Source organism: Gobius niger (assembly GCF_951799975.1).
Source record: "Gobius niger genome assembly, chromosome: 5".
NCBI lineage: Eukaryota > Metazoa > Chordata > Actinopteri > Gobiiformes > Gobiidae > Gobius > Gobius niger.
Genome location: NC_136856.1, coordinates 6,363,063 through 6,435,151, shown reverse-complemented (window position 1 = coordinate 6,435,151; position 72,089 = coordinate 6,363,063). Strand labels below are relative to the sequence as shown.

Below are 72,089 nucleotides of genomic sequence, written 5' to 3'. Positions count from 1 at the left end.
GGGCCGAAATCTTTCTGCACTAAAGTTTCCTGTTCGCAATAAGGCTTTTCTTTTCTTTTCTTTTTTTATTTGCATTTTTCATCATTTCCTCTTTGGATACAGATCTTAGGTGTTTAGAAATGACGGTGATTTCAGGTTTCTGTGTCAGCTTAACTTGCTGCACAGGGACATTTACAGTGCTGTAGGTCCTTCCTCCTCCGCCAGAGGGCGCTGTCACACCAGGTCCTTTCTCTGCTTCCTCCGTGTTTGATCCCTGTTAGTAAAGTGTCAGAGGCAGATGTTTGGAGGCTCTCAGCAGATTATCCAGAGAAATGTCCATACAAGCAGGATATGGTTAATCTGAGTCCGAGCCGTGGACACGGAGGATTTGTATTTGTTTATGGAAAGAAAGTCCAGGATTCCTCTGATGACAGCTTTATGGTGTCCACACTTTAAATGAAGCTTTCGGTGAGACGGTGCAGCTGAATAAGATGGTTATGCTCTATTTTACACTCCCCTTGATACATTGTACCTGCCAAATTTAGTACAGTGGAATGCTATGTAACAATGTGTAGTAACTTGTGCCTCTGGGTTAGAACATAATGTAACTCTAACCTTCCGCCCTCACCCTGAGGGTGTTACCTCTAAAGTACTGATACACATTATTACATAGCTACAAGTTATTACAGATTGTTACAAAGCATTGTACTTAATATACGTTGTGTAAGTGTGTTGTTGTGTCCTTGGGCAAGACACTTCCCCCACCTCGCCTCCAGTGTCTGCGTACACTATACAGTGTATGAATGAGAGAGTGAATGGGAGATTGGTTCCTACTGTAAAGGGCTTTGGGCCTGATAAAGGGAGAACAGGGTACAATGTGTCAGGGGTAGTGTAAAATAAAATGTAGCCATCATTTTAAATGTATAGAAAACATTGTGAAAGTGATCACTGTCAAATAAGGTGTTCGATGTGTAAAGATGGCCAAAATCTAAAACATGGCAGAGCCAGCCCAAATGTGAAAAAAAAAAAAATCCCCTGAAAACCCTCTGTAAGTGGTTTAGTCCAGATGTTGTTGGATTTTTGGATGAGACCCATGCCTTGTGACATGATACAGCCATATTTGCATATCTGTGTGTAAACATACATGTATATGCACGGAGGAGGCGTCACAAGAGGAGCTACAGGAAACAACAAAAGGGACCAACGAGGAGATGGTGATAGACTGTGGAGGGAGCTGTGCAGGAGGAAGAGGAAGGACGAGGTGGACCAGTGCAGGACACCACGCTCTGAGACGGGGACAAGCCCAGGAGGCGGTGCACCGTGTCAGATGATCAGAGGAGACAGAGGGCAGCTACAGTTTCTCCATCATCCAAGGTCATGCGGATGGAGTGGCTGAAGGACAACGAGATCATGGACCCGGCCGAGGACAGGAACTTCTACATCACCGTGGACACAACCTGATCATCAAGCAGGCGCGTCTGTCCCACAAGGCCAACTACACCTGTGACCAAAACAGTGAAGATGGCGGCCGCGACACAACGATCTTTCACCAAAGAAAAAAAAGAGTGGTGCGCACTGAATGGGTGCTGCTGCCGGATGCTCTCTCATCGAATGCAATTTCTCCATCTGTGAGATCAATAAAGTATCATCTTATCTTATCTATGTATGTATGTATGTATGTATGTATGTATGTATGTATGTATGTATGTATGTACGCAAGTACGTAAATATTTAAAAATAATTTTCTTATTTATTTATTTTATTTTATTGATAGAATTTAATTTACATTTTTCTTCTTATTAATTTTTACTTCTTAATTTATCATATTTTGTATTATTATTTTATTTTGTTTTTATTATTATTATTGTTTTTATTATTATTATTATTATTATTATTATTTATTTATTTATTTATTTATTTTTACTTTTTTAATCGGGTGTGAAAATAAAATACATTTATTATGTGATTTCTGACCTGCTAATAATGTAATGTAATGACACAATAAAGTATATTAAAAAAAAGTGGAGATGTTTTGCACCAATGTGAGAAAAATGCATTTTGAGGATATGGACGTTGAAATTACAATTTTTTCAAATAAATCCTTATTGTGAAGATGAGGTATTTTTCTGTTTGGAGGTGAAAGCTTGAATTAAGGATCCAATGCAATCTAAGCACCTCTTTTCTCAAGGGTGTGAGCGTGTACGCTTGCAGGGCTGCCAACTTTCACGCTTTCACCGTGAGACACACGCATGAGAGTGACTTCACACGCTCTCACGCCACACTCCTCATAGCACACGCTCTCACGCCACACTCCTCATATCACACGCTCTCACGCCACACTCCTCATATCACACGCTCTCACGCCACACTCCTCATATCACACGCTCTCACGCCACACTCCTCATATCACACGCTCTCACGCCACACTCCTCATATCACACGCTCTCACGCCACACTCCTCATATCACACGCTCTCACGCCACACTCCTCATATCACACGCTCTCACGCCACACTCCTCATATCACACGCTCTCACGCCACACTCCTCATATCACACGCTCAACCAAAACATATCCATGACTTTGTGCATTAACTTTATTTTGTCTCTGTGCCTGTCCACGGCTCCTGTGTGTGTGTGCGTGTGTGTGCATGTGTGCGTGTGTGTGTGTGCATGTGTGTGTGTGTGTGCATGTGTGTGTGTGTGCATGTGTGTGTGCGTGTGTGTTTGTGTGTGTGTGTGCGTGTGTGTGTGTACGTGTGTGCATGTGTGTGTGTGTGCATGTGTGTGTGCGTGTTTGTGTGTGTGTGTGCGTGTGTGTGTGTGCATGTGTGTGTGTGTGTGCATGTGTGTGTGTGTGTGCATGTGTGTGTGTGTGCATGTGTGTGTGTGTGTGCATGTGTGTGTGCGTGTGTGTTTGTGTGTGTGTGTGCGTGTGTGTGTGTACGTGTGTGCATGTGTGTGTGTGTGCGTGTGTGTTTGTGTGTGTGTGTGCGTGTGTGTGTGTGCATGTGTGTGTGCGTGTGTGTTTGTGTGTGTGTGTGCGTGTGTGTGTGTACGTGTGTGCATGTGTGTGTGTGTGTGTGCATGTGTGTGTGCGTGTGTGTTTGTGTGTGTGTGGGAATTTATTTCTTATTAGTAAAATTCAATAAATAACAAAAACATATAGAAACCAAGAAAACTCTTTGAATTCAGTTTATTTCCTTTAAAACGGTGCATTCAAATCCACCGAGTGGAAAATATCAATATCATTATCAACGTTTTAAGTTTCGTACACAATTTTTCTGCTCATTTTTGTGAATACAGTACATGAAAGCAGCGTTCAAACTTCAGAGGAGTTCATCTCTGCAGATCTACAACAGTCACGTTATTGCTTCAGTTCACGAACCCGAGGTGAGACTCTGCAGGGAATATGGAACATATGGAGGGATTTTGGATCTTGTTAAGTTTTTGAAAAGGTTCTTATTACTGGAAAATAAAATCTGTATAAATGTTTTCACCTGCAGCGCCTCACCTTAAAGTGTTGGCAATATTATTCCTCAACATCACTCATATTCCCAAAAGAAAATGGCAAAAACATTCCCGGAGATTGTAGTCAGTGATTGTGTTTAAGCCTGACGATAAATGTGGCGCGTTAGTTGGTCGTCGTGGAGACCTTTTTGTTTCTTGTGGATAGACGTGGCTCTGTACAAGGTCCGGACATATGAGCTCCAATCTGCACGTTTGGAACATCTGCGCTCACGTTTGAAAGTGGATCAAGCGCCGTTCTCAGTCAGATGGACGTCCAAATCAAACATGGCTTTAACCTGGAAGAGTCTGGACAGGCTGACATGGCTTTTCTCCACAGACAGGGGGCGCTAAAGGCAGGACAGGTGCCACTGTTCCCTGTGTGTTCTTGTCCGGCTCGAAGGACCGTGTGGGAGAAAACAATAGGCCGTTCCACTGTTACAGCAGCAGAAACAATGCAGGACTTTTCCACAGTGATGTCACGCTTACGCCTTTTCTCTCAAAGCAGTGCTTGAACATTAGCCGTTAGCCGTTAGCTTCAAGACACAAACACACACAGAAACTCCTACATTTTCAACTACAGACTTGTCATTTGGCGAAGCTTTCACATGCTGATTTATTTGCTTGAGATTTATTGAATTTCCCATATGTTTCCCGAAGAACTTTAGAAAGAAACATTTGGAACCTGCTGAAGTGTGACGTAACGGGAAAAGGGCCGATTCACAAAGCCCCTTATTGAACCAAAGATCCCATGGGGGCTCCAAAAATATTACAATTCACTCTATTGCAATATAATGTGTCATGTTTTAAGCAGTGCTAAGAAACTCTTGCCCCTAGAGGCCATAGACGCAACTGCAGTTACATTTTTTTTAACTTATTAATTGTCTTGGAGAGTAAATACTACGCTGACAGAAAAGGCGAAGGGAGGGAGGGATATTGTACATCCAATTATACAATGGAAAACATTTTTTTCACTCAAACTTGGCTGTAAATACTGTTTAAAGTGACGTTAGCCCGCAGTTAGCTTTGCCCGTTAGCATGTTAGCTTCTTCTTCGTGATTCCATTAGTGTGTTTTGGTTGCTCCGGTCCGGTGGCAGTCAAGTTGCAAACATGGTTTTATGGCCAGCGACACCAGGGGGCGATGGAAGACCCTCCAATCATCCCATAAACACTTGCATTACCCCCACAGGGACTACGGAAAGGATTGGTTAAGGTAAACACGTTACTTAGTACTGCTTCAACGGCTTAGAATGACTGTGACTAAATACTGACAATTCAAATTCTTACATTTGACCAAATATATATAGTATATATTTTGTCTCCACTTTGGGAAGCGCCATCAGGTCCCGTTCGAGAAAGTGTCATAAAGTCAGGTGCCAATACAACTCTATAGCAGAAAATATACAAATGGTCGCCGGATCCTTATTTGTAAGGATCAGGTTCCGTCCTTTGGCTGAAAGTCCACGCCCCTTTTGGACGCCTTTATGAGAAAAGAATTGAACCGTAGTTATTTGTGCAGACGGATAAGACGAACTTGGTGCCAGTGCCAGAGAGACACCGTGTGCAGTTAGCAAGTGTGCGAGTCCGGGAGACTTTTCAGAGTCGGCTAACATTAGCCTGCTCAGTGTGTTTTCCCTATAGCTGTTAGCATTAGCCACCAAACATTGCAGATAATAATGTTGTCCACAATAAGGTCAAAGCCTTGTTAGAAATCCGGAATGGATGTACAGACCTTTGGAGATGTGACTTAAAGGCACACTGCGTAACATTTTGCACTATGCTGTTGCCATCAGTACAAAACATGCTCCCAATGACCAGCTAAACACAGAAAATGCTATTTTTGCAGTGGGTAATCAAAGAATGGATCTGGATGTGGACCTAATCGGTGAAAATAGCATATTTGGCAGCCTTTAGTGAAAATCTCCATGGAGACGAGCTGGAGACGTACCCACTCCAGGTAAAGTTACAGTCATGTCTTAGGAAAGCTGAGCCACTCCCAGCAAAGGCTCATGTTTCTTTATACATTTATGAGGTATTTTTCAATGATGAAAATATCTGTCATCAAATAAATGCTTGTATTTCAATTTTATTTATTGGGTGAAACTGTACGCGGCGTGGCTTTAACTACACATTAGCGTCTTCAAAGTGTGTATGAGCTAAATGCTAAATGTTTCAGGTTTTTGTGGCTCACATTCACATCCGCTAAACTTCATCTTAGAGTGTGTTAACAGGCTCACAGCTACAGGCGTTTCTGTATTTCCATGGCCTCTCGGACGCTAGGACCAGTTGTTTTAGAGTTTCTGGTAGGTTTTCATTGCTGATGGAACTGTCTCTATGGATACGCACACATTCCATCCATAACACCTACCAGCAAACCTCAAAAACCTGAAATCAAATAGATCCTGGAGGCCATAGAGGCCACCAGGATGGTAACTGAAGGCAAAACTAACTGCCCACACACACACCCCATACCTGAACCACAACAGACAGAGGAAGCACTTTATCTCACGGCGAGACGCTGCAGGACAAAAGCTCAAATGTACAGATTTAGTTTTGATATTTTGCTGTCGATTCCTGACAGGGATTTGTGGCAAAAAATATGCAAGTTTTTTCGTTATTTAAAAAAAAAAAAAGGTGTGTATTTGCGGCGACAAAATCTGATCAATGGATGGATCCAGGTTTAAACGCATTGGTTCATTTTGTGTTGCCTTGTTTTAGGGGTTTACAGCTCGATAAAGCAACATATGAAATGATATATATATATAAAATTGTCATCAATCTTTGAGATATAGTGAAGTGACTGAACATGTCGCGTTTGTTGGTTATTCCCAGGGGGAGATGTCGCCCAACAGCTAAGAATCCTATTGTGGTAACTATGGTAACGGTCAAAATGCAGACTTTTACTGATATTCGATCCTCACAGGCGGACGGTGGGATGGTCTGAGGCAGAAACCAGGCCGCCGCGTCCTCCAGAGTCAAAGTCAGATCTGAAGATCAGCTGCATTTAACCTCCATCTGAGCCGGGCGTCTCCGGAGGCCGAGGAACCGGGACACGGCGCCTCCGAAACCACATCTGATTATTTTTTCCTCATATTCATATCCGTAATGTTCAGCAGTTCCTACATTTCATTTGTTTTCATATTCATCTGCAGCGTCTCATTTCATTTCCATTAAACACATTTACTTCGGTTTTGGGTCTTCCCTTTGTTTTTTTGAATCTTTTCTTGATAAAAATGACTGGTGTTGTTCTCGCTCAAACTGAAGAGCAGACAGTGAACCGCGGGATAAGCAGAACAAAGGTCCTCACTAACGATGGGGAAAGGAGAATCAGAACTCTGGAGAGGTCCTGGCGCGTTTGTTTGCTGAAAGTGTTCTTCTGTTCTCCTCCATCTGTCGCCAGGCCGCTCCATTAAACAAAGCCCTCACTCTGAGAATACAAACGACACCATATCCACCGAGCTGCCGCCTCCGAGCGCCGCCCGCACACGCTCACACACTGCTTTATGGAGCGTTTGCTTTTTATTTATCCTTCCTTTCAAAAGGCAAAACGACGGGGCTCGAGCGAGACGCTTCAGGTGGAAAAAGAACTGCCCCCCCCCCCCCCGTCCCACTTTAGGCACTGCAGCTATTTAGACCTTTATTCACGCCCCCCCTGTTCAGATGAGCCCCACTTTTTCACATTAGATTCACACAATGATCCTCCTCGTCATTTAACTGACACTGCAGGTCAATAGGGATTTTTTTTTTTAATGTACAGATATTAATTTGAAACTTTTGTTTGGCATAAATGTGAGAAAAAAATATATTGCAAGTTTACTGTCATTTTATGTTTTCATATAAAAACAAAAATAAATTATTTTGAGCAGAATTTCAACTGCTCAAATAAACAAATAAACTAAAAACTAAACTAAACTAAAAATGCCCCAAATTTCTCATCTTTTTGGCCATGAAATCTGAATAATGGATTGAGCTACCTTCAATGTATGGTTTAATTTTATTGATAAATACCAATACTTTTTCAGAGGGGATTTTGGATATCTTGTTTAGCTTTAAAATAAGCAGTTTTTTAGTGGAGAAGTCTTACTTTCTGACTTTCAAAGTCCAGCACGATGCGCTGGACTTTGGGATGGTTCTATCACATCAGTGACAAAGAGGAAGAGAGTGAAATAAACATGGCACAAAAACAACAAATAATCATTTTTAGAGGATGTTTTCCAGTTGCTTTAAACTCATCCCTGCCCAAACCAAGTGCTTTTTCTCCAGTTCAGCTTTACCCAAATCTAAAAAGTTATAGCCTCTAGGCCTGTATAACGCCTCCTTTGAAAGCTAAGGCCTACAAAAACGATCTAAACCTTTTTTTATTTTCATCTCTTTTTTGTTTGCTCTTTTTTAAGTAGGGACGGGCAAAGTGAAGCTTCATGAAACATGAAGCAGTTAAAGCGATTGTGCCGGAGCCTCGAATCACAGTTCGAAACCATCACTCCACAGTGACATCTAGTGGCAAAGAGACATTAAAAGAGTTTCAGGATTCAACCATGGTATTGATTAACCTGGCTAACGCCAGACTGCTGTGTGCGCTCAAATCATTTGTAACTGCACAGCAGCCTGGGGACCATGGCCCAAATTTTTGCATGGATTTGGGAACCAATCACAGAACGAGGAGGGACGGCAAGATGATGACGAGCTATTCGATATACGGAAGCTTGTAGCTTATTTACGGATTTAAAAAAAAAGTTTATTTACGGATCAAAAATGACAGCAGCAGACGCAACGCTATTTTTCGATCAAGCTTTAGGCCGTGTTCTAAATAGTTTAGCTCAAAAGTTTAAAGCGGGTACGTCGTACGTCATCTGATACGATGATACGATTGGCTGTGGCTACTGCAGACGCATGATAGACATTCAGCCCAATAAACGGATATGGACGATCGTAAACCACACCTCTCCTACCAGAAAATGAATTGGTGGGCCCCAGACTAAATATCACTTGTGGTTTTAGTCTGGCGTTAGCCAGGCTAGTTATTGATTCGTCTGTGAGTGAAATAAAACCATATTTTAATGGCAATAAAATCAAATACAATGTGGACTCCTGAATGTGTTATTGTTCTTACTGTGGTACTAGAAAAATAAATCCATGAAGTAACTGTCATAAATATTCCATATTTTTCCACCAACTCAATGCTTCTTTGTGCTAATTGATTTTTATAAAAGTCATGTTGGCGTTAACTAATGCAACATAAAGCTTAGAGGCCTGTTGTTCAGACTGACTGAAATTGACATATTAGTAATCTGTCAGAGCTGGGACTCGAACCCATGTTACTCAGACGAGCAGTGTTTACAAGTGCAGCAGCTTTACCCATCTGAGCGCACTGACACTAAAGCACTACACAAACATGGAGGAAGGCTCACAAACTGTAGTTTGACCACGGTTCCACACAGACGCCCCTAGTGAAGTGTTTGGAAACAGCTGTGTTTCAACACACGTGACATGCGTGTTCTGAAGCAGTGTTTGGAAACGCATGCACCATGACACTTCCACACTTCCACTCGGCGTCCTGTGATTCAAGACGGCCATCCTTACTTTTAAGTCTCTTTTGTCACATTTTTTGTCACTTTTTTGGAGTTGCATTTTCATCCTTGTCTCATTTTTGTCACTATTTAGACACTTATTTTCAAGAAGCTTTTAGATTTGGGTTAAGCCAAACTGGAGAAAATGTGCTGGGTTCAGGTGGGGGTTAAGAGGTTAACATTTAACTGAAATAAGATGTGAGAAACTGGAAGAGGGACATCTAAGGGGGGACTCCTTAAGAGAGACACCTGACGAGGGACACCTAAAGAGGGAAACCTAAAGAGAGACACCTAAAGAGGGACACCTAAAGAGGGAAATCTAAAGAGAGACACCTAAAGAGGGACACCTAAAGAGGGAAATCTAAAGAGAGACACCAAAAGGGGTACTCCTAAAGAGAGAGACACCAAAAGGGGTACTCCGAAAGAGAGACACCTAAAGAGGGACACCCAAAGAGAGACACCTAAAGATGGAAACCTAAAGAGAGACACCTAAAGGGGACACCTAAAGAGGGACACCTAAAGAGAGACACCTAAAGAGGGACACCCAAAGAGAGACACCTAAAGAGGGACACCCAAAGAGAGACACCTAAAGATGGAAACCTAAAGAGAGACACCTAAAGGGGACTCCTAAAGAGGGACTCCTAAAGAGGGACACCTAAAGGGGGACACCTAAAGAGAGATGTCAAAAGGGGGACACCTAAAGAGGGAAACCTAAAGAGGGACATCTAAGGGGGGACTCCTTAAGAGAGACACCTGACGAGGGACACCTAAAGAGGGAAACCTAAAGAGAGACACCTAAAGAGGGACACCTAAAGAGGGACACCTAAAAGGGGGCGCCTAAAGAGAGAGACGCCAAAAGGGGGAAACCTAAAGAGAGACACCTAAAGGGGGACACCTAAAAGGGGGCGCCTAAAGAGAGAGACACCTAAAGAGAGACACCTAAAGGGGGACACCTAAAGAGGGACACCTAAAAGGGGGCGCCTAAAGAGAGAGACGCCAAAATGGGGAAACCTAAAGAGAGACACCTAAAGGGGGACACCTAAAAAGGGACACCTAAAAGGGGAAACCTAAAGAGAGACACCTAAAGAGGGACACCTAAAAAGGGACACCTAAAGAGGGAAACCTAAAGAGAGACACCTAAAGGGGGACACCTAAAAAGGAAAACCTAAAGAGAGACACCTAAAGAGGGACACCTAAAGAGGGACACCTAAAAAGGGACACCTAAAGAGGGACACCTAAAAGGGGAAACCTAAAGAGAGACACCTAAAGAGGGACACCTAAAAAGGGACACCTAAAGAGGGACACCTAAAGAGGGACACCTAAAGGGGGACACCTAAAAGGGGGCGCCTAAAGAGAGAGACACCTAAAGAGGGAAACCTAAAGAGAGACACCTAAAGGGGGACACCTAAAAGGGGACACCTAAAGGGGGACACCTAAAGAGAGACACCTAAAGGGGGACACCTAAAAGGGGGCGCCTAAAGAGAGAGACACCTAAAGAGGGAAACCTAAAGAGAGACACCTAAAGGGGGACACCTAAAAGGGGACACCTAAAGAGAGATGTCAAAAGGGGGACACCTAAAGAGGGAAACCTAAAGAGGGACATCTAAGGGGGGACTCCTTAAGAGAGACACCTGACGAGGGACACCTAAAAAGGGAAACCTAAAGAGGGACACCTAAAGGGGGACACCTAAAGAGGGACACCAAAAGAGGGACACCTAAAGAGGGACACCTAAAGGGGGACACCTAAAGAGAGACACCTATAGAGGGACACCTAAAGAGAGACACCTAAAGAGGGAAATCTAAAGAGAGACACCAAAAGGGGTACTCCGAAAGAGAGAGGCACCAAAAGGGGTACTCCGAAAGAGAGACACCTAAAGAGGAACAACTAAAGAGGGACATCTAAAGAGGAGGGACACCTAAAGAGAGACACCAAAAGAGGGAAATCTAAAGAGAGACACCAAAAGGGGTACTCCTAAAGAAAGAGACCCCAAAAGGGGTACTCCGAAAGAGAGACACCTAAAGAGGGACACCTAAAGAGGGACACCTAAAGAGGGACACCTGAGCTCCAATGGTTTTATAAAGCTGCAGTCTTCGGTCATCACATGGTTTATAAAACGTCCAATCACAGATCAGGGTGACAAGGCCAAGTCAGTGACAAAGGGAGAGCTCTTCTCTAATGCTATACATCTGAAGTATTATAGAATTCTTCTTTTTCTGCAGTAGAGCCGTTTTGGGCCTGTTTACATGTGGTTTAGTCCTTGCCTTGAGATTTCTAAACATTAGCAGGAAATCAACCGTCTGAATAACAGGACCAGATTCAAAATTCAAAATACACACTTTAGTGCAATGTGCAGTAGGATAAAGGTGAGGGATTATCGGCGCGGCCCTCTGACCCAATGAAGGTGTCTCATGTGGCCCCTAAAGAAAGTGAACTGTCCAGCCCGTTTAAGGGAAAGGAAAGAGTTGAAGTGGCTGATACAGACACTAGCGGCTGGTGACCTCCAGGCGGCGCTGTTGCAGTTCACAGTTATTAAAACCACATCTGATTAAACGCTTCTTTTCTTTTACTGCATAAGTTCGTAAACAATACAAAAATACAGTTTATATCACATCCAGCTTCAGTTTGGGCCGAAATCTTTCTGCACTAAAGTTTCCTGTTCGCAATAAGGCTTTTCTTTTCTTTTCTTTTTTTATTTGCATTTTTCATCATTTCCTCTTTGGATACAGATCTTAGGTGTTTAGAAATGACGGTGATTTCAGGTTTCTGTGTCAGCTTAACTTGCTGCACAGGGACATTTACAGTGCTGTAGGTCCTTCCTCCTCCGCCAGAGGGCGCTGTCACACCAGGTCCTTTCTCTGCTTCCTCCGTGTTTGATCCCTGTTAGTAAAGTGTCAGAGGCAGATGTTTGGAGGCTCTCAGCAGATTATCCAGAGAAATGTCCATACAAGCAGGATATGGTTAATCTGAGTCCGAGCCGTGGACACGGAGGATTTGTATTTGTTTATGGAAAGAAAGTCCAGGATTCCTCTGATGACAGCTTTATGGTGTCCACACTTTAAATGAAGCTTTCGGTGAGACGGTGCAGCTGAATAAGATGGTTATGCTCTATTTTACACTCCCCTTGATACATTGTACCTGCCAAATTTAGTACAGTGGAATGCTATGTAACAATGTGTAGTAACTTGTGCCTCTGGGTTAGAACATAATGTAACTCTAACCTTCCGCCCTCACCCTGAGGGTGTTACCTCTAAAGTACTGATACACATTATTACATAGCTACAAGTTATTACAGATTGTTACAAAGCATTGTACTTAATATACGTTGTGTAAGTGTGTTGTTGTGTCCTTGGGCAAGACACTTCCCCCACCTCGCCTCCAGTGTCTGCGTACACTATACAGTGTATGAATGAGAGAGTGAATGGGAGATTGGTTCCTACTGTAAAGGGCTTTGGGCCTGATAAAGGGAGAACAGGGTACAATGTGTCAGGGGTAGTGTAAAATAAAATGTAGCCATCATTTTAAATGTATAGAAAACATTGTGAAAGTGATCACTGTCAAATAAGGTGTTCGATGTGTAAAGATGGCCAAAATCTAAAACATGGCAGAGCCAGCCCAAATGTGAAAAAAAAAAAAATCCCCTGAAAACCCTCTGTAAGTGGTTTAGTCCAGATGTTGTTGGATTTTTGGATGAGACCCATGCCTTGTGACATGATACAGCCATATTTGCATATCTGTGTGTAAACATACATGTATATGCACGGAGGAGGCGTCACAAGAGGAGCTACAGGAAACAACAAAAGGGACCAACGAGGAGATGGTGATAGACTGTGGAGGGAGCTGTGCAGGAGGAAGAGGAAGGACGAGGTGGACCAGTGCAGGACACCACGCTCTGAGACGGGGACAAGCCCAGGAGGCGGTGCACCGTGTCAGATGATCAGAGGAGACAGAGGGCAGCTACAGTTTCTCCATCATCCAAGGTCATGCGGATGGAGTGGCTGAAGGACAACGAGATCATGGACCCGGCCGAGGACAGGAACTTCTACATCACCGTGGACACAACCTGATCATCAAGCAGGCGCGTCTGTCCCACAAGGCCAACTACACCTGTGACCAAAACAGTGAAGATGGCGGCCGCGACACAACGATCTTTCACCAAAGAAAAAAAAGAGTGGTGCGCACTGAATGGGTGCTGCTGCCGGATGCTCTCTCATCGAATGCAATTTCTCCATCTGTGAGATCAATAAAGTATCATCTTATCTTATCTATGTATGTATGTATGTATGTATGTATGTATGTATGTATGTATGTATGTATGTACGCAAGTACGTAAATATTTAAAAATAATTTTCTTATTTATTTATTTTATTTTATTGATAGAATTTAATTTACATTTTTCTTCTTATTAATTTTTACTTCTTAATTTATCATATTTTGTATTATTATTTTATTTTGTTTTTATTATTATTATTGTTTTTATTATTATTATTATTATTATTATTATTTATTTATTTATTTATTTATTTTTACTTTTTTAATCGGGTGTGAAAATAAAATACATTTATTATGTGATTTCTGACCTGCTAATAATGTAATGTAATGACACAATAAAGTATATTAAAAAAAAGTGGAGATGTTTTGCACCAATGTGAGAAAAATGCATTTTGAGGATATGGACGTTGAAATTACAATTTTTTCAAATAAATCCTTATTGTGAAGATGAGGTATTTTTCTGTTTGGAGGTGAAAGCTTGAATTAAGGATCCAATGCAATCTAAGCACCTCTTTTCTCAAGGGTGTGAGCGTGTACGCTTGCAGGGCTGCCAACTTTCACGCTTTCACCGTGAGACACACGCATGAGAGTGACTTCACACGCTCTCACGCCACACTCCTCATAGCACACGCTCTCACGCCACACTCCTCATATCACACGCTCTCACGCCACACTCCTCATATCACACGCTCTCACGCCACACTCCTCATATCACACGCTCTCACGCCACACTCCTCATATCACACGCTCTCACGCCACACTCCTCATATCACACGCTCAACCAAAACATATCCATGACTTTGTGCATTAACTTTATTTTGTCTCTGTGCCTGTCCACGGCTCCTGTGTGTGTGTGCGTGTGTGTGCATGTGTGCGTGTGTGTGTGTGCATGTGTGTGTGTGTGTGCATGTGTGTGTGTGTGCATGTGTGTGTGCGTGTGTGTTTGTGTGTGTGTGTGCGTGTGTGTGTGTACGTGTGTGCATGTGTGTGTGTGTGCATGTGTGTGTGCGTGTTTGTGTGTGTGTGTGCGTGTGTGTGTGTGCATGTGTGTGTGTGTGTGCATGTGTGTGTGTGTGTGCATGTGTGTGTGTGTGCATGTGTGTGTGTGTGTGCATGTGTGTGTGCGTGTGTGTTTGTGTGTGTGTGTGCGTGTGTGTGTGTACGTGTGTGCATGTGTGTGTGTGTGCGTGTGTGTTTGTGTGTGTGTGTGCGTGTGTGTGTGTGCATGTGTGTGTGCGTGTGTGTTTGTGTGTGTGTGTGCGTGTGTGTGTGTACGTGTGTGCATGTGTGTGTGCGTGTGTGTTTGTGTGTGTGTGGGAATTTATTTCTTATTAGTAAAATTCAATAAATAACAAAAACATATAGAAACCAAGAAAACTCTTTGAATTCAGTTTATTTCCTTTAAAACGGTGCATTCAAATCCACCGAGTGGAAAATATCAATATCATTATCAACGTTTTAAGTTTCGTACACAATTTTTCTGCTCATTTTTGTGAATACAGTACATGAAAGCAGCGTTCAAACTTCAGAGGAGTTCATCTCTGCAGATCTACAACAGTCACGTTATTGCTTCAGTTCACGAACCCGAGGTGAGACTCTGCAGGGAATATGGAACATATGGAGGGATTTTGGATCTTGTTAAGTTTTTGAAAAGGTTCTTATTACTGGAAAATAAAATCTGTATAAATGTTTTCACCTGCAGCGCCTCACCTTAAAGTGTTGGCAATATTATTCCTCAACATCACTCATATTCCCAAAAGAAAATGGCAAAAACATTCCCGGAGATTGTAGTCAGTGATTGTGTTTAAGCCTGACGATAAATGTGGCGCGTTAGTTGGTCGTCGTGGAGACCTTTTTGTTTCTTGTGGATAGACGTGGCTCTGTACAAGGTCCGGACATATGAGCTCCAATCTGCACGTTTGGAACATCTGCGCTCACGTTTGAAAGTGGATCAAGCGCCGTTCTCAGTCAGATGGACGTCCAAATCAAACATGGCTTTAACCTGGAAGAGTCTGGACAGGCTGACATGGCTTTTCTCCACAGACAGGGGGCGCTAAAGGCAGGACAGGTGCCACTGTTCCCTGTGTGTTCTTGTCCGGCTCGAAGGACCGTGTGGGAGAAAACAATAGGCCGTTCCACTGTTACAGCAGCAGAAACAATGCAGGACTTTTCCACAGTGATGTCACGCTTACGCCTTTTCTCTCAAAGCAGTGCTTGAACATTAGCCGTTAGCCGTTAGCTTCAAGACACAAACACACACAGAAACTCCTACATTTTCAACTACAGACTTGTCATTTGGCGAAGCTTTCACATGCTGATTTATTTGCTTGAGATTTATTGAATTTCCCATATGTTTCCCGAAGAACTTTAGAAAGAAACATTTGGAACCTGCTGAAGTGTGACGTAACGGGAAAAGGGCCGATTCACAAAGCCCCTTATTGAACCAAAGATCCCATGGGGGCTCCAAAAATATTACAATTCACTCTATTGCAATATAATGTGTCATGTTTTAAGCAGTGCTAAGAAACTCTTGCCCCTAGAGGCCATAGACGCAACTGCAGTTACATTTTTTTTAACTTATTAATTGTCTTGGAGAGTAAATACTACGCTGACAGAAAAGGCGAAGGGAGGGAGGGATATTGTACATCCAATTATACAATGGAAAACATTTTTTTCACTCAAACTTGGCTGTAAATACTGTTTAAAGTGACGTTAGCCCGCAGTTAGCTTTGCCCGTTAGCATGTTAGCTTCTTCTTCGTGATTCCATTAGTGTGTTTTGGTTGCTCCGGTCCGGTGGCAGTCAAGTTGCAAACATGGTTTTATGGCCAGCGACACCAGGGGGCGATGGAAGACCCTCCAATCATCCCATAAACACTTGCATTACCCCCACAGGGACTACGGAAAGGATTGGTTAAGGTAAACACGTTACTTAGTACTGCTTCAACGGCTTAGAATGACTGTGACTAAATACTGACAATTCAAATTCTTACATTTGACCAAATATATATAGTATATATTTTGTCTCCACTTTGGGAAGCGCCATCAGGTCCCGTTCGAGAAAGTGTCATAAAGTCAGGTGCCAATACAACTCTATAGCAGAAAATATACAAATGGTCGCCGGATCCTTATTTGTAAGGATCAGGTTCCGTCCTTTGGCTGAAAGTCCACGCCCCTTTTGGACGCCTTTATGAGAAAAGAATTGAACCGTAGTTATTTGTGCAGACGGATAAGACGAACTTGGTGCCAGTGCCAGAGAGACACCGTGTGCAGTTAGCAAGTGTGCGAGTCCGGGAGACTTTTCAGAGTCGGCTAACATTAGCCTGCTCAGTGTGTTTTCCCTATAGCTGTTAGCATTAGCCACCAAACATTGCAGATAATAATGTTGTCCACAATAAGGTCAAAGCCTTGTTAGAAATCCGGAATGGATGTACAGACCTTTGGAGATGTGACTTAAAGGCACACTGCGTAACATTTTGCACTATGCTGTTGCCATCAGTACAAAACATGCTCCCAATGACCAGCTAAACACAGAAAATGCTATTTTTGCAGTGGGTAATCAAAGAATGGATCTGGATGTGGACCTAATCGGTGAAAATAGCATATTTGGCAGCCTTTAGTGAAAATCTCCATGGAGACGAGCTGGAGACGTACCCACTCCAGGTAAAGTTACAGTCATGTCTTAGGAAAGCTGAGCCACTCCCAGCAAAGGCTCATGTTTCTTTATACATTTATGAGGTATTTTTCAATGATGAAAATATCTGTCATCAAATAAATGCTTGTATTTCAATTTTATTTATTGGGTGAAACTGTACGCGGCGTGGCTTTAACTACACATTAGCGTCTTCAAAGTGTGTATGAGCTAAATGCTAAATGTTTCAGGTTTTTGTGGCTCACATTCACATCCGCTAAACTTCATCTTAGAGTGTGTTAACAGGCTCACAGCTACAGGCGTTTCTGTATTTCCATGGCCTCTCGGACGCTAGGACCAGTTGTTTTAGAGTTTCTGGTAGGTTTTCATTGCTGATGGAACTGTCTCTATGGATACGCACACATTCCATCCATAACACCTACCAGCAAACCTCAAAAACCTGAAATCAAATAGATCCTGGAGGCCATAGAGGCCACCAGGATGGTAACTGAAGGCAAAACTAACTGCCCACACACACACCCCATACCTGAACCACAACAGACAGAGGAAGCACTTTATCTCACGGCGAGACGCTGCAGGACAAAAGCTCAAATGTACAGATTTAGTTTTGATATTTTGCTGTCGATTCCTGACAGGGATTTGTGGCAAAAAATATGCAAGTTTTTTCGTTATTTAAAAAAAAAAAAAGGTGTGTATTTGCGGCGACAAAATCTGATCAATGGATGGATCCAGGTTTAAACGCATTGGTTCATTTTGTGTTGCCTTGTTTTAGGGGTTTACAGCTCGATAAAGCAACATATGAAATGATATATATATATAAAATTGTCATCAATCTTTGAGATATAGTGAAGTGACTGAACATGTCGCGTTTGTTGGTTATTCTCAGGGGGAGATGTCGCCCAACAGCTAAGAATCCTATTGTGGTAACTATGGTAACGGTCAAAATGCAGACTTTTACTGATATTCGATCCTCACAGGCGGACGGTGGGATGGTCTGAGGCAGAAACCAGGCCGCCGCGTCCTCCAGAGTCAAAGTCAGATCTGAAGATCAGCTGCATTTAACCTCCATCTGAGCCGGGCGTCTCCGGAGGCCGAGGAACCGGGACACGGCGCCTCCGAAACCACATCTGATTATTTTTTCCTCATATTCATATCCGTAATGTTCAGCAGTTCCTACATTTCATTTGTTTTCATATTCATCTGCAGCGTCTCATTTCATTTCCATTAAACACATTTACTTCGGTTTTGGGTCTTCCCTTTGTTTTTTTGAATCTTTTCTTGATAAAAATGACTGGTGTTGTTCTCGCTCAAACTGAAGAGCAGACAGTGAACCGCGGGATAAGCAGAACAAAGGTCCTCACTAACGATGGGGAAAGGAGAATCAGAACTCTGGAGAGGTCCTGGCGCGTTTGTTTGCTGAAAGTGTTCTTCTGTTCTCCTCCATCTGTCGCCAGGCCGCTCCATTAAACAAAGCCCTCACTCTGAGAATACAAACGACACCATATCCACCGAGCTGCCGCCTCCGAGCGCCGCCCGCACACGCTCACACACTGCTTTATGGAGCGTTTGCTTTTTATTTATCCTTCCTTTCAAAAGGCAAAACGACGGGGCTCGAGCGAGACGCTTCAGGTGGAAAAAGAACTGCCCCCCCCCCCCCCGTCCCACTTTAGGCACTGCAGCTATTTAGACCTTTATTCACGCCCCCCCTGTTCAGATGAGCCCCACTTTTTCACATTAGATTCACACAATGATCCTCCTCGTCATTTAACTGACACTGCAGGTCAATAGGGATTTTTTTTTTTAATGTACAGATATTAATTTGAAACTTTTGTTTGGCATAAATGTGAGAAAAAAATATATTGCAAGTTTACTGTCATTTTATGTTTTCATATAAAAACAAAAATAAATTATTTTGAGCAGAATTTCAACTGCTCAAATAAACAAATAAACTAAAAACTAAACTAAACTAAAAATGCCCCAAATTTCTCATCTTTTTGGCCATGAAATCTGAATAATGGATTGAGCTACCTTCAATGTATGGTTTAATTTTATTGATAAATACCAATACTTTTTCAGAGGGGATTTTGGATATCTTGTTTAGCTTTAAAATAAGCAGTTTTTTAGTGGAGAAGTCTTACTTTCTGACTTTCAAAGTCCAGCACGATGCGCTGGACTTTGGGATGGTTCTATCACATCAGTGACAAAGAGGAAGAGAGTGAAATAAACATGGCACAAAAACAACAAATAATCATTTTTAGAGGATGTTTTCCAGTTGCTTTAAACTCATCCCTGCCCAAACCAAGTGCTTTTTCTCCAGTTCAGCTTTACCCAAATCTAAAAAGTTATAGCCTCTAGGCCTGTATAACGCCTCCTTTGAAAGCTAAGGCCTACAAAAACGATCTAAACCTTTTTTTATTTTCATCTCTTTTTTGTTTGCTCTTTTTTAAGTAGGGACGGGCAAAGTGAAGCTTCATGAAACATGAAGCAGTTAAAGCGATTGTGCCGGAGCCTCGAATCACAGTTCGAAACCATCACTCCACAGTGACATCTAGTGGCAAAGAGACATTAAAAGAGTTTCAGGATTCAACCATGGTATTGATTAACCTGGCTAACGCCAGACTGCTGTGTGCGCTCAAATCATTTGTAACTGCACAGCAGCCTGGGGACCATGGCCCAAATTTTTGCATGGATTTGGGAACCAATCACAGAACGAGGAGGGACGGCAAGATGATGACGAGCTATTCGATATACGGAAGCTTGTAGCTTATTTACGGATTTAAAAAAAAAGTTTATTTACGGATCAAAAATGACAGCAGCAGACGCAACGCTATTTTTCGATCAAGCTTTAGGCCGTGTTCTAAATAGTTTAGCTCAAAAGTTTAAAGCGGGTACGTCGTACGTCATCTGATACGATGATACGATTGGCTGTGGATACATGCAGACGCATGATAGACATTCAGCCCAATAAACGGATATGGACGATCGTAAACCACACCTCTCCTACCAGAAAATGAATTGGTGGGCCCCAGACTAAATATCACTTGTGGTTTTAGTCTGGCGTTAGCCAGGCTAGTTATTGATTCGTCTGTGAGTGAAATAAAACCATATTTTAATGGCAATAAAATCAAATACAATGTGGACTCCTGAATGTGTTATTGTTCTTACTGTGGTACTAGAAAAATAAATCCATGAAGTAACTGTCATAAATATTCCATATTTTTCCACCAACTCAATGCTTCTTTGTGCTAATTGATTTTTATAAAAGTCATGTTGGCGTTAACTAATGCAACATAAAGCTTAGAGGCCTGTTGTTCAGACTGACTGAAATTGACATATTAGTAATCTGTCAGAGCTGGGACTCGAACCCATGTTACTCAGACGAGCAGTGTTTACAAGTGCAGCAGCTTTACCCATCTGAGCGCACTGACACTAAAGCACTACACAAACATGGAGGAAGGCTCACAAACTGTAGTTTGACCACGGTTCCACACAGACGCCCCTAGTGAAGTGTTTGGAAACAGCTGTGTTTCAACACACGTGACATGCGTGTTCTGAAGCAGTGTTTGGAAACGCATGCACCATGACACTTCCACACTTCCACTCGGCGTCCTGTGATTCAAGACGGCCATCCTTACTTTTAAGTCTCTTTTGTCACATTTTTTGTCACTTTTTTGGAGTTGCATTTTCATCCTTGTCTCATTTTTGTCACTATTTAGACACTTATTTTCAAGAAGCTTTTAGATTTGGGTTAAGCCAAACTGGAGAAAATGTGCTGGGTTCAGGTGGGGGTTAAGAGGTTAACATTTAACTGAAATAAGATGTGAGAAACTGGAAGAAGTATCCCGTACGTTTGCTGATCCAGGGGAGGGAACAACTGTAAACAAAGTCCCGTTACCAAAGTGACCACAACAGGACTCCATTTGAAACTGCAGTCATGGAAACGGGTCTGGGCACGGAGCACCAGCGAGATAAGGACAGCACTTCGGTGCCTTAATCTAGAGTTGAACATTCAGATACAGAGAGATGAGCTTTTCTAATCTCTCCGTCCGTCTTTTGGATTTGTTTGTGCACGAGCCCCAAACAAAGCGGCTTACAGTCGCAGTGGATTGAAAACTAATCACTTTTTTTCTTTATCCTTCTTCAGAACGGCTCCCAAAATTCCACCTCCTCCATAATTTAGCGGCGCTCGCAGACGCGTGATCCATCTCTGTCCCGCCTTTGCACAGAGGAGGAAGACGAAGTCGGCAAAGGGACGATTTGTTTTAGTCAAGTTCTCCAAGGGAGTTAGAGGAAGGTGTGGCTCCTCTGAAGGAGGATAAATATTGATTTTTATTTTGTGGATTAAAATGACCCACCAGAGTGAGAGGCATGATTAGGGCTTAACAACACTTTCTGTTTTACAATGGGAAATATCTGAAAAGCAAAAAAGCAAACTAGAATCAAGTCACATACAAGTCTGTTTGTCCTGGATTTGAGCAGATACGTAGAGAAAGTGGAACAAGTATTTTTTGCAGTTAATTTAACTTAAAATGAGATTATACTTCTCAGTTTGCTTCGAAGAAAAGATTTTCTCTTACTTTAGTCTGTTTTAGTCCATTTTGTCTTTGTCCAATTAAGCTCTAAACCTATTAATGTGGGTCATTTTAATTGAGGATTGAAAAACTGAGCTGCTGTTAGAAACATGTAAACTTATCTTGGATAAATTGGGTGAAAAGTGCTTGAATTTGAGAGAATTTCATATGGTTTTGACCAGGTTTGGAGCCAATGGAACAAGCATGACTTTGTTCACAATAAGAGGTTCAAAGACTCTCGCTCCTCACAGTCTGTTCTTTCCAACAGCCAGAGCTGGTCAAAGGTTACATTACTGAAATAAAAGTACAGATCCTACTGTTTAAATATAATCATACTTGACATACATTACAAGAGTGGAAGAACTTAATAGTTTGATGTAGAAAATACTTTTAACGGGTCAGCCAAGTGTCATGACCAGGTTCATGTTGTAACGCTCCTGCAATTTCAACATTTTACCCAATATGTATCGAAATAGATGATTATCATGTGATTATCATGTGATTATCATGTGATTATCATGTGATTATTATGTGATTATCATGTGATTATCATGTGACGTGTGTTAACATAGTCATGGGCTATAACATTTACAAATGACTAAAATGTGACTAAAACTAAAAGCATTTTCGTCCAAAAGACTGCGGGCCAGATCTGTTGCCGCTCAAATCTGCTGCTTAGTCGATCGATTTGTGTAAAATGTCCAATGTTCATTTGCACCAACAAGTCAACACTGCGCCGTTTTTGTTTTCGTGTACTAACTGATTTTATCTGGACTGCTCCAGTCCCATGTTAACAGATAGGAGACGGGCACAATTCATGGAATAGCAGAATAGCAGCCTTTATATCACACTGCCTCGTGTTCTTCCTTTAGGATTTTCAGCTTCAGGTCAAACTAAAAGCTTGATTTACCCCAATTTGTTTGTGCCTTGTTGTAGCGCAGGTTGCAGGTGGTTCTACATAACATCGCCATTGGCCATGGGAGACTGTCCTGCCCACTAATGCGGCAGGTCTGGGGAGCAGGCAGAAAAAGGTTACTCTATAGCAGAAATGTTTTTTCATCGAGGGCCACATATTGAAGCCTATGTAGTGAGAAGGGCCACAGATTGGTGGTCAGTGCAGTGAAAATTTCAACTGGATGAATTTAGAAGAAGTTTTCCACCAAAAATGTATCTGGGCCACATTTGGCCCTCGGGCCGCACTTTGGACTCTATAGTTTGCATTAAGAGCACAAGATCGGGCCCATAGACTCAAGCTAAGAGGAAACAACACTCGTCCGACCCACCCATTGAGAACCACTGTACTAAACACTGATCACATTAGCTTCAAACTGAAGTTATTTTTATGGACAACCTTTGGAGGCCCCCTGCAGTGCCTCCAGGGGGGCCCGAAGCTTAATCAGGGAACCACTGCTTCACATAAACAATGTTTCAATAATAAAAAAGTAAAATATCAAAGCTGAGGTGTCTGAATGGAAGTTTTTGAGTCTCATTCACGTTTAGCTTCTTCGTGCATTCAAACATTTCCCTCCACTGGCAGAACATCTGGTTTGAAATGAAAAGAGAAATCTACTGAACGTAACAGAAAAACGTCTTAAAGTAAGTGACAAAAGAAGGAAGACGGTGGCGCTCCTCGGCTCGTCTGTGATTCATTAAGGAAGAAAAACGGGGCCAGTTTCCAGGTGTGTTCGAGTCGACTCAGACCTTTTTATTTTTGCTGTTTGTTTGAATGCCCAACGTCCGCGGAGACTTGCAAAATGCTGGCTCCGCACTTCAGCTCCATCCCGAAGTTTGAATCCCAAACGGGAGAAAAGTCAGCCCTGTTTCAGCCACGAATACGAACCAGGCGAGACGCTGCAGGTGAAGAGGAAAACGACTTCTCCAATCCCCGCGGACTTTAGAAGATGACGTCTTCAACAGAGGAAATGACCATATTTGGTTTACAGAGTGTTGTCGGGGGATTCTGTGTGTCGCGTCGATACCAAACATGTCGGTATTTCTGAACTGAAAAGCCTGGGACACACATGCGGCCATGTGACGTTAAAACTAAGACATAAATATCAATGGGCCTCATTCAGGACACATTCTTACGAACAAAATGTGTTCTTAACGCCTTCTTAGGGAGGTTTTTGGCATTCACAAAACTTGTTCTTAGCTGAAACGCTCCTCTGTAAGAACAAATCCTAGGAACAGTCAGAAAGACTCATCTTACCAACAAACAAGTCTCCAGTTCTGTTCACGATCATGCTCCTGATGGAACCCAACATTCGGAGTCATATATATTATGAGTCTTAATTAATTCCAGAAAACATGTAAATATAATGAGAATAAATTACAGATACCCTGTTTATTCAGAAGTAAGTAGAAAATGCCACTTGCAGTCTTTTTTATGGCATGTCATGTACTAATTATTACATTTATTACTGCTAAAACTTTTGAATGCATCTGCTGCTAAATAGCACTAAATGTGCTTTATAAAGATTATTTGATAAAGACGAGCGTCAGCCTCGATCTCGCAAACTTGTGTTTCTAAATCGAGAGTTCTTGTCACGGAACGTGACACCGTCGCCACGGCATCTATTTAACCTGTGATCTGCCAGTTTAGGGTTACAGGTTTACAGCAATTATTCCTATCCAAATCTCAAAGCGTATTGACAGGAGAGTTTACAGCCTACATGCCAGTGTTATACCTCATTTGAAAGCCAAGACCTTCTAGTTTCTAAAACTAAGTGTAAGATCTGTGTGAGTGAAACACAGCTTCACAACGGCATCTGTGATACTTGCTGTTCCTAACCCTAATCATAACCCTAACCCCTGGTTCTCTGGTTAGAGTTAGGTTTCTTCTCTGACCTGCGAGAAGAGAAGGAAAAAGCTCTTGTGATGTACAGGTTGTATCTATTTAATAATGTTTTAATGCGAGCAAATTGGCATGCCCAAAGATTTAGATGGATCCGTCGATGGCTGAGATTTTTTGAGTTTTGGATTTGTGTTTTGCTGTACGTCCTCTCCTCTGCTGTTGCACACTGCATTGTTTGTCCTCGTATGGTGAAAGAGGCGGCGACATATGCTTATTAGTCCTCACACACACGCACTTCCGAGTTGGCATTCACCAGCCTCAGCACACAGATGCAAAGGATTTTTCTACGATATGTTGTGAATCTGGTGCAGTTTTCTGACTCTACCTTCGTAAGTACGGATTGTAAGATGTTTCTTAAGAAGATGTTCATGAATGTGGCCCAGTGATTCCACCTGCAGCGCCTCGCGTTAAATCCTGGTTTAGTTCTAGTTTAGTCCTGGTTTGGTCCTATAGTTAAGTGATAATCCAGTCTTTATTCGCCCCAGTTTAGTCCTCGTCTGTCCCGGGTTCACCCCTGGTTCACCATGGTGTCCTTGGACAGGTAGACCACCCAGTACACCATGTTGAAGGCGCCGAAGGACACGGGGAAGAAGATCCGCGCATACTTGTCGATCTTGCTGGTGCCGCCGGTTCCCGCAGCGCTCGGCTGCGAACACGGCGTCTCCCGCAGCTCGTTCAGCCGCAGCCGCTCCAGCCGCGGGACCAGGAGCTGCTGCAGCGACGGCGAGGAGGTGGAAGCCGCGTTTCCCTGGCGACGCACAGGCGTGTCCCTCATCACGTCAGGGGTGGAGGCGGCCTGCAGCGGCGTGCTCCGGAGCAGCTGCGCAGATGACGAGGCCACGCTCAGGAGACTCTCCGACTTGTGCGGGCTGCTGCGGTGGGACAGCGTGGCAGAGCTGCAGTTCACTGCGCCGCGAGCCAGGGGGCGCCACACCACCGGTCTGCCACCGCAGCCAGGAGGAGGGCGCCCCACGGTGGACAGGCTGCACGTGGACTGAGCGCGCAGCTGCACCCGCGGGTCGTTAGGGATGTAGTTCATGCGCTTCCGGAGGTTCCCGTTGGAGTCCGGGTTCAGCTGCGGAAAGAGGAGAAGAAAACTGTCAACACGTGATAAACATGAGAGATAAACTGTCAACACGTAATCAAAATGAGAGATAAACTGTCAACACGTGATAAACATGAGAGATAAACTGTCAACACGTGATAAACATGAGAGATAATCTGTCAACACACGATAAACATGAGAAGACAACTGTCAACACGTGATAAACATGAGAGAAAAACTGTCAACATGCGATAAACATTTGAGAAAGACAGTCAAAGAGCGATAAACATGTGAGACAAGCTGTCAACACGTGATAAACATGAGAGATAAACTGTCAACACACGATAAACATGAGAGATAAACTGTCAACACACGATAAACATGAGAGATAAACTGTCCACACACGATAAACATGAGATAAACTGTCAACACGTGATAAACATGAGAGATAAACTGTCAACACGTGATAAACATGAGAGATAAACTGTCAACACGTGATAAACATGAGAGATAAACTGTCAACACGCGATAAACATGAGAGATAAACTGTCAACACGTGATAAACATGAGAAGACAACTGTCAACACGTGATAAACATGAGAAGACAACTGTCAACATGCGATAAACATGAGAGGTCGACTGTCAACACGCGATAAACATGAGAGGTCGACTGTCAACACGTGATAAACATGAGAGGAACACTGTCAACACGCGATAAACATGAGAGAAAAACTGTCAACACACGATAAACATGAGAGCACAAGTGTCAACATGCGATAAACATGAGAGGACAACTGTCAACACGTGAACATTAGCGTGTCCGAGTGAGTAAGAGGCGTGTCGAGTGAGTAAGGACCGTGTTCGAGTGAGTAAGAGGCGTGTCCGGGTGAGAAAGGGGCGTGTCCGAGTGAGTAAGAGGCGTGCCCGAGTGAGTAAGAGGGGTGTCCGGGTGAGAAAGGGGCGTGTCGAGTGAGTAAGGGCCGTGTCCGAGTGAGTAAGAGGCGTGTCCGGGTGAGAAAGGGGCGTGTCTGGGGTGAGTAAGAGGCGTGTCCAAGTGAGTAAGAGGCGTGTCCGGGTGAGAAAGGGGCGTGTCCGGGTGAGTAAGAGGCGTGTCCAAGGGAATAAGAGGCGTGTCCGGGTGAGAAAGGGCCATGTTTCCCCTTTGTCCATGTTATTTACTTCCATCGCCTGTGAAGTGAACGAATAATGATTTCACGGTCGCGCTTTGAGAAGCTTGTCGTGCCTGAAAAGTGCAACACAAGTTTAAGTCGTTATGATTACTACAGAACCCTCTGGTTCCACGCTGACGTGACGCTGTTTACTCAGGAACATTAGTGTGAGTTTCAGATTAACCCGGTCCTCCCTGTAATCCTCATCACATACGTTTATCTGCTGATGGGACCTGTTTATGACGCCTGCTCCGCTTGTTTCTCACGCTCACGGCGCCGAGGCTCTGCACTTAGCGCCCGCCTCCCGTCCTAACCTCATCACTCAGATTAACGGCCATCACACGAGCAGGGATTACCCGCACGGAGGAAGCACCCGCACGATTGAGGGACCCACAGAGGGGAGGCTTCAAAACACTTCCCTAAAGCTGTGGTTCTTAAAGGAACAGGCCACCGTGTTTACTGAGATATGTTCTTACCTGACCTTAGAAGAGTTGATGTGTACCTGTCTGGTCTTTGTGTGTGCCCTCAGTCATGCAAACCGACCAAAGATGTTGTTAGCATTTGGCCTGTCCCAGTATATTCCTATGGCTCCAAACGGGGTGAAGTTAGAAGCGACCACGCTCTTCCACGGACACAAAGACCAGACAGGTACACATCAACTCGTCTAAACTCAGGTAGGAACATATCTCAGTATGGAAAAACTGTGGTCTTTAATGTGGGGGTCTGGACCCTCAGGGGCCGTTGGTCAATGTGCTGGGGGTCATTAGATAAGTGTATCAGTTTGAAAAAATAATGAACCTGCGCATGTAATTTGTTTGTATTGCATTGTAAGGATTGGAGACTCTGACATGAAAAATCCGAAGTCGACAAAAACATCATACATAAACATCGCAAAGGGAGAGTTAATAACCACTTAACCTCCGCCTTAACTGAGCACATTTTCACCAGTTTGACTTTAACCAAATCTAAAAGCTTCCTGAAAAAAGCGTCTTGAAAAAAGCGTCTTGAAAAAAGCGTCTTGAAAAAAGCGTCTTGAAAAAAGCGTCTTGAAAAAAGCGTCAAAATAGCGACAAACGACAACAACGCAACACTAAACAGTTATAAGAAAGTGACAAGTACTCAACAAAATGCAACAACAACGCAACTAAAACAGAGCAAAATAGGTGACAAAAAATGGCAAAACATAAGAAAAAATATGATGAAAAAGTGATGACAATGCAATAAAAAATCTTAAATGAGTTTTGCAGGTCTTAGCTTTCAAATGAGGCTTTACTCTGGCCCAAAGGGTGTAAGCTCCAGTCGAGACGGCTTTGGGAAAAGCTGAACTGTTGAAAATGTGCTCGGTTAAGGCGGGAGATCAGATGTTAAAGACGTTAAACTCCGATGTTCTCACCTGCAGCACCTCCTCTGCCTCCTGGGCCTTGACCGGGGTGCACTGTGGCACAGGAGGGCACCTGGGCGCCTTCCTCTTGGCGCGCTCCAGCTCGGCGTTGGTGAAGTAGTTGACAGCTGCAAACTCGATGAGCGCAGAGAAGACAAAGGCGAAGCACACGGCGATGAACCAGTCCATGGCTGTGGCGTAGGAGACTTTGGGCAGAGAGTGGCGGGCGCTGATGGACAGAGTGGTCATGGTCAGCACCGTGGTGATGCCTGCGGGAACAAAAGCATTCAATAGGATTCAAAACTGGATGCAAAGCTTCATGATCATGTGACTTTCATAACAAAAAAACACCAATCCGAGGAATAGTGTTCGATCCTGCAAGCGCGGTACTCCAGGAAACTTGTGAGAATGTAGCCTGTCCAGTGTATTTTTCATAGAGCAGTTAGCATTAGCCTGTTTGATGTATATTTCCTATAGCCGTTAGCATTAAACCTGAAACATCTTTGATTATGAACAATGCAGATGCATTTATTTGTACGGGGAAAGAATGCTTAATTTAAACAGGTCTAGGAGGCCGTCAGCATTTGCCGCAGGCTAACATGGCATCCTTTGTTGCCAAGGGGTGACGTCACACTGTAGGAGCCATGTCACACCAACAGTCATCTCCAGTTGGGAGTGTTCGAGCAGGCTTTGGCGGATGGTGGGAAGTGTGTTTGGTGCGGACTGCTCCCTCAGTGGTTGGTCTGTGAAGCCTGTTTTTGGGCGATTGCATTTGTCCGATCGACGCCTCTCTGTTGCTGCATTAGGAGCCCTGTGATTGGCCGAGTGCTACCGGCTGGTCAGCGAATCCGGGTCAACCTTATGTTCCCCAGTACCTATCTCACCCAGGTTGGGTGTTACGTCAAAGTCAAAGACCAAACACATCAGATATGGCACATAGCACAACCGAAAATAGAGAACATATGTGGCTGGACACAAGTTGGCTGACTAATTTTTTTTTAATTGTTGATTTTTGCTTTTTTGCAAAATGTTTTAGTTGAGATCACGAGGAAGACTCTCCGTGTTTTAGAAAACAGTATTGGTATATTTAAAAGCGTAAATTCTCAGTTTGAAAAAGTCTTGTTTTGTTGGAGAAATACCCTGCCATTATGCGATATTGTTTAATTGTTCAGCAGGGAGTTGGTACAAACTACAGGCTAAATTGCTAGTTTCTTAGCAATAGGCATCATTACAAACAAGATTGTGCACAAGATTACAAATGCTATTTTTTTTTTAAAGGAGACTATAGTATAAATAAATAGGTTTCTAATTTACAAAACACAATCGGGCAATCAGTATCAGAATAGTTTTTATTGCCATGGTTTGAGAACAGGTTCACAAACCAGGAATTTTTCTTGGTGCAGATGTGCAACATAAAACATATAACACAGAATCTAGATAAAATAAGCCAAAAAAACTCAAGCTATAAAGCTATAGGGGCATGCATAAATAATATTAAATCAATAAGATAAATAATAAAAGTATGGTCTACAGATGTGTGGGTGATGGTGAAGGAGTCCACAATGGAGATGGGGGTGGGAGAGTCTGTCAGGGCGAGGGGGGGCGGTGGGGCTGAGTCTTTCCTGAAGTCCACGATCATCCTCACTGTCTTCCGGACGTTCAGCTCCTGGTTGTCGTAGCTGCACCAGCCGGTCCACCTCTCTCCTGTAGGCGGACTCATCACCGTCCGAGATGATCCCGATGAGGGCGGTGTCGTCCACAAACTTGATCAGTTTAACGGACTGATGACTGGAGGTCCAGCAGTGTGTGTACAGGGAGAAGAGCCAGGGGGAAAGTACACAGCCCTGCGGACATCCACTGTTTGTAGTCCAAGTGTCCGAGACGATCTTCTCCAGCCTCACGTGCTGTCTATGGCCCGTCAGGAAGTCAGTGATCCACCTGCAGAGGGAGTCGGGCACGCTGAGCTGGTAGAGCTTGTCTCATAGCAGTCCAGGGAGGATGGTGTTCAAGGCAGAGCTGATCCTGGCGTAGGATCCTGGCGTAGGATCCTGGCGTAGGTTCCTGTGGAGTCCAGATGCTCCAGGATGAAGTGGAGGGCCAGATTGACTGCGTCGTCCACAGACCCGTTGGCTCTGTAGGCGAACTGCAGCGGTTATGTGCCCCGTCACGAGAACCAGAGACACAAGTCGGCAGCCCAAGTTTCGAGAAAAACTTAAATTGGAGATTTCCGCTTTTTTGCAGAATCGTTCAGTTGACGTCACGAAGAAGCCTCTACATGTTTAAACTGGCAGTAATGGTATATTTAAAAGTGTAAACTTTTAGGTTGAAACCGGCTTGTTTAGGGAGGGTGTATTTACATACTGGGTAAACACCGGTCGTGTTGGATGGACTCCACAAAGATTGTATCAGACGAGCTGAACCGTGGACGTTACAACGAACATGTTTGGAAGTGGATTTATAAATCGCGGATTATGCAGCACCACTTCCTCATGAAGAGCCTTGATAAGCCACAGCGGGACAGCTTCAGCGTTAAAAAAAAGCCTGTTTCTGTGCTCCTTCAACCCTCTGTGTCATTTTTCGGCCCCTGAGCAATTGGAGCAGTTTGAAGGGGCGGGCCAAACGCACACAGATTGTCAGTGAAATAAACCCATTCACCAATAATGGGACGTGACAACAGCTGAGTCAAATTCACAAAATATGAACTGAATATAAACTCAGGCGGAGAACGCAGAGGCAAAATCCTCGACAACTTCATCCATAAGTTTTGGCTAATGTTAATGTTAATTGAACTAACAACACAGTGGTGCAGAAAGTGACGTAACCTCTCGTTGCACCCAATTTGCTTTTGAATAACATTTTCCCTCATTCCTCTGTTTTATGGACTGTTTGCTGATCTTAAGAAATAAAATATGCTTTCAATTTGACTTGCAGCTGCCTGTATGAACGAGTGCTGCCTGATACAGAGACACAAAGAAGCTTCTCTAATATAAATTGTACACATTTTTCCCGGGGGTTAATGGTCCATGAACGCATCTTCTGAATATTTCATTAAAAACTAATGATCGCCTTCTGTTCTGCAGTGAGGACCTGTTTATGTGGAGCCCAGAGAGAGATAACCTCTACTCGGCACAGGGGATTTTATACCACACAAAGTTCAGTGCATGCAGGGCGGGGCCTGCCAAAGGGTTTTCTTTGTAGAGCTCCATGTTACAATGTTGTTCTCTGGTGGAAACAGACCTGAAGCTGTTTGTGGAGCCACTCCCGCATCTTTGAGTAATCTTTCTCTCTTCTGCCGTGGGGTTTCAGTCAGGGCCTTCAGTAGCAGCTTGGTTCACTCGCTCAGACGCATATAAATAGATTTAACAATAGAAAGGCGTATGGAAAAAACTGCTTTTTTATGTGACATTTGTTCGCCAAAGGATGTATCAACAACGCAAACCAAAGCAGCGGTGCCTCGGCCCCAAACTAAAGCTTCGGGAACTCGGAATATATGGGAACACACTACAGAAGACGAGCAGCTGTTTTTAGTTGTACTCCCTGTTCCTGGTGGGGGGGGCCAAACCCTTCCCCTGTCCAAACCCTTCCACTGCACAAACCCTTCCCCTGTCCAAACCCTTCTACTGTTCAAACCCTTCCCCTGTCCAAACCATTCCCCTGTCCAAACCCTTCTCCTGTCCAAACCCTTCTCGTGTCCAAACCCTTCCCCTGTCCAAACCCTTCCCCTGTCCAAACCCTTCTCCTGTCCAAACCCTTCTCCTGTCCAAACCCTTCCCCTGTCTGGGGCTAAACGTCTACGTCCCGCTGTCGTTCCCGCTGATTTGCTATCAAAGCTCTTCATGAGGACACGAGGAATATTCAGTTTATTCGGTTTAGCTCAGCCTGCACTTCCGATTGGTAGAAACATCAATCTTGCTCATGCGCTGTTACATTTTCCCAAAGGGGGCGCTGGTGAGACACAGCAGGGCCTAGGGGACACACGGTCATTGTATGTCTAATTTTGATTGGCTGATTATTCTGTCAATCATGAGTGCGGCCTGACAACAGAGGGGTATCTGGATCTGTACAGCAGGCCCAAAGGCGGAGCAGTTTGCTAAAGGTGTTTGAGGCACTTTTTGAGTAGGAAATGAGCCTGGCTATTGCCAGACGGATATATCACAAGTGATATTTAGTCTAAGGACCACCAATTCATTTTCTCACAGGAGAGGTGTGGTTTACGATTGTCCATAGCCGTTTATTGGGCGCTAAGAATGTCTATATGCGTCTGTACGTTGCCATAGCCAATCGTATCATCAGATGATGTATGACGTATCTGCTATAAACTTTTGAGCTAAACTATTTAGAGCGCCATCTGAAGCTTGATCAAAAGATCTGCTATCAAGTTGGATCTATACATTGTGTCAAATCGAGTGAACTCTTTGCGAGCTGTCTTGAGAAACCTGATGTTTAATTTTATACGTCGCCTGAATGATTCCAAGAATATTGTGATTGTTTTGTTGTCCAGTGTTGTGTGCAGTGCTGTGCGTTACACATCGCAGCTGCGGAAACACTGGTATGACAGCCTCTTAAAAGTTTAGAGGTTTTTATTGTATGTTTTTTGTTTGTGTTGATCTGGACCACGAGTCTGTAATAAAGCTATCTATCTATCTATCTATCTATCTATCTATCTATCTATCTATCTATCTATCTATCTATCTATCTATCTATCTACACACAAGGATCCATACACAATAAGCAATTCAACGGTACATTGTTCAAACACATTAAATATACTGTACGATTGAGATAGTTTACACCTTCATTTCTTCATTTGGCCCACCACTGGCTCTGTCAAAGACTGTGTGGATCAGTTCCTCATGTCCCCGAACCGCAGCTTCTCATCCCCACAGCGCTGCTGGTGTGGAGCAGAATCAAACTGCTGATCATTGGTCAGTAGCGTTGGAAACTTGTTTCTCGCACAATGTGGTGGCAAAAGTTCAGAAGGTTATGCTTTTCTGGTGCTCAGCCGTAACGTTACTGCTTTGAGATGTGCAAGAGTGAAGTGCTCTCTTTTCTTTCACATAATCCACATACAGAAACTTATTTCAGCTGCCTTTTGACTTTATTATGTGTTCCAGTTTTAATTTTAAAACTTGAATATTTTTTATAATTTGTAAAAGATAAACTTATACTCCAGCTGTAAATATGTCCATGTTGTACACAGTGTATTGCATTTAACCTATGTATTAATACAACCAATACGTTTGTTAAGTGATGATGTCATCGCTCTACCTCCGGGTCTAACAAACTTTAGCCCTATTCACTGTAATGGGATTTAGCTGATTTCAGCCTTCTGTAGAGCCGACTACAAGGTTCTTTTACTCTCGATTTTCTTTAGTAATGCTATTCTGTCATTAATTATCAACTATTTTTTTCCATACACAATGATGGCTTATTTTCAATATGAAAAAATCTTCATTTTACCTGGAGAAATGGTGAGCTGTAATGTTTGAATTAGGTGTAAACCAGTTTTTGGCCTCTCGACAGGGTTGCACGTTTGGGAAGAACATTATGCCTTTGCCGAGAAGCAGGACGTACAGAGAAGTCCTGAGGCGAACGCTGAGGCTGTGCCTACTGAGTCTCATTAACGACTGTCCATTTAGTTTTAGTCTCTTATCTAAATTGCTGTGACCGTGAGTTTGGGAAACAGCCGGCCTGACCAGTGAAGTGTCAGTGTCAGTAGCACAGTCTCCTGGATGTCCTTAAACGTGTCGTCCTTTCAGATTAGTTCCTAACAGGATTAAACAGGCACTTCATTTAAAACATCTAAAATCACCTCTGTGTCTGAACAAAGTCAAAGCTGACGACGCTGATGAGGGATACCTTCAGCCCACAGTTTGATTTCAGACAGAGGTTCCTGAGCTGTCGTCTGTACTTGACGTGTTGCTTTGAGCAGATCTGAGCAGTGTTTTGCAGATATTTTAAAAGTTATCTCCGGGTGTCGCACAGTGTGGCCGACAAGGAGAAGACGACAGAGTCCACATCTGTGCCAGGGCCAACTGACTGAACTTCTACATGGCTGCTCGGAAGGTGAATTCTCCCGCGAGTAAAGCATGTGCAAATGAGGTTGATCTACACTGGCGGGGAAGGGGGGAAAGGGGGAGGGAGGGAGAGAGGTGGAAGAGGGGAGAGGAAAAAAGGGGGAGGAGAGGGAAAGAGGAGGAAGAGAGGGGATAGCGGAGGAAGAGAGGGGAGAGCGGAGGAAGAGAGGAGATAGTGGAGGAGGAGAGGGGAGAGGAAGAAAGGAGGAAAGGGAGAAAAGAGAGGGGATAGCGGAGGGGAGAGTGGAGGAAGAGAGGAGAGAGAGGAGGAAGAGAAGGGAGAGAGGAGGAAGAGAGGGGATAGTGGAGGAAAAGAGGGGAGCGGAGGAAGAGAGGAGGAAGAGAAGGGAGAGAGGAGGAAGAGAGGGGATAGTGGAGGAAAAGAGGGGGAGAGGAAGAAAGGAGGAAAGGGAGAAAAGAGAGGGGATAGCGGAGGGGAGAGTGGAGGAAGAGAGGAGAGAGAGGAGGAAGAGAGGGCATAGCGGAGGAAGAGAGGGGAGAGCGGAGGAAGAGAGGAGAGAGAGGAGGAAGAGAAGGGAGAGAGGAGGAAGAGAGGGGATAGTGGAGGAAAAGAGGGGAGAGCGGAGGAAGAGAGGGGAGAGAGGAGGAAGAGAAGGGAGAGAGGAGGAAGAGAGGGGATAGTGGAGGAAAAGAGGGGAGAGCGGAGGAAGAGAGGGGAGAAAGGAGGAAGAGAGGAGATAGTGGAGGAAGAGAGGGGAGAGGAAGAAAGGAGGAAAGGGAGAAAAGAGAGGGGATAGCGGAGGGGAGAGTGGAGGAAGAGAGGGGAGAGAGGAGGAAGAGAGGGGATAGCGGAGGAAAAGAGGGGAGAAAGGAGGAAGAGAGGATACAGCAGAGAAAGAGAGGGGAGAGCAGAGGAAGAGAGGGGAGAGCGGAGGAAGAGAAGGGAGAGAGGAGGAAGAGAGGGGAGAGGGAGAAAAAGAAAACAAACTACAGTTGACCGTTGGCGCTTCAAAAGTCGTCCTTCATCACTTTACGCACAACTGTCTGTTTACATAATCCTCGCTGACCTCCACTTCACTCGCTCCGATTAAAGACCTCAGACCGAACCAGGTCCTGGTCCACAGCCAAGCTCCACGATCCACGAGAGGAGAGTCATTATGGAGAAAATCCCCTGCTCTGTCAGGACGGCCTGTCAGTTTATACCTGCTACAGGGGGAGAGAGGGAGAGAGAGGATGAAGAGGAAGAGAGGGAGGAGAGAGAGAGAGAGAGGGGTGATAGAGGGAAAGAGAGGGGAGCAACAGGGGAGAGGGAGGGAAGGGAGAGAGAGAGGGAGAAGGAGGGAGAGAGGGGGAGAGAGAAGGATAGAGAGAGAGCTGAAGGGAGAGGGAAGAGAGAAAGAGGGAGGGAGAGGGGGGGGGGGGGGGGCTTTGCTGCATCACACATGGCAATACGTCCCGATGTCGACCTTTTTCCTCACAATGTTTATCACAGTGTCACTGTCCACAAAAGCTAAAGAGAAGCTTTAGTGAAAGCGTAGAAGCGAAACATCCTCAACTCAACCAAACCCAGTCCAGACGACAATTTAAGCTTCACTTCAATGAATACTTCCTGGACAATAGGACATTTCTGCCTATTTTTTGTAATCTGTCATAAACTTCATACGACCTTAAACCTTCAGTTACAGTTTTCTTTCCAACACGTATTGACCTATTCAATTGTTGAGATACTTATACTTAATTACTTGAAGTGAAACTGACTTTTTTGAGTTTTTGTCGACTAAAACTAGACTGAAACAAAAAACGTCTTTGAAAAATTGCAATATAGAAGACTTTCTGTATCCTGCAGAGAAAAAGCTCACGTATCGGCAGGTGAATGGTCAGTTTTAGGGGCCGCAGTAAACGGCTGTTCCGTCTCATGAGCCGTCGTGTTTTTGTGCCACCGAGGAAAAAGGACCGTCTTAAAGGAGATACATGACTTAAAATGATTGAAATCAAGGTGCTTTATGTTTAATTTACTTTGAACAAATCTAAGATCAGACAAAAAGGTCCATGCTGATGGAACAAGCACAAATCCCCCTTGAAATCAGACGAATTAACTTCACGTGAAATAATACCTGAACAATGAAGAAAACAAAATGGCAATAAGAGGTTCTAATCTAAGACGAGACCAAACCTACTCAAACTTTAGTTTTAATCTCTTAATTCAACTTAATTTATGTCATTTCTTGTTTCCAGTGCAAACCCCAAACGTTTGGTTTCTTCTTTTCGACAGGACTGTAAAGGATTTGAGAAATTTGTTGTATTTTCTCTCTTCATTTTAATCATCGTGAATAATCGTAAAATCCCTCAGACTCAAAACTGTAGAACCGTGACGACCCGAGTGTGTAGTAAAGGTTCCACACACGACCTGTTCTGACCAATCAGGGCTTGGCGCTGGCCAGTGCTGGACTAAGGCCTTTGTGAAAGTGGTCGGGAGAGTCAGGACGGCTTTAAGACGGAGCTTCTTCTGAGACCGATTTAAACCTGGAGCCGTGGGAGCGGCGCAACTGGGTCACGCTCAAACTGGGACAAGACGACAGGTTCCGCAGGTACCACAGTGTCATGCTCAAATACCAGACTCTGAATGACTCAAACGCAAACAATCGGTGCTTATTTCATTTCTGAAACTTTCCATCAAACAGAGGAATGGGACAATGAAAATGACTGTATTAAAACTAGTGGTGGGGCTCAATTCAATTTTTTAATTACAGGTCTGTAATTAATGAATCGCAATTAATCGCATTTGAATCGAAAACCAAAAACAACATTTTTTTGCACCTAAATTATTAAATAATTAGATAGAAACATGAGTTCAACTACAATATAGTTATTCAAGTAACAGACAAAGTGCGTTTATAGCTGTTTTAGGAAGTCTGATCACTCATGCAACTTGTAGAGTTCATTAAACAGTAATATTAATGCCACTTATATAAAAGAAAAAATTAAATCAAGCAAACAGCGCCTTTAAGTGTTTAACAATTGCTGAAAACATAAATCAAAGTGTCATTTCTTATCCTGACAAGGGTTAGGGTTATTGTGGCTCAGAGTGGGCTGGCTGGAGCGTTTGTTTGAGGCTAACGCCAACATTAGCATCGAGGACGTCTCTGTGTTTGAGGCTAACGCTAACATTAGTATCGAGGACGTCTCTGTGTTTGAGGCTGAACGCTAACATTAGCATCGAGGACGTCTCTGTGTTTGAGGCTAACACTAACATTAATATCGAGGACGTCTCTATGTTTGAGGCTGAACGCTAACATTAGTATCGAGGACGTCTCTATGTTTGAGGCTGAACGCTAACATTAGTATCGAGGACGTCTCTATGTTTGAGGCTGAACGCTAACATTAGCATCGAGGACGTCTCTGTGTTTGAGGCTAACACTAACATTAATATCGAGGACGTCTCTATGTTTAAGGCTGAACGCTAACATTACCATCGAGGACGTCTCTGTGTTTGAGGCTAACGCTAACAATAGCATCGAGGAGGTCTCTGTGTTTGAGGCTAACGCTAACAATAGCATCGAGGACGTCTCTGTGTTTGAGGCTAACGCTAACAATAGCATCGAGGAGGTCTCTGTGTTTGAGGCTGAACGCTAACATTAGCATCGAGAACATCTCTATGTTTAATGCTAACGCTAACATTAGCATCGAGGACGTCTCTGTGTTTGAGGCTGAACGCTAACATTAGCATCGAGGATGTCTCTGTGTTTGCGGCTGAACGCTAACATTAGCATGGAGGACGACTCTGTGTTTGCGGCTGAACGCTAACATTAGCATCGAGGACGTCTCTGTTTTTGAGGCTAATGCTAACATTAGCATCGAGGACGTCACTATGTTTGAGGCTGAACGCTAACATTACCATCGAGGACTTCTCTGTGTTTGAGGCTAATGCTAACAATAGCATCGAGGAGGTCTCTGTGTTTGAGGCTGAACGCTAACGTTAGCATCGAGAACATCTCTATGTTTAAGGCTAACGCTAACATTAGCATCGAGGACGTCTCTATGTTTGAGGCTGAACGCTAACATTAGAATCAAGGATGTCTCTGTGTTTGCGGCTGAACGCTAACATTAGCATGGAGGACGTCTCTGTTTTTGAGGCTAATGCTAACATTAGCATGGAGGACGTCTCTGTGTTTGAGGCTAACGCTAACATTAGCATGGAGGACGTCTCTGTGTTTGAGGCTGAACGCTAACATTAGCATGGAGGACGTCTCTGTGTTTGAGGCTAATGCTAACATTAGCATGGAGGACGTCTCTGTGTTTGAAGCTAATGCTAACATTAGCATGGAGGACGTCTCTGTGTTTGAAGCTAATGCTAACATTAGCATGGAGGACGTCTCTGTGTTTGAGGCTGAACACTAACATTAGCATGGAGGACGTCTCTGTGTTTGAGGCTAATGCTAACATTAGCATGGAGGACGTCTCTGTGCTTGTCCAACATGTTTTACATTGAGATGGTGTTTTAGACGCGAGTAACTCCGGTGGAAGGAGAACTCTTTATAACACGACCTGCTCACAGCAGTACAGCGTCTATCGTCCCATCAGGACTTTTTAAAAACTAAACTGAGTCTCCAACGGGCCGAGTGAAGCGCCTCCGTCCATTGCTGTTGTGGGAAACACCAGAAACACGCAAATAGAAAGGCTCTGGCGCGGGAGTTCCAGCTTAGGGGGAAATCGGAAGAAATACGATTAGTTACATTTAAAAAATTAGCGCGTTAAAATCTTTATTATTAATTAATCGAAATGAACGTGTTTAAGTCCCTAATTTAACGTATTTGCTGCTGATTCTCCTTGTTTAAAATGATGCAGTTAAATGTTTTGGTACCGAACACAGTCCTGGCGGGGACGGACTCCTTGTTGATCCAGAAGGAGACCTGCGACAGGATCACGGTCATGATGCACGGGATGTACGTCTGGATCATGAAGTATCCCATCTTCCTCTTCAGGTGGAAGAACACGGACATCACCACGTACTCGCCTGCAAAAAAAGTACAAGTACTGCAAAATAATGGTCTTATACACCTTTCTGGGGGTGAGGGGCAGGTGGAGGTGAGGGGCAGGTGGGGGCGAGGGGCAGGTGGAGGTGAGGGGCAGGTGGGGGAGGTGCGGCGCCGGTCTCCTTCTGCAGCACAAAGTTCACTGCTGTTTGTGAGTGCGGTACATCTAGTAATGCACTGTGAGAATGCCACCATGCCGGTCCCTCAGAACGGGGAAGTTTAGAGTAAAATGCACAGGTTGACAAGTCGATAGTTGAATTCATGGAGTTAAAATCATTCATATTTCATTATTGTTATTCTGACATGATAGTTACATTGAGAAGTATTATTGTTGCAGTGAAAAATGGTTAAAATACTATATATACAATTGATAAGAGATGGATGTTTTAGAGATTGATTGCTTTTGTCCAGCAGAGAATTGTTTTGTGCGCTTACAAAATGAAGTGAAGACGTCAGCTGTGTCTCTCTTCTTTATTTTTGCTCAAAAGTCCCATCTACCTCTCCCAAACTGTGGAACAGATGCATCTCCAGGCCAATTCAACAGGGATGTTGTTAATAAATCCGCCCTATGCCCCTATAAAGCGTCACAGGTCAACACTGACCCATTTTACAGTTTAGAAGCTTCATACACAGAATTACAGAAAAGACATTTGGAAAAATTGGCCATTTATAACAGCCAAAAATATTGGCCGTACATATCGGCCAACCTCTAAGGTCAGCTCATCAAGAAGGCCAATGAGAGCAAGAGTTTTTAACTCTCAAAAGTAAAGTCAGTAAAAGTCGGCTCTCGTCATTTCGTTTATTCATTTATGACATGGGCCTGTGTCCGACTCTTGTCAGGTTGGTTCAATGTTCTCATCTGAGTTTTAGCAAAATCCATCCATTTTCACTCCAAAACTCGCTCCTGCTAAAACCCCCCTGCATAATTCAGAGTTTATGCGACATCAAAACCCTCTGAACTGGCTGAACATTAGCGCACACATTGTGATTTGACCTGTGACAGACCAGATCAGTGCTGTTTACGTCAACAAAGACGAAATCACTTCATTGATCCTTTTTTCCTGACGGTGAAGTGACGGTGACAAGCTAAAAATGTCTCTTTGACTAAAGCATGATGAGACGTTAGCAAGTTTTCATTGACAGGTTGAAAATGTTAGAAACGCGAAGCGGAGCGCAGAGATGCCACTGGGACATCAGTGTTTTTACCGTCTGGTCTCGAAAGCATGTGGATGAACCAATGTGCCGACGGAGCTGTGAATACAGGACTGAAGCCATGATCAGAGGACGAGGAGAGCGGCCACTGTTCACAATCAGTTCATTTCTGACTATTCCCAGTGACAATCTGTCTGGTAGTCAATCCAACACGTTTACAACACTTCCTTCAACACTTAAATTAACTTCAGTTAATCTGTTGAAATACTTTACTAACTGAAAGAGTGATGGACATGATGTTTTTACCTGTGATGGAGCGGATGCTCTCGATGGACACTGTCTGTCCAATCAGGTCGTACTGGACCAGGCTGGATGACTCCGGAGGCACCTCTACAGAGTGAGCCGGGCCTTTGGTCCAGGTGTAGACCATCTCCGTTTTCGGGTACGCGTCTGTGGAGGAGACAACACTTACTGCAGCATTGATCTCTTTAGTGTTTGGAGACAGTGAAGGGTAAGGGCCTGCTCATGGAATTATATAACTTTATGCCATAGAAGCTTATTGTAAAACGTTGAGGCTGCATATTTAATCCTGCACACTTCAACAATGTCTCTCACCTGGTGAGTCGAGGAACCATTTCAAGTATAAAAATGCCTCTTGAACCCATTAAATGAGTAAACTGATAAACCGATTATTGCCAATATCAACAGTAATATGTAGAAACATATTACATATCAACAGTAATATGTAGAAACATATTACATTTCACATTTGTTGAACCAATTCAAACTGAAAAAGTGTTTTATAATTTAAAATATATTCTTATTTGGGTCACAGGTTGCCATCTTGTGGTGACGGTGTGTCCAGATGCCACTCCCAGTTCAGCTGCAGTTTTGGATAAAATTTCATCTGGCAGACTACCCACAATTGCGCCTTCTTAAAGGGGAGGCGGGATACTCTTGGATTGACCGCAAGGCTTGACTCGGCCTCGGTGTGAGAGCAAATACAGCAAATAAGAAAAAACACCAGTTCAGATCACTTCACATTAATGTAACCTAACGACCCGGGTCATATTTAGTGAAGAAAAGTCCAGTGATCCTTGTTTAATGTTTTTCCATTACAGTTTATTATAGAAACCCCTGGATGGAACAGCTCATTAGCAAGATTAGATTAAACATTCTTGATCTCACAATAGAGAAATTCACTCATTACAAATAAGACCATGCACTTTTTCATCGACTGTAGGGCTGTGCAATTAATCGAAATTCAATTTGGATTTCGATTATTACACATAATCGAGAAAAAACGATTATTACGGAGGAGGAGCTCAAAGCAAACTCTTATTATTTCATGCAGATGTGATGATTCTTTCTGTGCCCTTTGCATTTCACGTGCTAAAGGCTCAGGCTTTGGTCCGACATAAAGATAAGATAAGATAAGAGATAAGATAAACCTTTATTAATCTCACAAAGGAGAAATTCACTTGTTACAGTCGGCGTTACTTCACAGTCTTATTGTACAGTCTGACAGCAGTGGGGATGAAGGCTTTGCGGTAGCGCTCCGTCCTGCACTGAGGGTGTCTCAGTCTGCCACTGAGAGAGCTGCACAGCTCTTCTACAGTCCCGTGCAGTGGGTGGGAGGTGTTGTCCATGATGGAGGTGAGCTTGGCTAACACCCTCCTGTCCCTCACCTCCTCCTCAGAGTCCAGGGGGCAGCCCAGGACGGAGCTGGCCCTCCTGACCAGCTTGTTCAGTCTGGTAAAAACATTAGCACTGTGTGATGATGACGATGTCATCAGGCCGCGCGGCTCTGTTGGAAAGGTGTGAGGGCTGGCCAGCAGGGGGCAGGTATCTCTTATAGGATTAGTTTAGAAACGTGAGCATATTTTAAAAAAAAAAATGTTTTTATTGTCCAAAGAAAATGTAGTAAAATGAATAAATAAAATAATGTGTTTTTTTTAAGACAATATATAGGCTATAATATAATAATCGAGCAGCCCTAGACTGTAGTCACTTGTAAGAAAGTCTTGTGGTGTCAGTTCACTGAGCATTGTCCACATGTAGCATAAAACGAAGATATTTCCCCACGGTTTGACCTTTTACCCACACCAAACCACAGACTTCTGTCTGAAGATTTTGGAAAACTCCAGCTATGCTTTTGAGTTTTAGGCCGAACATCCCTGTGACAGAATCTGCTCTGACGCCACACACCGTTTACATCAGAAACAGCATGATGCTTGTTCTGCTTCATGTTGAAGAGCGCAGGCAAAGGAGCACTTTACAGTCTGTTACTCTCTGCCAAATAACTGTGTCACTGTCCAAGACACGCTCCTCCAAGACGCCATCAGCGGGTCAGACCGGGACAGGGTGCAACTGGAGGAAACGGCGAGACAATGTTCCAATGTCCTGGTCCTCGCTGCTGTCGTTGTCAGAGTTAAAAAAGTTGCTTGCATGATATCTGACGGAGGATTACAAACAATGGAAAAATGCATTTGGTTTGTGAAGGCAGGATGTCTCGGATGAGTTAGTTTGGTACAGTTAGTAAAGCTATAATGGTGCACTTGGGACCACAAAATGAAAGTGCATTCCAGACACTTCTGGAGAGATTTGAACAATTAATGGATTTGACACTACACTTATGGAATTAGGTCTGAATGCCATTTTATTCAACACATTGAGTGCCGCGCTGTTTTGGGGATTTAGCTGTTGAGAACCAACAATCCAGACCATAATATTTGTAGCACCACAGCGTATTCTATGTTATAGCAAAGGACACATGCTATGGCTCGTTTGAAAGGAGACTCTAAGCTCTCCGTAGGTGAAAACAGTTTCTACGTGCCCGGCTCCTGAGAAATCCAAAGCTAAACAGAGGCTAGTTTTGATCAAAATCACTGATTTTTTTTCTAGATTCAGAGATAACGGGGGTTTAATGCAACACTCTCCTTTCTGATTAACTCCTCTCTCCTTCTCTCTCCTCTGGCACTAACATTATGTGAAGAGGCAAATACCTAAATATCTCTGTTTCAAGTCAATTTTCAACGACAACATTGTTGACACGTTTTGAAACACCGCGTGTCTTTTTATGGCGTGTGCATTTAAACAGCCTGGTTCTGGATTGAAGACTTTAACAGGATGTTTCTCAGCCGTCCTTGGACTGATTTTAACCATTTGAAAACTCAGAGAAATGTTAAAATCTCAACTGTTTTGATCTTTCCATGGGAAGCAGCTCTGCTTTGTGAAATGCGCTCCAGAGAGCGAGAGAGAAGTGTCGCCCTCTCGGACGAAAAAGAAAAGAAACGCAAAAATACACTGTATATGAAATGTCCCGATCGTGACTCTTCACAAGTTTTTGATCATCATTTATTTCACTTCTGTTCATCACAGAGCTACCAAAATCAAATCTGTTTTTCCATTTTTTGGCACTCAATGAGTTAATAATGTGTGGAGTCAGTTTTTTTTTCTTTATTATTTTTTTATACCCTGCTGTGTGCACAAGACCTGAGATAAATGGCTTGAAATGTGCTTGGATTAAAACAATAAATGGTGATTTTGAGAAGGCTCGGACTGTCTTTCAATAAGAGCCAATAGAATATTAACTTATTTTATTAACCTTAATATAGGATACAGGATAGTCCCACTGAGATTAAGAATCTCTTTTTTACAGGGGAGTCCTGGCCCCAGACTCAGAGGGGAACCTTATTGTACATGTTTTAGTTACATTTCTTAAAGACACACTGCGTAACATTTGGGACTATGCTGTTGCCATCAGCACAAAAAACACTCCCAACGACCAGCTGACACAGAAACGGCAATTTCTGCAGTGGATAATCAAAGAATGGATTTGGACAAGAACCTAACCTGTTTAAATCCTGCTGCCTTCTAATGTAAATGTTTGTACATCTACAGTATTAGGTATTTTTTAATGATGAATATATCTGTCATAAAATATTTCCTTGTATTTCAAATGTGTTTATGTGATACAATTTTACACAGTGTGGCTTTAAAATTAGATCAATTAACTTGTACAATAAGACAAAATCCCTTGAAATAAGACATGAAGGGCAAGAAAAAAAAAATCTTTACAAGATCCTCCAAACCTACTTAAAATGAGCACAAAGTTATTTTTGGCTAAGATAAGTGTTGGTATTGGGTATGAGTAGATACAGCAGTATCGGTATCAAAAGCATAAAGTCGGATCGGTGCATGTGTTGGCAAAGCGTCGCCTGGGTGACCGCTGCATTTGACCTTTTCACCCTGTTTTAAATCCGCCGTCTGTGGAAGCGCACGACAAAACAAATGTATGCGAGAGAACGGCCTCAGCTGTCAAGGGACACCTGGAGTCTAACCCCCAAACTTCCAGGACAAGGCGGGCTAACCACTCTGCCGCGGTGACTTACAGCTGCCAAACTTGAGCGGGCAGGCGTGAGCGTCCATGGGGAAGTCCATCAGCTTCATGGGACACTCCGCACTGATGGTCAGCCTGAGGACACACAGGAAACAGGAACGAACGAACATTAGACATGATGTGCAGGAAATGTTATCACACATTCAATCAGGACCAGACGGATTTACTTTACTTAAAAGCTGACGTTTTGCCACAAAACAGTAGCTATTTATACTATGCTATGTATACTATGCTATGCATGCAAAAATCTGTGCACTGTTCTTTTTTTAGGATTTGTGAACATTCCATCAAACAGAGGAATAAGGGAGTTTTCAATATTGAAAAGAAATTAGACAGAACAGAAAACTTCTGGACAAGGTTTTTTGTACAACTTACGTATATTCAAAGAGTCGCATGTACTGAAAAACACCAGCCCACACTCTGATATACGTCAGGCGGACCCAAAAACACCAGCCCACACTCTGATTTACATCAGGCGGACTGAAAAACACCAGCCCACACTGATATATGTCAGGCAGACCCAAAAACACCAGCCCACACTCTGATATACGTCAGGCGGACTCAAAAACACCAGCCCACACTCTGATATACGTCAAGCGGACTGAAAAACACCAGCCCACACTCTGATATACGTCAAGCGGACTCAAAAACACCAGCCCACACTCTGATATACGTCAAGCGGACTCAAAAACACCAGCCCACACTCTGATATACGTCAGGTGGACTCAAAAACACCAGCCCACACTCTGATATACGTCAGGCGGACTGGAAAACACCAGCCCACACTCTGATATATGTCAGGCGGACCCAAAAACACCAGCCCACACTCTGATATACGTCAGGCGGACTCAAAAACACCAGCCCACACTCTGATATATGTCAAGCGGACTCAAAAACACCAGCCCACACTCTGATATACATCAGGCGGACCCAAAAACACCAGCCCACACTCTGATATACATCAGGCGGACCCAAAAACACCAGCCCACACTCTGATTTACGTCAGGCGGACTGAAAAACACCAGCCCACACTCTGATATATGTCAGGCAGACCCAAAAACACCAGCCCACACTCTGATATACGTCAGGCGGACTCAAAAACACCAGCCCACACTCTGATATATGTCAGGCGGACCCAAAAACACCAGCCCACACTCTGATATATGTCAGGCGGACTCAAAAACACCAGCCCACACTCTGATATACGTCAGGCGGACTCAAAAACACCAGCCCACGCTCTGATATACGTCAAGCGGACTCAAAAACACCAGCCCACACTCTGATATACGTCAAGCGGACTCAAAAACACCAGCCCACACTCTGATATACATCAGGCGGACCCAAAAACACCAGCCCACACTCTGATATACGTCAGGCGGACTCAAAAACACCAGCCCACACTCTGATATACATCAGGCAGACCCAAAAACACCAGCCCACACTCTGATATACGTCAGGCGGACCCAAAAACACCAGCCCACACTCTGATTTACGTCAGGCGGACTGAAAAACACCAGCCCACACTTTGATATATGTCAGGCAGACCCAAAAACACCAGCCCACACTCTGATATACGTCAGGCGGACTCAAAAACACCAGCCCACACTCTGATATACGTCAAGCGGACTCAAAAACACCAGCCCACACTCTGATATACGTCAGGCGGACTCAAAAACACCAGCCCACACTCTGATATACGTCAGGCGGACTGAAAAACACCAGCCCACACTCTGATATATGTCAGGCGGACCCAAAAACACCAGCCCACACTCTGATATATGTCAGGCGGACTCAAAAACACCAGCCCACACTCTGATATACGTCAAGCGGACTCAAAAACACCAGCCCACACTCTGATATACGTCAAGCGGACTCAAAAACACCAGCCCACACTCTGATATATGTCAGGCGGACTCAAAAACACCAGCCCACACTGATATACGTCAGGCGGACTCAAAAACACCAGCCCACACTCTGATATACGTCAGGCGGACTGAAAAACACGGTGTTGTTCAACCTTTAAACACTGCAGGAGAGCGTTAGGGCATCTGACACAGGAGGAAACTAAAAGAGTGTGTGGAGTAAAGTGTCGCATTAGATTTCCCGAAGTCGTCAGTAAGAAGCTCCAGTTTAAGTAGATCATCTGAAAGCGGAGCCTCAGGACGTCTCACTGCTTCAAATGGAGTTTTATTAAAATCCATCAATCATCGGGAAACAACAGCCGCTATTTTTACTCCGTCACACAATCGTTAGCACAGAACACTTTACTGTAGGAGTTTTCTGGACAGTGATAGTTTTCTGGCTTTGATCACTCTATGACAGGAGAAAATATCCTTTTTGTCAAAGTCTCAACATGATTTTTTTTTGTGCCTTTTTTTAACCAGGTTAGTCTCATTGAGAACTATTTTTTACAAGACAGACCTGGCCAAGACGGGCAGCTTTAGTTACAGATGATCTGGACTGGACTGACAATGACAAGGTCCATGATTCTATATCCTGCAATCTGCAGTAAGGTCCATGTGAATCGCTAACAGAGATCATCTTTCCCATTTCAGTCCACACTTTAGGAACAACATACAGTGAGGTTCGTATGAAGACTGTGCAGACCCTGTTTCATGTTTAAAAGACAAGATAAATAAGCAGCAGCCTTACTTTTGTAAATGTTGAGCCAAAGCTAAAACGCAATCTTATTATAGCTATATAGCTATAGCTATATAAAGGTGTAGCTTTTCTGCGCTCCATTTGCGCAGAAGTGGCTCATTATCTGCGCATAAGTGCATTTTTTTAGACTCAATGCGGGTCTGGAGAGATAAGAACCGAAAACTGGCACCGAAAGAATTTTATTTTTTCGATACCACCCCCGGCTTTTCGGTCGGTACCAAGTAGGTACCATTTAACTAGGGACTAGGGATGGTGCCCATTCCTAGTCATAGCACATACATTATACATATTAAATGTCCCTTATCAGTCCTTTGAGTTCTGTGGCTTGGTCTTGCACAGGGGAGATATAACCGCCCTGCTGCACTCTAGTGTTCCATGGAGGATAATTATTCAGTTTTTAACTTTCAAAATCAATATAATTTTTCCCTGGTCTTCAACATTAGTTCAGTTCCCTTCACAGTTCATCCCCTGTCCTCCCAAAATATAGAGCACTCTTTGTCCTACTCCGCACTTAATTTCAACCGACAGCAGCGAGGTCCCATTGCAAACTTCTATCTTTCCAAATTTCCCTTAATCCAGGGCAGCGCCTAATCCAATGAGCAGGTACTCTGTTATAAAGAGTCCAAATAAGTAAACGTGTGTCAGAAACATGTCTGCCCTCGATAGGTAGTATGACATGTGAAGCCCGTGTCCAGGATCCGTCTGTGTGTGGGGGCTCTTGATGCACTGACTCCAGCCTCAGTCCACTCCTTGTGAAGGTCCCCCACTCTTTTGAATGGCCTTTTCCTGACAATCCTCTCCAGGCTGCGCTCATCCTGAGATGTTTCTGAGATGTTTTATTTGAGGTTAATACAACCTCTTTAAAACATAAGGACATTTTAAGTGACCCTAAACTTTTGAGCGGTAGGGTTTTTTTTTTTGCTTGTAAACTTGTAATACATTTTTTCCCTATTCACCTGCAGCGTCTCCCCTTAATGGGCTTTTTGGTGGAATTACAAAAGAAGTCAAAAGCAGAGCTTTATGTTCTCTGCTGTACATGCATCTGTGTATATTTATATGTACATAGGCCGGAGCTGTAGTTGTAGTAGTAGCTTTATAGTTGTTGCAGTCGTGGGCGCAGAAAGAATCATCTCCCATCGATCTGTTCCTGCGCTGCTGCTCTCCTCCTCCACGCCGACACTTTGTTTTTATTTATAGACAAATGTTCCACTGTTGCGCGGCTCGTCTTCGCTTCAGAAACACCGCGCGGTCAGAGGTGGATGTTAAGCGCTTCCCTCGGGGCGGACATAGCACGCAGAGGCCCCAAGTGTCATTGCAGGGCCCGGACTCTCGCCCCCCCCGGGTACGATGCTCTGCCTTTGACACGTCTCCTCGTATTTACAATGAACTGTTTTTCTGCTTTTTGGGGCCCCACTGTAGCACCCCGAGGCTGATCAACAGAGGGTGAACCCATTTACGTAACTAGAGCAAGGCAAAAGTGGAACAGGAGGCCTCATTTTGGGCCATGACCCACTGTTTGAGAACCACTGTTTCTTTGCCATAGTCAGAGTGAGATTTAGGGCCAATTTTTAGTCCAGTTCATTTGTCTTTACAGGGCCGCAACAAACCAGCAAAAAATATGTCATGGCGGCACAAATACTGTGGCCTCAGTGCGGTGCGCCTCAGAGACAGAGACTGCCTGACGCACAGCGCGTTCTGAGCGTTTAGAAAGTAGCTGCACTGTGTCTTAAAGGAATAGGCCACTGTTTTTACATACTGAGATATGTTCTTACCTTAGCTTTGACGAGTTTAGGACCTGTCTGGTCTTCCCCCATGCCTTCAGTCACGTAAACACAGCGCAGACGGCGTTAGCATTTAGCCTCTCCCCCTCTCCACTATAGCTCCAAAACTGGTCAAGATAGAAGCTACCAAGCTCTTCCACGTTTTCCCTATTTAAATATGGTTACGTGAAGTGTTACACTACAAAGTATAATTACACAAAATTAAACAATGTGGATTTTCTAAGCGGATAAAAGGGGGGACTATATTGTAAGGCGTAATAATACCAGGAGTAATTTGGCATCCGCACAGTAAAGTGAAGATTACTGCGCAGTAAAGTGAAGATTACTGGTATTATTACGCCTTACAATATAGTCCCCCCTTTTATCCGCTTAGAAAATCCACATTGTTTAATTTTGTGTAATTATACTTTGTAGTGTAACACTTCACGTAACCATATTTAAATAGGGAAAACGTGGAAGAGCTTGGTAGCTTCTATCTTGACCAGTTTTGGAGCTATAGAGGAGAGAGGGAGAGGCTAAATGCTAACGCCGTCTGCGCTGTGTTTATGTGATTGAAGGCACGGGTGAAGATCAGACAGGTCCTAAAGAACTCGTCAAAGCTAAGGTAAGAACATATCTCAGTGTGTAAAAATGGTGGCCTATTCCTTTAAATAAAGGAAACAAACAGGCCAGTGTTGCTCATTTTGGGTCCATAAGACCAGGAGTTACCGAAGTTGTCAGGGAACCACTTCTGTAAAATGTAATTAGCATTTATATATGGTAAATGGTCTCAATTTATATTGCACTTTTCGCCACTTTTCGAGCAAGGATCTCTGGAGTCTCCCCCCATATCCTTGGTGTTTCCAGAAGAAAGAGGCCGTATAGTTTGTCCATATATGGTGTGTGGCTGTGGTTACCAATCTCTTTTCCTTGAAGCCCCACCAGTCCAAACCCTCCGCCCCCACAAATATATAAAATATATAAATATTGGCCAATTTCAAACAGATAAACTGAAATGAGAGTGTTTACTGCACCAGTACATGTAAAAGTTTACAAATTCAACATACTTGGACCTAGACTTCTGAAATTTTGCACACATGCTGAGTACCAGTAAGGTTACAACTGTACTAACTTTGGAGTGTGTGCTATGAAGTATATTTTCAGGAAAGACATTTCAGTTTATGTGTAATTTTCAATATATAAAAAAGCTATATTTTTATTAATTTTATAACGAAAGAATCTTTTTACATTTTTTTGTCACAATGTCCTTCTAAATGTACAAAGAAGCTACGTCTTGTCCTGATTCCTATGATGGTTCACATCAGCAATTTGGACAAATTATGTTGTTTTAACAGTAATTTTAATATGGAGAGGTTACTGTTTAATTTAGCCAGGCGAGAGAACATCAAAATAGGTGGTCCTTAACAGGTTAAGGCCTGGTTTAGGCCCGCTTCTTACCTCGTGGTGTAGAGGATGATTCTGCAAGCTGGTATGGGGGTTAAAGCCTGGTTTAGGCCCATTTCTTACCTCGTGGTGTAGAGGATGGTCCTGTGAGTTGATATGGGGGTTAAAGCCTGGTTTAGGCCTGTTTCCTACCTCATGGTGTAGAGGATGGTCCCATTCTTCATGATCCTGAAGAGCCGGTTGGGGGCCGTCATGTTGTGGGCCACGGAGCGCTTGCCATTCCTGAAGAATGTGTCTGGGGTCCACACTTTGGTGACCATCAGGTTGTTAAGGCGCAGGATCTCCACTGGCCCCTCGTACATCAGCCGCCGGTCAACCCAGGTCTGACGGAAGAACACGTCCATGGTGTACTCCTGCCAGAGACAAGCTCACTTTTACTCCACTGCATTTGAAAGATTTCATACAGTTTTTTCAACCATTTCTATGAAATGTTCCCTGTGCCACTGGCTGCAATACGACCCCAAAGTATAATCGATCCACCCCCACTATCTTTAACAGTTGGACTGTTGCTCACCTTTGCATCCTACTGTAGAGTGTTTGTTCGTATCTGTGGAGCAGTAACAGACAGCCCAGAAAGGAAGATAGAGTTTAAGATTCCTCAAACTAGATATGAAAGACTCAAGACTCTTGGCTGCCTGGAAAAGTGTTTAAAGCTGTGATACTTGCCATACTGGGGGGCTGCGAGGTTTAAACTCTGCAGGGCCCAAACTCTACTATGGCCTTTTCCCCCCTTTTCTGTTATTTTGAAAATGTAAAAGATGAAAACAAATCTTGTGTTTTAAAGCTGCACTACACTGTGTCTTTTTGCAACCCTGCCGGTCCGGCAAAATGGAGTGGCCTAGAGTAGCTCTTTAAGGCTATACACTGCAGGTGAAAATATAGGTGTACGTATATTTGTCTATATACGTTTTCATGTCGGAGTTTGAAAATGCCAACATTTACCCTGTACAATGCATATTTTATGACACTTTGTCGCTAGCAGCACTGACATCACTTTGCAAAGGTGGCTTTCCCTTATTCATTCATTCACAAATATTGACATATTTCAAAATATGGTATTTTTCTATCTGCGAGACAGTCATATTTGTTATAAAACTTTAGGGATGATTTTCTCGCTACAACCTCAGCACAATTGTAGCTCCTACAGACTCCAAACCTAACTTAACAATATTTTGAAGGTTTTTTCAGAAGGACTTTTTAATAGCTAATTTCCAGCCTGGTTTAAACAGCTTTGGACCCTCAAAAAGCAGGCAAAGATTATTATGGTTAGCTTATTCAAAAACTAAACAAGATCCAAAATCCCCTCTTTGTTACTAACATGTCAACAAAAATAAAAAGCATTATCTGGGTCTATCCATTATTTAGATTTCATCGCTGAAAATATCAGCAATTTTGATGCACCAAATGCCTTATTTTTATATGAAAACATAAAATGACATAAAATTGACAGTAGCTTTTTTTTCTCATATTTATATCAGTAATGTTCAGCAAAAGTTTCAAGTTTTGATATCTATAAAATGTTTTTTTCTTCTTATTCACCTGCAGCGTCTCACCTTAAATGCTGTAGGAATGTTTAATCTTCATTCCTTTTTTGTCAGTTTACATAAATAGAAATTTAGAAACTTTCATACCCCACTGTAGGCTGTAGTGCTGGGGAAGTGTGTTGCCCAAATAACACAAAAGGAAAGTGTGCCTTTTATTTTTTTCCAGGGTGAAAGCATGTGGTTATCATCAAACAAAAGTTCAAAGCCAGGATCTTCTCACCATCTCCACGTCGGACACGGGGCCGAAGCTGGTGACGTAGATGTCGGTCTTCACCTCCGTCACTGGACCTGCACCAGAGCACAAAAACATATCAGAAAATATGCACAAAAGCATTTTGTTTCATATAAGCCACATACTGTACACACTTGTACTGTTGAAATGTCCATGATCCGAATAAGCAACATCCATGTGTATCTGCACCTTTGTTAACACTTAACAATGAACCAATATCTCCGCCATGCCGTGTGCTCCAACATCATTAGTAGAACACATTTAAGCACATTTACAATGAACACCTGCAATCTCAAGTCAACTAGGTATGATGTACTATTTCTTAATGTAACTCTTCTTAAAGGAATAGGCCACCGTTTTTACATACTGAGATATGCTCTTACCTCACTTTAGCCGAGTTAATATATCCCCGTCTGGTCTTTGTCCGTGCGCTCTGTCACGCAAACGGAGCGCATACGCAGCCTCTCCCACATGTCACATAGCTCCAAAAAAGCTCACGATAGAAGCTACCAAGCACTTCCACGTGTTCCCTATTTAAATAAAGTTACGTGAAGTGTTTTAAAGTGAGGTAAGAGCATATCTCAGTATGTAAAAACGGTGGCCTATTCCTTTAAGGAGAGACACTGCAGCACATTTTAGGTTTGGGGCCAATTTGGTCTCTTAACATATAAACTTTCACCTGGAAACAAAAAGTCAGCCAGAGGCCATTTTCTCAAACCGGTGTGACACCTACAGACTTCAAACTTTTCTTGTGGATTTTTTTTTAAAATACACTGCTCACAAAAACTTTTTTTTCGGATGAAAATCTTTATTCATAGTGTAGGGCAATGTGTTGAGAACAAAATAACATAAGAATGATAAATGGAAATCAAATTCTCAGCCCCTGGAGGTCTGAATCCAAAATTATAGTCAAAATCAAAGTGACAAATCAGGTCACTGGTTGATCCAAATTCTGTAGAAATTCCTCAAAACGAGTCTGTATCATCCTCAGTAGTGTGTGTGGCCTCCACGTGCCTGAATGCACTCCCTACAACGCCTGGGTATGCTCCTGATGAGACCACGGATGTCCTCCGTGCGACGTGGCGTTGATGGATGGACCGAGACATGATGTCCCCACCTTCATCATGCAGGACCTGCTGACACACTCTTGCCACATGTGGCCTGGCATTATCAGGCATCAGAAGGAACCCAGGGCCCACAGCACCAGCATATGGTCTTACAATAGGTCTGAGGATCTCATCCCGGTCCCCAATGCCAGTCAGGGAACCTCTGGCTCGCACATGGAGGGCTGTGCGGCCCTCCAATGAAATGCCTCCCCAGACCATCACTGACCCACCACCAAACCGGTCATGCTGGATGATGTTGCAGCAGCAGAACGTTCTCCAGGGCGTCTCCAGACTCTGTCACGTCTGTCACATGTGCTCAGGGGGAACCTGCTCTCATCCGTGAAGAGCACAGGGCACCATCGGCCAATCTGCCAATCCCTGTGTTCTCGGGCAAATGCCAATCGGGCTGCACGGTGTTGGGCAGTAAGCACCGGCCCAACTAGTGGACGTCGGGCCCTCAGACCACCCTCATGGAGTCGGTTTCTGACCGTTTGAGGATCAACATGCACATTTGTGGCCCTCTGGAGGTCATTTTGTAGTGCTCGGGCAGTGCTTCTCCTGTTTCTCCGTGCACAAATGAGCAGATAGCGGTCCTGCTGCTGGGTTGTGGACCTCGGTCGGCCCCCCCCCCAGGTCTCCTGGTGTACTGGCCTGTCTCCTGGTATCTCCTCCATGCTCTGGACACTGCGCTGGGAGACACAGCAAACCTTCTTGCCACAGCACGAATGGACGTGCCATTTTGGATGAGCGTCACTCCCTGAGCAGCTTCTGTGGGTTGTAGATGCTCCTCATGATGCCTCTAGTGGTGAGAACACTGGACAAATGCAAAAGTGTTCCAAAAATACGGTACAAAGGATGAAGACAGGGAAATGGTCTGTGGTCACCACCTGCAAAACCATTCCTCTTTTGGAGTGATCTTGCTAATTGCCTCTCATTTCCACCTGTTGTCTGTTTAATTTCCACAACACCAGGTGAAGTTGATTCACAATAAACGTGGCTTCCTAACTGGACAGTCTGATATCCCAGAAATTTGACTGACTTGGAGTTACATTGTGTTTTTTGAGTGTGCCCTAAGTTTTTGTGAGCAGTGTATATATCTAATTCCTAGCTTGATTTATTTGAGTTACTTGAGTTTTGAGTTTCAAACACAAACAAAAAAAACTAAACAAGATCCAAAGTAAGTCACATGTCTTGATCCATTAGGTGTGTTTAATGGGCCTCGCCTGAATGTCTGTGAGACCGAGGGTGTAGAAAAACACCTTGAATCAAGCCAGACACATCACAGCCCGAGAACAGAGAGGAGCCTCGCATTTTGTGAATGAATACAAATATTTGAGAAGTTTGTGAACATATTTCTGCTTCTCCCACACACCACAGACATACTGTACGTACACCTCAGACTGCTCCTCTTCCAGTTTGCATCTTATGCTGCCTACACCTAACCGCACGGACCGCACTGTTGCTTCTATTTGGACGCTTGAAAGGCTCGTAATCAGATGCTCGAGATGTGAATGAAAACGGTTTCCTGATTCTTTGTTTGTACTTTGGTGACAGCAGAATAGTTTTACCAGCCTACATTTCTCTGACACTTGAGGCTAGTTTCGCCTCTTTCCTCTCTCCCTCTCCTGGATATTATGTCAATATGTGTGGGTTTGAGTGTGTAGTACCTGTCTGCCTCATGTCAAGATAAAATCTCCTTAAAAACAATAATACAGTGCTGTAACAGGTCATGCTGTATCGTCCTTACTACCACTTTAAGTTGGGTGTGGGTTTTCTTGTGGGTGTGTTTTGCTTTGCTGTGGGCCAATGGCCATGCTTTTTATGTTAAGTGGGTAGTACTAGGGGCGGGACTCCAATTATATAAAGCACCTGTGCACCTTCTGCTCTCTCTCTCACACTCTGTCTCCCTTGGTGTTCAGGTCAGTCTCCTCCAGCAGCAGCACTCACATTCACATTAAAGGCACAAATAGTAAAAATGGGGTTGTTAAGATATTTGTGCTCCGTCTCACACTGTCTCCCTTGGTGTTCAGGGTCGTCCAGGCTGTTAACGAGTCGGCTCCTCTGCAAGGACCAACTGGGGCACGCTGGGGACCAAGCACCACACCAGCTGTGCCAGCCGTTACGCTGCAGAGCCCCACATTGCCGACCAAAGCCTGGACCCCCAACCAACGGGCCCGCCATCTTCCAACGCTCCTCCTAGCCTCAAGTTGGCCCAATCATTCCACCAAGCTCCTCCTACTCCTCCGGGCACCAGCTGAACAACATTTGCCGAACCTGCTCCTCAGTTTTAAGTGATTTTATGAAATAAACGAACATAAAACTTTCTCCTGGTCTTGGTCTCCTTGTACCCTGGTGATCGACCCAGAGGGGGTGTTACAGTGCCATGTTAAATGCGCCTATGTTCGTTTAGTGTATGAGTGTATGATTCCTCTGATCTGAATGCCTGGGCTCGGGAAAGGCATTTCAAACCACATTTGCTGCTCGTCATGAATACTTCCTCTTTTCAGACAGTGTCTAAGAGTTACTTGTGTCATAGAGTCATATAGGTAGTTATGTTGTTGCTCCACATTCAGATAATCAATAAATAATTCCCTGCTAATTCCCACCGCTCTTACACACCTGCCACCATGCACACGCCTCACCCGCACATGTGCGCGCACTTACATCGACAATACACAGGAATCAAGCGCCCCTGCCATGTGAACCGCGTTAGGTGTGCACGCACCTTTAGGATTGAAGGGGATAATAAACATTTTTCTGCAGATCAAAAGTAGATCTCTGTGATGAGAAAGAGGAGGAGGAGGCCACACAATACTGGCCAAAAAGAATTCAGATCTAATCATCTGTCAGTCCACTGTTAGCGCACGTGTTGACTGCACTTCATTTCCCATCATCCCGTTGGCCTTTGTTGAGGCAGGTGAGCCCAGGCGCTACAGCCGCCTCCGACACAAATCTGACTGACATGCCTGCAAAGACTGGGCCATCTTTAAAATACCAAATATTTAGATTTTGTCTCTGAAAATACTTGCATGTTTACGCATAAAATGACTTCATTTTATATCCAAATAATATGCAGAAAAAAGACAGAAAACGTTAAAAGATCAGTCAAAGTTTATTAGTCAAATCTTTATTCAAATGTAAAATCCTTACTTATTACATGGAGCACTGTGTCTGTTTTTTGTTGTATGGATTATTATGTTATATAAAGCCGTGACTCTGATTATTGTTGTTTGACCTTTGTTCTGCCCCTGCAGCACAGGAGCCTGAACACAGAAACTACACAGAGCACTATCCCGACGGCCGCCGTCAGAAACAGCAGCAGGACGTCCACGCAGTAGTACGAGTACCAGGGCATCTTGAAGGACTGTGTGCGCAGGTGAGCGGCCCCTTTATGGCGCATCACAAACTCCACCCAGAACACGGCCTGATCCATGGGGGCCATGGGCTGGTCCCGGTGCAGACGGGACAGTCTCTGCATGTTTTCCCTGTAGTGCTGTTGGTGGAGCAGCTCCTGCAGCCCCTGCTCAAAGCTGTGTCTGTTCAGGTCAACGAGCTTGATGACCTTGCCCGCGCCTCTCCACTGCAAACGCAGGAGGTTGTCGACCTGGTCAAAGAACAGTGGGATGCCCAGCACCGGGACGCCGTGGTAAATGGCCTCCTGGACGCCGTTCGTCCCGCCGTGAGCCACAAACACTTTAGTCTGAGGGTGTCCCAGCAGGTCCTTCTGTGGCATCCAGTCCACGATCAGTGTGTTGTTGCCCACAGTAGAGGGGCGTGCACCAGTGTGTCTCCAGATCACCTAAAACAATTCACATTCACAATTTCAACTATAAATATAAATACAGCACCGCGCAAAAGTATGTAAACTTATTACATTATTTCTAAATTTATTTCAAGACTATCACACTGTAGATTGTCAATTAACACAGATGGAATTATGTTTTAAACAAAAATAGAAATAAATTCTGCAAAATCGCCGCCTTTTGCTTTGATTACGGCTTTGCACTTTGGACATCTTCTCTGAGCTTCACGATGTCGTCACAGAAATGGTTTGTACTTACAGACTGTTAAACCATCAGGGATGATCTTATGACGGCAATGGACAAAAGTGTAATGTCTTTGCTGAGTCAAACAATGCTGTAATGTGTTGAAAATAAAGAAAAAGCTGGACAAATAAACGTACCTTTTGAGGCAGTTTAGCAAAAACGCTGGCTATTTGATCAGCCAAGGCAGTGGGCATAGCATGGACCATAGAGCCCAGAGTCATGATGATAACTCCATGTTCTCCTGCACTCTGGACAAAGTCCTCCAGCTCCGCAGGCAGAGGCTGCGCCGGTTTGCACTGGAACCCTGCTATGTAGATGACATTGGGCATAGTGGGCCGAGGAAAGTCAAAAACAAAATCAGACCTGAACAGCCAAATGTCAGCGTCCTGCAGAAGCGAGACAATATTACATCCACCTTCCACGTACTTCTCGCAGATAGCGTTATAGCCCGAGGAAACATGGTACATGTGAATGCGGGAGACCACGTAAAAAAGCATGTTCTGGACTCTCTGGAAGAAGTCCATTTGGTCGGTCAATCCTGATCCGGGCACTGGAATGTAGGACAAAGGACTTGGCGCTAACAGAAAGTGTCCGTCCATGACCAGAGCCCAGCGAACATTGAGCACCAGCGGCAGGTTAAGATATTTGGCCAGAATCACTCCTGGAGCCACACCAGGATCCGTCAGCATCAGGTCATAATTCCCCTCCTTCAGGTCTTTAAGAATGTTTTCATTATTGAATATATAAATCAGATCCTCATGCCACAACTCATGGATCTTCAACATGAAGTCGAGAAAGCTGCTACTGGTGAAAGTTAGCGCAGCGGCTCCCTCCATCTGCGCCTGGAAAGGGGCACACACATTAGATTACCTTTAGGACTCTCCGCCAATCTTACTGTTATGGGCAGTACACCCAACCTGGCCAGCCTGGAAACATGCTTTTCCTCTTCTTTACAAAAACTGGGATCCGCTCGGATTTCTTTGAATTCTCGATGAGCTTGATTGAGAGGTGTACAAACCAATCAAAGAAAAGCCAATTATTTCTCACAAGCGGTATGTGGCGTATTTTGTGAACAAGGAAGTTAGTTTATGAGGGATCGTCCAGAAGAGCGGAGACAAATGTGAACGATCTGTTGTTTTTGACACAGAAAACTTAAGGAACAAGGCATCATTAGCAAGATATTAAATATTAAAAATTAGAACTCAACATGAATGCACAACAGCTGCTTCAACCAATGCACTTTTGATAGGGAAGAAAAACCTTTCGACACACGGAAACAAGAAGAAAATCCTGTTAGAGAAGATGAAGTATAGATGAAATGTATTGAACAAGAATGTACCTGACATTCTTGTTCAATACATTTAAGAAAATATTTCACTCGTGGTTAATTTGGTTCCTGCTGTGACGTGGTCTGCAACTGGATCAATTTAAAACTTTTCGAGGTTTCATTGGCTGTGAACAAAGACGGTTCTGCTTTGGAACAGAAGCAAAAAGCAGGAGTGGACGGCTGACCAGGCAATAACACACCTACCTTTAACTGCTTTTCCAAAAACCCTCCCAAATGCTCCTCTAAGTTAGTCTCCGACGGGAGGCTGATAGTGGAGTACAGATGGGATCCTTCCTTGATGTACCAGCTGCTGTTGGAGCGGATAACGGTCAGCTTGTGTCCGCGAGCGTGCAGCTCCTCCAGCTGTACCTTGATATTGACCCAATGGCTGCCGTCTAACGGATACACCAGAATGTTCCCTCCGTCGCAGCACGGAGCCAAGCCGAGCAGACACAGACTGAGGAACAACCGTACGCCCCACAAAAGACACGGCATGTTTCCTAAAACAAAACACCAACTTACTGTTCTACACTAGATCTGTATATTGTACAGTGATTAACTAATCCCATACCCGTGCTGCTGAGAAGAAGTGGTGAACAAGAATCCCACTGAATATTGATTGATTTATGGCACATTTATGTTCAAACTCCAAAGCCACTGTTTGGCGGTCCCTTTTCAGGTTAATGAGTTACAGATGTGGTTTGAGTGCACTGCATGCACTCTGATGTTCAGGTCACTCTGACAAATAAGGGTGTTTTTTAAGTAATGACTTGGCCATGGCCTTCAAGAAAGTCATGTGGTGTAACTGTGATTTACCTTAAATAAATACATTTCCTTGTTGTACTGTAACAAAGTATTTGTATTACCTTTAGGTTTAGTGAAGAGCAAACTCTGCAACTCACTTATTTTTTCTGTCAGTTGAATGAAACTGATCAAAAGCTTTGAAGAATACTGTTCATATATCTGTTGTATATTTTATTTAGAATTAAATACAGGTTTTGCTATTATTAGTGGCACCATGATGAGCTGTGGCAACAAATGACCAAGACCCATTATCAGTTGAACGACTGCTCAGGTATGATGTAAATAAGGATCTAAAAACCAACAAAGGTGCTGTGATCAGTTGTCCACTAAGTTTGTTTTCAGTGTTTGTCCTGGTCGCGGCACTGGATCAGCTCTAAACTCTACACTGGGCACTCGAGGGTTCGTGGGAGTTCACCTCAGTCCACATATACTTTGTGGGCGGTGCTGTTCCTCGGGGTGCCCTGTAGGGGGAGCTGTTCCTCAGGGTGCCCTGTCGGTGGTGCTGTTCCTTGGCATTGCTGGTAGTCACTCCTGTTCCCAGTGCATGTTGGTCTCCACCAGAGCTGCCCTTTTTTTCATTATTTCTATGGACAGAATTTCTAGGCGCAGCCAAAAAAACATCAGCATTGTTACGGTTACCATAGTTACCGTGAATTTGTCACCTCAAGGTCAGCACACACTACACGATTTTTCTAGTCTTAAACGATTTTATATAGAATGGGGGGTCCACACTACACGACTGGATTCAGTGCGATTATAGAACGTCTGGGGTTCACACTTAACGACTGAGAATCATAAGAGCGACACACTACACGATTCTGACAAACAGCTGATGTTTTATAACACTGCGCATCTGTCCTCTCTACGGCTTCCAAAACTGACCCCAAATCCGCAAAGATAGGCCTGTGTTTGTGAGCGTGGGATAACGTGTGCAGGTCCCGATTGGTCAACAGTGTCAACAATGTCACAACACCGCAGAGCTAGCATACTGCTACTACGAAGCTTCAACTTGGCTATAGTTCTGTCAAATGGAGATAAAAGTTGGCGACACGAAGAAGCGGGACGTATTTCAGTGGATTTAATAAGAAAAGGAGACGGGCGTCAGCCTCGAGATGGAGGAGATAGCGGAGGAGACAGCAGAGAGAGGCGAGCGGAGAAAGCGGTGAGGCTAGCCGCTGTTAGCAGCGAGGTGAAGCTGAACAGTTCATCTTCAAACTCAGTAAGTGCCGCTAAACTCTGTTCGTGGTTGAAAAGTAGCTGGAAAAGGTGGCTGTCGTGAACTTTTGGTGATATAAAATTGTCTTTTTGCTTTGTTTTTTTTGTTTGTTTGTTTTTGTTTAAAGCTCAATAAATCAGGCAGGACAATTTTACTGTAAGAATCCCTGTGAAAAATCTTCCAAATGTAGTTGAGTGGGCATCTGTAAAGTAGCGACTAAAGTGCAGATGTTGTAAAAGAGTGGAATGTAAACGTCCCTAAAGTTTAGTCCCTTTGTCTGCACATGCGCCCGTGGATATTCCACCCGTCTTTAGCCGCTGCAGTCTCCCACAAAGGAAATTACTATATTTGGATTACATCGTCATCTCGGTCACAGCCTTTCGTGCTACACACGGATACCAAACGTGTCAGTATTTGTGATTGAATACACATGGGAAGTGTAGCTTGTGCAGCTGGACAGCGGTTTCCTGTCCGTCAACGGGACACATTCCCAAAGCGCCGCGTGCTTTTCCGACTCTACTTTCCAGCTGTTTCCTGCATTTCGAGGTTTTTTTTTTTTGGAGTAAATCCGATTCTTTTAGCGGCTGATGTTTTAATCCCAGACGCGGATTACGTAAGGCACTTTTTAAACGCCGCTGTCCGCTCAAACTAGCGGGATTAGCGCGGATCAGGTCGGGAGCATTAGCCGGCGTTGCGTAAGTGAGAAGTGCATCGAGCGACGGTGAAAAGGCGGGAGCTGCACGTGGAGCATTTACACTCGCCGGGGCTTTATTTAGTCGCCTCTTGTACATACTCATTAACAAATACAGCGTTTCTTTGATTTTCTAAATTGTCAACTCACGTGACAGTCAGCATAATTTTAATGTCTTTAACTGGTAGAGAACCATATGAATGTGGTTGAAAAAACCTTCCAGTGAAAACAGTATTATTTAAAAAAATAAATATAGTAAAAAATACAACAAATTATTATGCAACTCAGGGTTTCAATACATTTTATAGCGTGTAAATCAAAAGCTATTTCAATCAAAAACATCTTAGCAGGTCAAGTTGTATTTTAACATAGGAGCCCTTCTGTGATAGCAGCTTCCAAATTAAACTTGTGAGTTTTCGGCAACCCAGTCTGGGTTGGTTTTTGTAGAGTTTCTGCTTGGTTGCTTGTTTGGATGAAAACTGCCTCCCACCCTCATAGATGTTTTGCTTGTTTATGCTCCAAAGGTTCTCAATAGGGTTGAGGTCAGAGGAGGAGGGGGTCCACATCATGAGTTTCTCTCCTTTTATGCCCATAGCAGCCAGTAATGCAGAGATATTCTTTACAGCAGGACATGGTGCGTTGTCATGTATGAAGATGATTTTGTTTGGGAAAGCACGGCTCTTCTTTTTGTACCATAGAAGAAAGTGGTCAATCAAAAACTCCACATATTTTTCAGAGGTCATTTTCACGCCTTCCCTTGCTTGAAAATGATGATCTGCTTAATAATGTGGAACCATAGACTGTAAAAAATAATGGACGTCTTATGCTCACTCCTCCCCGTTTACCAGAATGACCACGGCCGTGGGGCAATTCATGGCGGATTTACAGGCTCCCCCTCCCCAGCTCTGACGAAGCATGTTCCTAAAAAGGACATACGGGCGGGATTTTCACCGTAGACTCGGCCCTTGCGTGACGTAGCCTAGTCTAGTGTTGAAACAATTGAAACCAGGCTTTAAAGTAGTTTTTAACGTGTCTAAAGTCCAATGCTTTTCAATGGGGGCCTAGCGGCGATATGGAGGTACTGCAGCAACGGCGGAGCAATGGCGGCCCCCACGTTTGTGGTCAAAAAGCAGGGCAGCCAGCGGCCATTGTGTGGAACGTCCTTTTTCAGTAGTTTTTCCCTTAACTGGGCTTAACTTGACAGCTAATCATCCCAGGTCTCTGAGATTAATGTCAGTGATTCAAAGAGACATGAGACCATAGACTGTAAAAATAATGGACGTCTTATGCTCACTCCTCCCCGTTTACCATAATGACCACAGCCGTGGGGGAGTTCATGGCGGATTTGCAGACTCCACCTCCCCAGCTCTGACGAAGCATGTTCCTAAAAAGGAAATACGGGCGGGATCCTCACCGTAGACTCGGCCCTTGCGTGACATGTAGCTCGCGCTGCTCTAATGCTAACAGTCCGACCCTCATTAAGTACGAGATTTCAAAAATTCCTATTACGAAAACCAGCCTGGTTTCATATATTGTGATTAACACAACGTTATCTCAGGAGGAATATCTAGCCTAGTCTAGTGTTGAAAAAATTGAAACCAGGCGTTAAAGTTGTTTTTAAGGTGTCTAAACTCCAATGCTTTTCAATGGGGGCCTAGTGGCGATATGGAGGTACTGCAGCAACGGCGGAGCAATGGCGGCCCCCACGTTTGTGGTCAAAAAGCAGGGCAGCCAGCGGCCATTGTGTGGAACGTCCTTTTTCAGTAGTTTTTCCCTTAACTGGGCTTAACTTGACAGCTAATCATCCCAGGTCTCTGAGATTAATGTCAGTGATTCAAAGAGACATGAGACCATAGACTGTAAAAATAATGGACGTCTTATGCTCACTCCTCCCCGTTTACCATAATGACCACAGCCGTGGGGGAGTTCATGGCGGATTTGCAGACTCCACCTCCCCAGATCTGACGAAGCATGTTCCTAAAAAGGAAATACGGGCGGGATCCTCACCGTAGACTCGGCCCTTGCGTGACATGTAGCTCGCGCTGCTCTAATGCTAACAGTCCGACCCTCATTAAGTACGAGATTTCAAAAATTCCTATTACGAAAACCAGCCTGGTTTCATATATTGTGATTAACACAACGTTATCTCAGGAGGAATATCTAGCCTAGTCTAGTGTTGAAAAAATTGAAACCAGGCGTTAAAGTTGTTTTTAAGGTGTCTAAACTCCAATGCTTTTCAATGGGGGCCTAGTGGCGATATGGAGGTACTACAGCAATGGCGGAGCAATGGCGGGGCAATGGCGGAGCAATGGCGGCCCCTAGTGTCGTGGTCATAAAGCAGAGCAGCCAGCGCCCATTGCATGAGACACACCATCCATGAGTTTCATTGAAAACCTTTTTTTTTTTTTTTTTAGCTTTTTGACACTGAAATACAGTTTGCATAATCATTTGGAACGCAGTGTACATACTCAGTAAGGGAGAGCGAGGCAAGACAGACAAAAATTGATAAACCGACCGAAAACACTGTCAAAAGTAATCTCGAAATAAGGCAATTTGTCTTTTATTTGAGCAACTCATTTCAGGAAATCTGTCCATGACCCAAGTTTTTACACTTGAGGCGAGGCTCTGCAAGTGAACAGGCTTTTTTTTTTTGCAGAGAAATCAATATTTTTGCTGTAGATTACTGATTTAAATATGAGAATAAATTGTGTTGGAAGTTTTACTTTCTAACTTAATGATTTATGTAAAATAAAGTAATTTATCATTAAAAATAGCCAAAAATGTTCGGCCACAAAATCTAAATAATGGACAGGCACCAGGTTTAAATGTGTGGTTTTACGTATTACACATTAGTTACAAAGACTTGCTCAGAGGGATTTTGGATATGTAAATCTGCAAAAAATTAAAATTTGGCCAGTAAATCAATATTAAAAATCCCACCGAAAACCTTCTACATGCTGTTCAGTCCACAGTATTTTGACAGTTTCTCAAATAAATGACGATAAACAATGAAGCCTGCTAAAAGAAGGCACTTCAGAGAAATACAACTACAGTAACTGATTACACTCACTGCTGTCTTGCTCTCCTTCCTCTTCTTTCTCCTTATTCTCTTTCGTTTTTCCTGCCAGAAGCATAAGTTCTCTTCATTTTGTTGGGGAGATGCGTAGCTGCTCTGTTTCTCTCTCTCTCTCTCTCTCTCTCTCTCTCTCTCTCTCTCTCTCTCTCTCTCTCTCTCTCTCTCTCTCTCTCTCTCTCTCTCTCTCTCTCTCTCTCTCTCTCTCTCTCTCTCTCTCTCTCTCTCTCTCTCTCTCTCACTCTCCTTCTCCAGGTGGGGCGAGTTTGGCTCATGGGGCACTTTCAGGGAATATGCAACAGCCAGGTCTGGCGTTCTGCTCTCCCAAATTTCAACCGATGGCCGGGGGACCGACTGAATTTTGCATTGCATTATGGGTGACATTCTACTTCGCATTTTCCGGTTCTGTCTGCCGTAGCGTTTCATTTGTTCTACTTGCTTCATCTTCTTCTTAAAAAGGAATACAATTCTGTTCCCACTCCACCCATTTGGAGCTCGTACCTCCCCGCCACAGTGTGGTCCCTAAGACTACTTTATGTCTTAGGGACCAGGTCTGCGAACATGGCATCAGTTATTGTAACAATGAATTGTGCCCGCCCCTTTTCTCCTATGTGTTAACATGGGACTGGAGAAGTCCACATAAAATCAGTCACTACATGAAAACAAAGCCGTTTTCAGGCCGCACAGAGAAACGCTGCAGTGTTGACATGTTGGTGCAAATGAACATTGGTCATTTTACACAAATCAATCGACTTAACATCAGATTTGAGCGGAGAATATTTTCCCTCGTTCTCCGTTTAAATGAACGGGCTTCACGCTCGACCGGAAGTGTCTGGACAACGGAAATGCCGAGACAACAGAAAAAGTGGGCGGGCCGGAATAAGGTGAATAGTGTCTGTGTTTTCAACGTGAGAACATCCAGCAGTCAAATAATTCGGTAGCCGAGCTGCGAACCGCTCAAACGGAGCTAACTAGCTGCTTAGCAGCTAGCACGGATAGCCCCCGTGAAAACATGTATTTTGTACTAATACAGTCAATAAAGCGGTAATTATATACATTTTTATATATATTTTATATGTTTTGTTTTTTTCTGGAATAGCCACTGGCACAAATAATCGTCCTTTATTCGGACGTATGGGCTGGACATGTGCTTAAATACTGGGGAGATTCTGACATAGACCATGGGTATAGCTATAGTTAAAGATCCATAGTACATGGCAGTAGCACAGAGGTTAGAGTTAGCCCCAAAACAGCCGTTATTTTTCAGTCAAGAGCTCCTTCCTACCGTTCAGAACACATTTAAAATCACTCGCCCCTGACGTCTCAATCAATCAATGGTTTTGTACAGCGCCTCTGTGCAACACCTGTGCCCTTCCTCTCATACAGGTAATTGCACAAGCACAAGAGCATAAAACGCCAAGTACAGCGGCGAAAAAGATCCAACAACAGGCACAAAACAAATCAATGCCTCTGGCTTTATCCGTACGAGTTTAACAAAGACGCAAAAACCTGTTCCTTCTCTTTGGGGCTGACCAAAGAAAGCACTTCTGTACATCACGTACTCCGATTTGAGAAACAAATCAGGTGTCCTGTTAGTTCCTATTAGTCTGTAGAAGGTACTGCAGGAGGCTGTAGCTGTGACTTACTGTATGTTTGCTGATCAGAAAACAAACAAAAGCAGAGAAGCTTCTGGGGGAAACATCTGACCTTTCACGTTGTACGTAAAGCCCAACAGATAATGGAGTGTCCGGACCATCCGCTTTTTAAGGAGTTTAGCCTCCTCCCTTCCGGACGCAGGCTCAGAATGCCCTGTACTCGAACTCGGCGGGCCAGGGCCTCTTTTATTCCAGAGGCTGTTGCGAAGGGAAATGATCATATGTTGCTTGCTCAGTGAAGCTGCTGCAAATTAGGCTTTACTTGATCTTATTCTGATTGTGTGACTGATGATGCTGTGACTTTATGATCTATTGTTGTCTCACTGTGTTTTATTTGTTTGTTTTTGCTTTATTGTGTGTGGACTCCTGCTGCATAATAATTTCCTTCGGGACATTAATAAAGTTGAACCTTGAACCTTGAACCTTCACAAAAGCTCCTCTCCCCTCCCAACTGTTAGCTAGCTTCGTCAAGAAGTGTTTAACACGAGTCATAAGTGCGTGTTAGTGACTCTTTTTGGTGCAATACCAGCGCCTCCAGAACGAGGCTAAATGGGCGACAAGCGTCTGGATGCAGCCGATGGAGAGGCATGTGGTCAGAAACTACGTCACCTCCACAGGACAACGCTAGCCTGGGAACACCCATGCTGCTGTGTGCGCTCGAATCATTCCCAACAGCTCAGCAGTTCACAGAACCAGGAGACGGCAAGACAATGACGTACTATTCGACGTACAGAAGCTTGTAGTTTATTTACAGATCCAACATGACAGCAGCAGACGCAACGCCATCTTTCAATCAAGCTTTAGACCGTGATCTAAATAGTTAAGCTCGAAAGTCGACAGCGGGTACGTCATACATCATTGGATACAATAGATACGTTTAGCTATAGCTAAGTGCAGACGCATGATATACATTCGTAGTGCCCAATAAACGGCAATGGACGATCGTAGACTACACCTCTCCTACGAGAAAATGAATTGGTGGTCCCCAGACTAAATATAACTTGTGCTGGATAAGCCCTAAACCTAACCTTAAGGACAGTGGAGTTTAGTGAGATTGCAGGAAAACAGTGGAGGTGACGTCATTTCCTGTGGAGGTGTGGAGCTCCACTGATCATATGAATCTCCATCAGCTGCGTTCAGACTCTTCAAATAGGCTGCAATGGCCAGTGGCAGGATAAATTCAAAATAGGCAACAAAGGGGACGTTACAGCTATCTTTGGCTGAAGCACCGGCCTCATGGGAAATCAGAATAACCCTGTGTAAGTGTGACAGCACAGTTGTGTGGACTAGTCCTGCTCTGGCTCCACCAGCTCAGTTCCGAGGCCACGCTGACTGAACTGCATCGAATAGTATTTGATGTTTGATGTTATATATGTTTTATTAATACAACTGACAAAAAGCAGCCTGTATTCAATGAGAACAACGAGGAAGAGGAGCAAAAGTAACATGTGCCAACACGGCCAGCGGTCAGGAAGACTTCACACACAGGCATTGTGCATGAAGTCTCTGATCATTCATCAGGTAAAACATAAAACAATCATGAGCAAATAACTTCATCAGTCCGCATCAGTCACAAACAGCACTGTGGGATGACAAGATGTGGGCTGGGGACATGAGGCCTGCAGCAGCAGCCTGCAGCAGAGACAGACACAGGTGCACAACAGGTCCTGTCTCTGTCCTGGTAGAGGGACTGAACACTGAATGATGCGAACCGTCGGCTGGACCACGGATAAAAGTGGGTGGGCACAGGTCCCACTCCATTACCCCATGCTCACATTGAATCCTGAATGGTTGCAGTGCAGCCTCCACAAGGAATCCAAAGTCTTTCAAATCAATGTTGGTGGCTCACATAAGCTCCCTTTACCGAGGCCGTACAGCGCAACGGAAAGGATCCGCAAGAAATCTTTATTAGGCAGACGCCGTGGAGGGCCACAAGAAGTCAGGCAACAGCTAGGGAAGAGAATACGCTAAACTTCCGAATAAAATCAGTTACAATCAGAGAAGATGTTCGTGCACGAGGTCAAGGCAGTTCACCATTGAAGAGGAAATCTATCGCTGTATTTGGATGATGAGGATTTCAGAAATCTAGAAAGGAGCAGCATGGAATGGATTAGCCGGACTTCTGACAGTGAAGTGTAAGTTTGATCTGTCTTTTTCCCACATAAACATGATGTTTACCTGTATTTCTTTATGTACAAAGTTGTTATCGAGTGAAACCTTGTGAAGTCGTGATCCTGTGAGGGATCTATGCCATAAACAAGCTATGCACCAAACTGTACTCAGTGTGAGTCACAGTCAGTGTTGAGGAGTAACTAAATACATGTATTTTGTATGCTCATTTTGAGTAACTGTATTCTGGGAAAGTTACTCTCTCATTTGAGAGTATTTAGAATACAGTTACTTTCCAAATATCAAGGGAATTACATCTCAGTATCAATCACTACATTTGAGCTCCATAATGTTATTAAGAAAGACTTTTTAATATTGACCTGTGTTTCCTCCTAAAATAAGATAAAGATTTGAAACGCCCTGTTGCCACAGTTCATACAAACACATGTGTCACATGATGCTGTATCTGCTGCTCCATTTCTCAGGAGTTAAAGAGTTCCTCATGAATGACTTTATAACAGGTGTTCCAACAATCGTAGTCTTCATTTTTGTAATTATACTCCATATTTATACATCAATATAATGACAATCAATGGGAATTCTATAAGTATTCAAAGTATTCAGAATTCAGTACTCTGACTATCTGATTAGACAAAGCAACAGAATACGTTACACAACACATTTTAAAGAAAATATTCAGTACTTAGTAAGTATTCTCCCCAACACCGTGAAAACTGTGCGGAACTCGGATGCAGAAGCCGGTCAGTCGTGCGCTACTGAAGAACGTCTGGAGCAACAGTTCCTGGACACACCGGACCTTGTCTGCTGTTCTGGTCTTAGCCCCTCTGACTGTTCATCTGATGAGCCTCCATTCACTGATCATCATCTCATTTCATCTCAATCTAACTCTGACCAAAACAAAACTGTCACGCGTTATCACTTTCTGCAAGATTATGGAAATAAATGAGGTCACCTTTTGTAACAACACTGACCAACTCATTTGCAATAACGTTTCCCTGACTGCTGATGAACTGGTCTCCTATTACAATGACGGTCTCCACAACCTTTTGGACTTGTTTGCTCCATTAAAAACATGTTCCCATGCCCTCGTTCACTCCTGCTCTTCGTCACCTCAAAGCTAAAGGTTGCCATTTGGAGCGCCTTTACAAAAAAACAGGGCTTGTCGTGCACAAAGAAATGTTTCAGTCACATACAGTGGTATGCATGAGTAACTTTTCCACATTTTGCCGTACTATGGACCAACATGAATATATTTCATTGAAATGTTATGTGACAGCAAAAAACCTGATCCAATTTCAGACATCTTGATTTTTCACATTAGAAACTTAAAACCATGCCAGAGTCAGGCACCAGAAGCTGAACATATAAAATCATGTTTGTGAATGTGGAAGTACCTCCGAACCCGGGCCGCAGCCTGTTGTCGTAGCCGTCCAGGAGTCGGTCCAGGATCCGGGTGAAGTTCTCTGGGTAAATGCGCTCATCCCTCCGGCTGTGAGCGGACGACTTCATCACACTGGAGCAGACCCAGAGTAAACACAAAGGAAGCCTTTAGGAGGACACATCTTCAGACCCTGATCGTTAAACCTTTAACAAGTACATTTACAAAACATCGTAAAAAGTCTCTATTTCAAAGACTGCACACTCAAAGACCGTGTTAGTTTTGATAACACATTTTAATTTCGTTTTAGTCTTTTGGCGAAAATGTTGCTCAGTTTCAGTCCAGTTTTAGTCCAATAATTCTATTCAATTTGAGTTTTAGCTTAACTAAATCTAAGCCTCATTTGGTCAACTTTACTTTAATATTTAGTATCATTTTATTTATTCGAGCTCCTCTGCTTCATGATTCTTCTCCACATGAACAAAACACAGAGCTGTTCCTTTGGCAGAGCATTTCAGCTCAACAGTCACTGGTCTTTTTTATTTTGTCATTTTTTTTGTCAACGAAAAATATCTGGACATTTTAGTTATAGTTTGAGTCTCATCAACAACTTTTACTTTAGTTTTAATCTAATTTTAGTCAGCAAAAAAGGGACTTTGACTAGAATTATGACCAATTATCTTAGTCGATGAAATGAGCACTGGTACAGAGCACTTTCCCCCTGGAGCTCACGCAGTGAATTTGAGCTCAAATATAGAAAAGAGTAAAGCGTAACATGTTCCTCGTGCATCTGTTTAAACATGACAAGGAACACTGGCTGGTTTAGAGGCTTTCAGTTTTATTTTTGCAAAAGAAGATAAGCACAGGAGCATTGTTATCCGCGCGTTGGACGGGCATATGCTGCGCTCAATTGAATTTCTTGTTTGGACGCGCACATACGCGGCAAACTCCGGCATTAGCGGGGATTATGTGGGAAAATGTTGCTTTGGGGAAGAACAGAGTCACGAGAGTAACTTTAGCTGCTCTGAGGCACCAACATGTGAACATTTACGCTTTTGGAAATGCGCACGTACCGTGCTGCGTACACTAGCAGCTCCTGGGTAATTAACAGCTTAAACAAGATCCAAAACCCCGTGAAAGAATACAGCTATAATATCAAACCATAGACCTGGCTCTGTCCATTATTTACACTTTGTCGCTGAAAGTTACAGTAATTTTGCCACTTTTTTGCATAAACTGCCTTATAGTTATATGAACATTAAATGACAGAAAACTTGCAATATATTTTTCTCATATTTAATGCAGCAAAAGTTTCACAAATGTAACCTTTTCCTCATTTCCCCTGCAGCGTCTCTTCCTAAATTCAAAGCCTCCTTGTGCATAAAAGTTGTTCTCCCCGTGATTCGTTTTGCGCTTCGTCACACCCTCTCCATGTGCCCCGGTTCTCCCCCGTGTGTCTCTCCCCGCACTCACCAGGCGGCCGCGCAGAGGACGCACAGCGCGGCGGAGAAGAGGCTGCAGTGGCGGCGCATCGCTGTCACCTGCCCCCGGGTCATGTCCCCGCACTGCCATCGTTCACGCCCCGCTCTCCATGTCCGTCCGCACGCGACTCCACGAGCGCGGCTACATCCTCGGCGCGCGCGGAGTCACCAACGGGGCGCTTCGGGCTGGTTTTTAGCTCGTCAATGTTTGGGGAAATCCTCACTGTTGATCCTTTCGTGGAGAGCTGCGTAAAACCAGGCGTAAAAAAGAGGCCTTATCCCTGTTGGAAACGCTGCCTTTGTCAAATAAAACAAGTAAAGAACAAAAATATATAGATCCGAGTCTCGGTTAGATCCAAAAAAAAAAAAAAAAAAAGTAGGTCCAGGAGGAAAAGCAGAATAAGTTAAATGAAATTAGACGAAATGAAGAAGCCCAAGATCCACCGAAAACGATCCGAGCAAAGTCCCAAAGGCAGAACGTCTCACCCAGCAGCAGCAGCAGCACGAGCCGCCGGTCGGATCTGTCCGCGCATCCTCTACCCCTGCTCTGACTAAACTCTGTCTTCATATCTTTCTCTCTACTTTTCCTCTCTCTCCCCCTCCTCTTTCCTTTCTCTCTCTCTCTCTCTCTCTCTCTCTCTCTCTCTCTCTCTCTCTCTCTCTCTCTCCCCTGCTCTGACTAAACTCTGTCTTCATATCTTTCTCTCTCCCTTTCCTCTCTCTCCCCCTCCTCTTTCCTTTCTCTCCCCCTCCTCTTTCCTTTCTCTCTCTCTCTCTCTCTCTCTCTCTCTCTCTCTCTCCCCCCTGCTCTGACAAAATTCTCTCTTCATATCTTTCTCTCTCTTTTTCTTTCTCTCCCCTCTTTCCTTTCTCTCTAAGTCTCTCTCTCACTCTCTCACTAATA

General features: G+C 43.8%; 1 protein-coding gene across 2 annotated transcripts; it reads right to left on the bottom strand.

Annotated features, from left to right (window-relative positions):
- Positions 1 to 24,239: 24,239 nt before the first annotated feature.
- gabra4 (gamma-aminobutyric acid type A receptor subunit alpha4) lies at positions 24,240 to 71,717 on the bottom strand. 2 transcript variants are annotated; one of them, XM_079556227.1, is made up of 9 exons: positions 71,178 to 71,717; positions 69,721 to 69,839; positions 52,267 to 52,334; positions 50,635 to 50,855; positions 44,610 to 44,692; positions 40,522 to 40,665; positions 38,892 to 39,044; positions 28,005 to 28,261; positions 24,240 to 25,472 (listed from the first exon to the last, which is right to left on the bottom strand). In XM_079556227.1, exons 1-9 carry the CDS (start codon positions 71,258 to 71,260, stop codon positions 24,906 to 24,908), a joined length of 1,695 nt encoding a protein of 564 aa, XP_079412353.1. In that variant the 5' UTR covers positions 71,261 to 71,717; the 3' UTR covers positions 24,240 to 24,905. The 2 variants fall into 2 exon arrangements, with proteins under 2 accessions (XP_079412353.1, XP_079412354.1); XM_079556228.1 differs by lacking the exons at positions 24,240 to 25,472; positions 28,005 to 28,261; positions 38,892 to 39,044; ... (2 more) ...; positions 50,635 to 50,855; positions 52,267 to 52,334 and adding exons at positions 56,580 to 57,183; positions 57,568 to 58,272.
- Positions 71,718 to 72,089: the final 372 nt, after the last annotated feature.

Excerpts from the sequence above, each read along its gene's own strand:
- gabra4 (XM_079556227.1), bottom strand. The coding sequence starts at position 71,260 with ATGACCCGGGGGCAGGTGACAGCGATGCGCCGCCACTGCAGCCTCTTC. Across the intron at positions 40,666-44,609 it reads CCCGCTCAAGTTTGGCAGCT|ACGCGTACCCGAAAACGGAG; the intron begins GTAAGTCACCGC and ends TCTCCTCCACAG. Across the intron at positions 28,262-38,891 it reads CCCCGCCAGGACTGTGTTCG|GCATCACCACGGTGCTGACC; the intron begins GTACCAAAACAT and ends TTGTTCCCGCAG.